We start from the raw sequence: 70,320 nt of genomic DNA on the forward strand, positions 1-70,320 counted from the left end.
GCCACTGAGAAAACAAATGCCAAGAAGCCTAATGTCCAAATTTGTGTTGTATTTGAACGTGTTACAAGCCTTTTTTTGTTTTTTTCCTTTTTTTCGCATGCTTGTAACTAAAATTTGTGCTGTATTTTATTCAGGTACCAAAACATAGCAGGTTGTGGACAGATATGTAATTGACAACAAACAAATAGGCTTGCAACATGAGCAAAACTCAACCCCAAAACTTGGTGTTCTTAAGTAGCAAGATTCGCATCAAATAGTAAGTATTTTTACCTTGCATAAACCATACAATGTTGAATGGGTTATAATTTTTAAGGTAATCATGTGGATTGCTAATATTTTGTAACAGGAAGGCCATGATATATTGGAGTATTTTTCTAGCATCGTATGAAAGTTTTACATCAATGCTACAGAGAAATTAAGATGTATGTCTTAAAAGCGTAATAACTTAAATTAAATGTCAAGTTTTTTTTTTATGCTATGATCATCTTCTAATTTTATTTTAATCATCATATGTTCTGATGCCTTCACGAGTAAAAGCATAACGTCCGCTTTCAATTCTTCAAATAGTTAAAGAAATTCAAAGGAGTAACAATATTTTGATGGAAAATTTTTAACTAAAAATATAATTTTTTTTTCTATTTGATTAAAAATATAACTTTTTTCTATTTGATCTTTTTTTTTATGGGAGTGTTATCATTTTTTTTTCTATTTGATCTCTTTTTTAAAAATATTAGGGAGTGTTATTATTTTTTTCTCTATTTCATCTTTTTTTTTTGGATACTCTGAAATGTTATGTTGGTAATTGTCTTAATATTTAAGTACTTTCAGTTCTTTTTATTTGACCATAGTTACAAAAAAGTTGTATGTAGTTACGTTAGAAATTAAATTTGCATAGTTCAATTATTATATTTTTTTTCATAATTGGATATGTTTTACATGCTAGCAGTCTAATTATTTGTCTTATGTAGTTCTTTTTAACGTATTTTTTTTTCTTTTTCTTTTTAACGTAGTTACAATTTAAGGGAAAAAAGCGTAAAAAAGGATGGCATTTTCCGTTATAAAAAAAAAAAAAAAAAAAAAAAAAAAAAAAAAAAAAAAAAGATTAAAACAAAAAAAAAAAAAAACAAGGCTTTAAGACTCAATGGCACTTTCGTAATTAGCAGTGGGCAATCACATATATTTTATTCATAAAAAAATGAGTGGCAAGATTATATTTTATTTATAAAAAAATTGAGTGGCAGGATTGTAATTAGAACTAAAAAATGGTCTATAATTATACTAATTTTTCATAGAAAAATGAGATACCACATGACAATAAGAGAAAGTATTAAGTTATAGAGAGTGACAAAATAATTGTTCTTAGCATTTCTCTTAAAATTATATTATATCAGTAATTATAAAATAGACAACTTAATAATATTGTTGAATTAAACACATATTCATATCCCAAACATGGAGGGTAAAAATAATCATTTTGTGTAAATGAGCATTTATTAAAATTACCCAATCTTTTAATATGATAGGGACAACAAAAGGTCAATTCTGACCTAAGCCCAAAGTTTCGGAGTCTAGTGAGCTAATCCAATGTCCATATTCAAGTAGATAATTACCTCAAAATTGTGGAAAAAAATAGAGAATTTATTTTTGAGAGTGTATGAGTCTGAACATTTATCTCTTATAATTGATAAATATCCTTTTATTAGTGTAATTATTTAACTAAAAAAGTTATGAATAAAAAATAAAAAATAAAAATCATGACTCGTACGCTTTCAAGAGATATTCGTCTCAAATCGTGGACCTCAATTCCAAGTCCAACAATGAGGAACAACTACATATGATCCTTTACGAATAAAATATATGATTCTATTCGGAAGGCAGAGAAAGAGATGAGCAACCCGGGACATGCACCAACTTTGCGCCGAGAGGTCATGCAAGTCGCCCTTATCACCAGAATAAGCAGCTCGCTCGCTTCATCTAACCACGCGGTTTTGCTGCAAAGCGTGATACCCCGCTCAATCCTCTACACAGCTTTCGTACACCAAAACCGTAAGAAGAAAAATACGACAATATAAATGTTGGCAACAATACTACTACCGCACAACATTACTTCTACACCCAACCAAGTGGCAAAAGGCAGAGTCGTAAGACTTTTATTGTCTCATATTCGTGCACTTTTATTCTCTTGTATATAGTCATAACCTAATTATGTTCACTTTTTTTTTCCGTTTTTGTTTGATGATATGCAGTTTGCTCTTCAAGGAATCATGGCGAGGATTAGTACTGTTTCGTGGACTCTCATTTTCTTGGTTCTGCAGCTTTTTGGTTATGCAACTGCAAGAGAAGGGAAGATCTTGAGAGATGACATCAACGGCTTGAGTAAGAGGCTACGGAATCGGCATGAGACTAATGAGGCTCGTTATCGAGGGCTTACAGCTGGTAGTTATGGAGGAGGATCCAGCAGCGGCAGCAGCAGCTTTGGCAATGGTGGAGGCCCTGGTTTTGGGCCAGGAGGAAATGGTGGGGGTTTTGGAAATGGAGGTGGTGTTGGCACCGGCGGTTCTGGTTATGGGCCAGGTGGTGGCAACATTGGTGGCGTGATCGGAGGCGGAGGTGGTGGCGGTGGCGGTGGTGGTGGCGGGTATGGCAGCAGTGGTGGGTATGGCGGTGGCTTTGGAGGAGGGTATGGTGGAGGATACGGTAACGGTGGCATTAATGGCATTGGCCCCAAATCTCATAGGGGCAACAGTGGAGGAACTGGCTCGCACACTAGTTCAATCCCACACTTCACCAGCCGTCCTTCTGAAGCTTCCCGTAGTGAGGAATATGCCCATGATGGATCAATGATGTCTCGGAGGGACACTCATACTTCCCGCGATGAGATACACAATCACGATGGGTCGACGATGAAAGCCCACAAAGACTAACAAGAGACGTTGCATGCTATGGTTTTAATAGTGGGAATAGAATTAGAATAAAATGTCCCTTTCCTTTCTGCCATCCACGAATCTGCACCACTGTAATCTGTTTAATGTAATAAATCTTCAAGTATTGGCTAATCAATTTATGGCGTGAAGTGCCTCTCCTTTTCCAGAATGACAAGAAAAAAGTGTACTGCCTAATCTAGGGAGTAAGAACCATAGAACAAGCTCTGCCTCAACTTAAAAAAGTCGCCAATTTTCAATTGCAAATGATATACGTAATCTCAAGGAGCGTGAACATTACACAGTTTAAAACTCGAACGAAACTACTAGCAGTTGAATAAATCATTATTCACAACTAACGATCCTCAAGAACGTTACTTCACGTGATTTTCTCTGTATCTGTTACGTAGTGTCAGGGTCAAAGACAACTTAAAAAGTATTTTAAACATTAAGATGAAGGTATTGCATAAGATAGTGATTTACGTATATCAATAGTTTAACTTCAACCACAAGGAAAGGAATTTCAAACATAGGTAAATCTTGTATATATACATGCACATAAGCACAAAACATACTATTGCCATACTATTGCCATTAGTATGCATTATACACGCATCATCATAATTATAGATAAATTAAATGATAGTATACATAGCCCAAGAACCACAAGCACTTCAAGCACCTTTTATTTATTTCCATCCGTCATAAGAAATTTTCCTGTTTTAGTTGAGTAAACCGAAAGAATAGCACCTGTGGTCCGGAAAATCAAGAGGCAGAACCACGCTGTCATCCTGTGGGCTGAAATTTTTTTTAATCAAACAATGTTATGCAATCTATTAATGGGATTTGAGAAGTAAAAATAACTCCAAGCCATGACAAAAAGAAACAAGAAAAAACACGGGCAATTATATAGTGGAAATAAAGCCTTTATAATTGCGCGAAAACTTCATGTTCCAAATAAGAATTGAGACAACTTGGGGAAAACAGATACCAGCAACAAATTGAACGTATATATTCCTACCCTGTTCTCCAAGTCTGAAGCCCCAGTAAAATCATCTTTCTCAGCTCCAAACTTCAGTTTCGATTCCCTACAGGGGTAACACAAAAAAGTTAGAAGAAATATGAAGCATGGTAGCAAAAATTAGCATGAAAAAACTTTACGGCTATTCTACTATTTAATAGAAGTAGACTAATAAGAAAATTCAGTTAGACCACCTCTCGCTTGCAATATTTGGTTGAGCGTGCAATAATGTGCCAGAAACAGGAGCAGCAGTGCCGGCCATCTCTTCCTCCGAAGGCTTTTCTCTACTCTCTCCCTGAAAACCTCAAAACAAAAAGAGAAAAAGAATCCACTTTGATTGAAACATTCTTCAAGGTTTAAATCACTCGACAATTAGGAAGAACTATGGCTAACAGCAAAAGACTTACAGCAAAATGATCGTCCATCCAACCCGGAACGTTCTCTGAAAGAATGGTAACATACTGTTCCATTGCCATCTCTGGAGTCATTTTTCCCTGCCTTTGCCAAGCATTCCTTGCACAACGTAACCAGTGCCCTCCATCACTCACACATAGCAGCTGTCAACCCTGTTATTATAACTAGCTATCAAGCTATACCGTGTAATTTGGTATAGGCCCGTTCGGTGTTTCGCATATTTAGATTCTTTTAAATTTGTTATCTTCTGGTGAAACTTTTTTGCGTCCAAAGTTGGGCTCTAGGGATGGTGAGATTGAGGTAAGTATTGGGTTAAAATTTATCTTCAGATTAAGACGGAAGTGATTTTGAGGTGGCCTGCTGCACTGAAGGAAATGTCTGTGATATTGATACATTGGAACGACCACTAATCTGTCTAAATGTCAGGACTCGGGAGATATTACCATCTATTAAAACTTATGTTCGAACTCGAAGAACTAATATGTCAGGATTCAAGGAGGCTGATGATAACACAGAAATGTAGGAGCGATCCTGAAAATGCTGGAAAGCCAAGCCCAAAAGCATTATTCAGAAACCGCCACCCAAGTGAACACAAGGTGTTGCATCCTCCATTCTGTTTCATGTTAGCTACAAGACGTTGGGAAATGGTCAAAAGGACCACATCGTTGTTGCATTATGTAGTGTATTCTGGGGTCTATTTCAACTTCCATTCCAGTCTCTTCCTAAGATTTTATGCTGGCTGCTTACCCAAAGCTTTGATCTTTCAACAATTTATCAAGCAAAAGAACGAATTTTTTCTTTTTGGTAATTAAAACAAGCGAATTCAGTTCAACAAAAGTTACTCTGCTTTGCTCTTTTTTTTGTCTTCTTTTCTTTTTTTCTTTTTTTGGCAATTTGCATACTGTCCCGTTCGTTTAAGACAATTTTTCGCTGGCAATTCACGACGCAGAAAGCTACTAATACGAGATTTCCTATGCAATCATATCCTAAACCCACCGTCACAAATAAAAAGACAAAACAAAAATAGCAACAAAGAAAGGCGACAGAAAGTGTAGTACCACTTGCCACGGGCAGAGAGGTCTAGAGCCGGAGGCTGAGGCTCGTGGCAAGGCCCCTCCGTCGCAACCTTGCGAAGTCCGAACAACTCCATCTGTACATGGCTCCCGAGGACCGCCGGACGACCGCCGTCCTTTGCTTCAGCCTCCGCGAATTTCACGGCCGCGGCGAAATCGTTCTCCAATTCGTTCCTGTCAATCCCTTCCCAATCATCCTCGTCGCCGATATTATGCGATTCAACCTCATTCACTTCATCCTTTTCCTCCAATTCACTTCTTACAACCCTGACCTCTTCAGTTTGCAGAGAAACTACGTCGTTCGCCGCCGATTTCGCACTAGTTTCTTCAACTCCTCTATTCTCCGAACCTTCTTCCGCTGAATCATCATCGGCGCCAGCTTCATCGACTCCTTTAGCATTGAAGTCCAAAGCTCTCTCATCCAACGACCTCTCTTCGCCCTCCGATGTCCGCTCCCCCGGCGATCCAACGGTCTCCGGTTGACCTTCGAAACCTTCCACTTGACTATGCTGCAGTTCTTCCAAAATTTCCCCGCCTAAACGATCGACCTTTTCGACGGCTTCTTCAACAAATTCAACTCTCCTCTCGCTCTCAGCACTCCGAACTCTCAAACTCTCCTCGTACCTCACCTCCGTCTCAACGACGCCCTCATCGGAAACCCTCAGCGGTTTGTTGTCCGAATCACCAACCGCCATGGCCATGGCGACGAGTTTGGCGACGAGAAAAGAAAGGAGGACCGCGAGAGAGGCCGTGAGAAAGAGCTCCCCAACAAGCTCCATAGTTTCTGTTTTTTTTTTTTTTTTTCAGTTTCACTTCTTCGACTGCGAGAGAAAGCGAATGAAGAGAAATATCAGCGATGATCTTTGTCGTCAGCAAAAGAAAAGAGGAGGAGAAGATAGAAATGTTTTAATTTATCAAGGAACCCGTAATCGCAGCGAGGGAAGAGGAAGGGATATTTGCGGAGCAGAGGAAAGCATATTCTGCTTTTCTTTTCTTGCTTTTTTTTTTTTTGTTAGTTTAGTTGAATTTAAGGGAGTGTGTGGGCCCCATTGTCTCCGCTGGCGGTCGTTTTTCTTGTGTCTGATTATTTGTATGCTTTTTCTTTTCCTTCCATTATTAGGGAGTTTTCAATACGATTAAAAAAAATAAATTATTAGTAATTTTTTTATTTTTCAACTGTTTAATTTATATTAAAAATTATTTGAGTTTTGCATACTTTTTTTATTGTAACGTGATTTTAATATAATTTAATAATTAAAAATTAATATTATTAGTAGAATTAGCCTATTAGAAATTCCCCTAATTTAGAGTGTATATTATTGTAAGGAAATTAAAATGATGGAATTTTTCTATGTATCAAAAAAATATTTATTTTATATATTTTTTTAATTTAGTGTGAGTTTAATTTAAACCTCAAAAATTCTATTAACTTTAAAATTACAAAAGTCATGACAGCTAACAAACGTGTCCCAATCTTATTGAGAGAACATAATTTAAGACTCCGTTCACTTTGCTAATTCGAGTTTAGAATTCGAGTTTTTCTACAGTAAAAAGCTCTCACAAACAATCACATCTAATTTTTTTACTACAGTAAAAATCTCTCACATAAAATAATATCTCAACTCGAATTCTAAACTCAAATCAGCAAAATGAACGGGGTAAAAAACACCCGAATTTAACCCCTCTAGAGTCTAGACACGGGAAAGTATGACCTGCGAGTGTGTGGGAGTGTTATGTTTACGTGAAATAAACATTATTTTTCAAAAAAACAAAAAGAATTTCGTAAGGACTCTTGGGAACTAACAAAATTTTTTTTCCTTTGGGGATGTGAAATTATGAATTCCTACCTGCTTATGATTAATTTTATTTTTTACTATATAAACATTTTTAATTGGAAATAAATATATGATAGATTAGCACTTAATATTGAATAGAAGATTTAAATACGTAATGAATTAGCATATTGTTATAAATCTGAATGTGCGTTTATTAATGTTCCCTGGACCCCAAGATTAGGATAGGCCTCACGTGCTTCTCCCGTCCACGTGCCATAATCCATAGAACGGAGTGGCTGGTAACTAAATTCAATCGCGCTTTGATGACGAAGCGTTCATGGTTGGTGGGGGTTGATCAGGATAAGAGATAATCATGTTGGATCCGACTTGTATTCCTGCCTTTTTTTTCCCCTAAAAAAAAAGGAAAAGAAAAAAAAAACACATATTACTGCTTTGAGTTTGACGAGTCCTCATGGTCAGCTGCGATTACCTTTGAATCCAAACAGATCCACGCTTCTCTTTTTCTTTTTCTTTTGAATTAATTACAAAAATTTCTTCTAAATTCGTTTTGGATGGAAGCAAAATGACATGCGTTTTGTTGAACCAAAACAAAACATCGTTTTGATAGAAGCAAAACGACACGTCATTTTATTGAAGTAAAATAACACGTCATTTTTTGTTAAAGCAAAACGACACATTATTTTTTGAAGTAAAACGACACGTCATTTTGCTAAAGTAAAACGACACGTTGTAAAAGTAAAATGACACGTCATTTTGTTGAAGCAAAACAACACATTATTTTTTGAAGTAAAACAACACAACATTTTGGATGGAAGCAAAACGAGACGGCGTTTTGGATGGAAGCAAAACAACACTTGTTTTCTTAAATTATTAATTATTAATAAAAATGCTCCTTTTGTTAGTATTTATGATGGAATTTACACATGTTAAAAAAATATTAATTATTGCTAAACAGTTTGGTGCACAATAAATTTTCTACCCATGACTTTTATATTTATAATTTTAAAAAATAAACTTTAATTTTAATTTAATATGATAATAAATAAATAAAACAATAAAATACAATTTTTCATTTTACTTTTCTAATTAATTAAAATAAATTACTTAAAAAGTTTTAATTTACAATTTGTAGTATTTTCTCTAAGAACATTTAGGTATAACTAAAATACCCTCAAGTTATGCAATATGAGTCACTTTTCTATTAGAAATATTGATGGAATGAGCTTTTCTGTTAATGGTTCATAATTCGAGAGAACAGGTGTTACGTTTTGAAGATCGAGGGTAAAATGCTACATGGGTCATAATTCATGAAAAATTTTTGTAAATAATCTTTTTCTTTTTTTAAGAGAAAAGGAGACAAATACCCCTTAAATGCATGAGTCTTAATTTTTATCTCTTATTCTTAATTAATCTCTTTTAATCAAATATTATATTAGTCAAAAGAGTATCAATCAAGAGTATAGAGTAAAAATCTAAATCCATGTACTTCTAAGAAGAAGTTCAATAATTTTCTCTTCAAAGATATAAAGAGAAAATAAAATGCTACAATAACACCCAATTATTTAAAATGTTATAAATAATAGGCATCTATAAAGTCATGATAAACCATATTTTCTCTTTTACCTTTCTTGTTTAAACTAGTTAAAACATGGTACGCACTTGTGTGTTCATCTTACATTTTTTTAGATATAAAGATGTAAAATTTCTTCTAAAATTTTATTTTTTTAATTTATTATTCCTTAAGAGTACTTTAGTTTAGTAAGAAAATAAAATATTTGAGTAAAGCATAGTTAAAAAAGATAAAAGTGGTATTTCGACAAAATACATTTTTTAGGTATCACATAATAAAAGAATTAAACTGCATAAGAGCGTTTAAAAAAAGGATAAATATAAAAGAGATCATTTTAGTAAGTGTAAAATGAGGGGGAAAAAGTATTTAAAGAAACACATCGAAAAAAAAAAGAAAAAAATTGAAAAAAATAAAGGTGAAAAATCATTTCACGTTTAAAAAAATAACAAGAAAAAAAATACAAAAATGGTACTATACTACTATGTGTAATAACAAAAGGGTGAAATTTTCTTATAATGACACATGTTAAAAGAGAAAAGAAAAATATTTTGGGTTTTTTATAGACGTATAGATAGATATGTATGTAGATAATATATTGATGATTTGTAGTACTTTTCCTTTTGGAACTTTTTCCTTTGAATCTTTTGGGTTTGTCGGATTATTGATGCAAGTCATTCTTATTCTAGGTGGGTTCTACGAAATATATACGTACTCGATTTTATTGTCCTTAGCTTAATTAGTTCTTAAAAATAAATAAAAAATAAATAATAAAGGAGAAGAGGAAGAAAATCCATTTATTCTTAGCTTGATCCGTCGGATCCTAAACGAATTGATCCATTGGGTTTGTGTAGGTCCCCACTCAAAGTATCCCACTATTATTTTCTCTTTTTCACCCCGCTTTCCTAATTATTATTTTGTTGGGACCAAATTACTTGGCCAATTTTCAAATTGCAATGAATAATGGACGAATACGCATCTTTCTGATTTCCTTTAGAGGTGCTCAAAACAAGTTGGGCCTAGAATGATGATACGCGCACATTAAAAATTGAGAGAAAGAGAAAAATAAGTTAAAATTTGAGATGAATTAAAATTAATAGGTTAATAGTTTACATAAGTTAATAAATAGGCTAAATTATTGTTTTCGTCCATAATTTGTCTGGTTATAAACCATAACTTGACAAATTATTCACGGTTTTGCCTATAACTTGTCTGGCTATGAACCATAACTTGATAAGTTTGTCCATAACTTATCTAGTTATGAACCATAACTTAACAAGTTATGACTTATTAATTTTTATAACTAAAAATTAGCCTATATACTTTCTTAAACTTTTCATATTGGCCTATTTTTTACTATTTTTCTTAAAATTGAGCACGGTAATGAGCTAACATTATTACTTAATGAGAAAAGTGTATGGTTTATCATAGTTTTATACAAGTTTATTATTTTTCATTTTAAAATAATTAAATGTTATTGTGACATTTTTTTATTAATTGAATAAAAATTATTTATTTTTTTGGAGTAGCATAAAATAATATTTTTTATTATTACTTTGAGTTGTATTTTTGACTTTTTTCCTTATAAAATAATTTTTTAAACAAAATAGCAGTGTTATTGTACACATGATTTTAGATAATTCTATAATAAAATGAAATCGTAAAAAAAACACTAATATCTAGAGATTTATGTCATTTATCCTTGTTAAATATGCTCATCTCAGATTCTCAGCTCGATATTGGATAATGTACATAATTGTAATTTTGTATTTTCTGTATTTATCTTATTTGTTTCTTAGTTTAGATTTTCAATCTCTGTAAAGGCCTTGATTTGAGGAAAATCCTTGATTCAAGAGATCACCTAGATTAGGGAAGTTTGACTTTTGTATTTTGAAATTCATGTATATATGCGCAAGCTCATCAATGAAAAAAGTGCGCCATAACTTTTCCAAATCCTCTTTATGGTATCAGAGCTCTTAAGCTCCTGAGCCCTCATATTTCCTCTTCCTACGACTCCTAATGGCTGCTCCAAATCCTTCCCCAACCACAGAAGTCGTAGTCCAGAACATCCATGAACCCAATAAACCTCCCATAGCCATCAATACTAACAACACAGTCAAACTTTCCACCACTAATTATCTCTCATGGAAACTCAATTTCATGCAACGCTCATTGGATACAACCTTGAAGGATTCATTGATGGATCACTCCCATGCCCACCAGCAACCATTTCCAAAGATGGTAAAAACACTCCTAATCCAGCATACCAAACATGGGTTCGACAAGACGAACTGCTCTTCAGTGCTCTTGTCGGATCGCTCACCGCGCCGATCATTCCTCTCATCACTCAAGCCAATACATGTCAAGAGGCATGGACAATTCTCTCCAATACATTTGCAAGACCCTCCAGGGGACACATCAAGCAGATAAAGACACAATTGAAGAATGCCACCAACGGAACAAGAGGCGTCTCCGATTACATGCAGTTCATCAAGTGTCGTGCCGATAAACTTGCAGTTTTAGGCAAACCACTTGATCAAGAAGATCTCATCGAGACAGTTCTTGATGGTCTTGATGACAGTTACAAATCCATTGTTGATACCGTCAACAACTGAGATACTCTCATCTCTTTTGATGAACTTTATGAGAAACTCATCAATTATGAGCTCTCACTGCAGGGATCACAAACGTCTTCCTCTCCCCTTCCGGTAACCGCAACCTCTCGACCCAATCAGGGTCCCCGCAACCAAGCTTGGCTTCCTAATCAACCCTTGGGTTCATTCTTTCCCACATAACGCAATATCGGGTCACAATCCCCCGCTCCACACAGTGATCGTCCACGTTCAAGACCGTACCTTGGCTATTGTCAAGCATGCAATACTCAAGGTCATACTGCTAAACGGTGCCCTAACTTTCATCTGACTGCCACCACACCATTCACTCATAATCAACGGCCACCGGCCTCCTGGGCACCGCGTCCACCGGCACCATGGCAGCCTCGTGCACACTTCACTGCCACTACTCATGCAAACTCACCTGCTTGGCTCATGGATAGCGGAGCATCTCACCATATCACAACCGACTTGAGTAATCTCTCACTTCACACTCCATATGACGGCTCCGACGACGTTGTGATCGACGATGGCTCGGGTCCTCTAATCACACATACTGGTTCCATCTCTATTTTAACACCCTCTCGGACCCTTTCACTAAATAACGTTCTTTGCATTCCTACAATGAAAAAAAAAATGATTTCCATATCTCAATTTTGTGTGACTAACCATGTCTCTGTAGAATTCTTACCATATTCTTTTCATGTGAAGGATCTTCGCACAGGGGCAATCCTTCTGTGGGGGCGAATTAAGGATGGTGTGTATGAGTAGTCGTCATCTTTATCTTCCAAATCTCAACCTTTACTTGCCTTTTCGCGTGTCAAGACCACTTCGTCCGAGTGGCATAATAGGACATCCATCCTCTTACATTCTCAAACATATTATTTCTCGCTTTAATTTGAGTCTATCGAGTCCTTTGTCAATGATTTCTAATTGTAATGCTTGTCAATGCAATAACAGTCACAAGTTACCATTTTCTATTTCATCTATTGTTTCCACTTCCCCTTTTGAAGTTATCTTTTCTGATGTGTGGACATCTCTGGTTCCCTCAATTGACGGATTCAAATATTATGCAATTTTTATTGATCATCATACCAAATACATATGGCTTTACCCCCTCAAACGAAAATCCAACGTAGCTGATGTTTTTGTTCGATTTAAGGCACTTGTAGAAAAATACTTCAACCGAAAAATCATCACTTTATATTCTGATAATGGGGGAGAATACCAAGCACTTGATACCTTTTTAGCCACCAACAGAATCTCTCATCTTACCACTCCACCACATACACCTGAACACAATGGGTACTCTAAAAGATGTCATCGCCACATAGTTGAAACTGATCTCTCCCTACTATCTCATGCCTCTCTACCATTCACCTATTGGACATATGCTTTTGCCACTGCCGTTTACCTCATTAACCGCATGCCCACTCCTGCACTCGAACTCTCATCTCCATATGAACGTCTTTTTAGGACTTTCCCAAACTACACCAAACTCTGTGTCTTTGGATGTTTGTGTTACCCTTGGCTCCGTCCCTACTCTAAACATAAACTAGCTCCACGTTCTGTCCCATGTGTCTTTCTGGGCTACTCTCTTACTCAAAGTGCTTATCTCTATCTTGATCCGTCCAAAAACAAACTCTATGTCTTGTGTCATGTCAAATTTGTCGAGTCTATATTTCCATTTTCTTCCCTTCCGAGTCCAGCACCTCCTTCTAGGTCCATCACCATCTCTGACTTGCTTCCACCAGCCATCTATCCTCCTCCCACATTCTCATCCACAGTACCACCTGGCTCAACTTCTGCACCACCCCCCGCATAGCTGCCTTCGAACGAAGATCTATCACAACCAATCGATAAGATAGACGATGAACCCACCGAACCACTTTCAGAAACCCTACACCCCTTAGTTGACCGAACAACCCCAACCAATCGACCAAACATCCTCGAACAATGAGTCATTATCACCCGTTCTAAACGCAACATTTTCAAACCCATTCAAAAACTAAACCTCAATGCCCAGCTTCATTCTTTAGACTCCCCTGAACCTACAATTGTGACCCAGGCACTCAAAGATCACAAATGGCGTCAAGCTATGTCAGAAGAGTATGATGCCCTTGTTCGTAATGGTACCTGGAAACTTGTTCCCCAGGACCCAACGCAAAACATAGTCGCGTGTAAATGGATTTTTGTACTAAACACCTTCTTGATGGTTCTGTTGATAGGTACAATACTTGTTTAGTCGCGAAAGGATTTCATCAATGTCCAGGTGTTAACTATCAAGACACCTTTAGTCTTGTCATCAAACCAACAACCGTACGTATGGTCTTCAGTCTAGCTATCAGTCGTGGGTGGTCACTATGACAATCAGATGTCAGAAATGCCTTTCTTCAAGGCCGTCTATCAGATGATGTCTTTATGGTTCAACCAGGGTTCATTGACGGTGATTGCCCCACTCATGTGTGTAAATTGCGCAAAGCCATGTATGGTCTCAAGCAAGCTCCTTGTGCCTGGTACCATGAACTGCGTCAGTATCTCGTCACCTCGGGCTTCTCCAACTCTCATGAAGACACCTCCTTGTTTGTCCTCAACACAGGTGGAACCACAATCTATTTACTTGTTTATGTTGATGACATAATTATCACATGCAATAATGATCGAGCCGTGCAAACATTCATTGGTCTCCTTGCCAAGCGATTCTCGCTCAAGGACCTTGGCCTTCTCTTTTTTTTTTTTGGGGAGTTGAAGTCATTCCACACCCTTATGGTTTGCTTTTGTCTCAACGAAAATACTTCAATGATCTCCTAACTCGCACCCACTAGACAGACGCTAAGCCAGTTCTCACACCGCTAGCAACTACTCTAACTCTAACACTCCACTCAGGTATAGCACTGTCGGATCCTACTGAGTACAGAACAATTGTAGGGAGTCTTCAGTATCTATCTCTTACTCACCCTGACATATCCTTTGCGGTCAACAAACTTTCACAGTTCATGCATCGCTCAACGACTGACCATTGGAATGCTGTGAAACGGATATTGCGTTATCTTTGTGGCACCCATGATCAGGGTCTTCTTCTACATCGTAAATCCCCATTGTCTCTTCATGCTTTCTCTGAAGCATATTGGGCCGGCAACAAGGACGACTATACTTCCATTAGTGCTTACATTGTATATCTTAGGCGCAACCCTATTTCTTGGAGCTCTAAGAAGCAACGCACCATGGCTCGCTCCTCCACAGAGGCTGAATATCGATCAGTTGCTGCCACCGCTGCAAAATTGAGTTGAGTATGTTCACTTTTAACTGAACTTGGAGTTATTGTTCCTCAAGCTCCAGTCGTCTACTATGACACTGTGGGTGCCACTCATCTTTGCTCCAACCCAGTCTTTCACTTTCGTATGAAACATGTTGCGTTAGATTATCATTTTATTCGAGATCAAGTTCAAAGCGGTGCTCTTCGAGTAGCTCATGTCTCGTCCAAGGATCAATTAGCTGATGCACTTACGAAACCTTTACCTCGTGACCGATTTGTTAAACTTCGTACCAAGATTGGACTCTCCTCCCGGAGCTCCATCTTGCGGGGGCATATTGGAGAATGTACATAATTGTAATTTTATATTTTCTGTATTTATCTTATTTGTTTCCTAGTTTATATTTTCAATCTCTGTAAAGGCCTTGATTTGAGGAAAATCATTGATTCAAGAGATCACCTAGATTAGGGAAGTTTGACTTTTGTATTCTTAAATTCATGTATATATACGCAAGCTCATCAATGAAAAAAGTGCGCCATAACTTTTCCAAATCCTCTTTACTTGATGCCACTTTTGAGACCTGAGCATGGAGCATCATAAAGTAACAAGATCAGTATCATAAATGACGTGATGACTGTTGTTATTTTGTTTTATAATAATTGTATAATTTACTTATTGGACTTTTTATCAGTCTTTTTTTAAGAGAAATTTTAGGGTGCATTTCTCATTTGTGATCCACCGTTGGAATAAATATTTTTAATCATTAAATTAAATTTTTAACGGTTAGATTTATACATATTTATATTAAAAATTTACAGCACGCAACACACATAACTGTTACTGGACATTCTCTTTTTCAATAACATACTTTATTTGTGTTTAAAAAAGAATACTTTTATTACATTCAAAATACATTTTTTCTTCTTTGTTTTATTAAAGTATGAAAATTTCTACAATTTTTCCTTTTGGGTTGTGGGTCGTTTAAAACAAAAGGAGCAAACGTGGAGGAAAAAAGAAAGATGGATCATGTACCGGCCTCACTTCATTCAGAGGGAGAAAGAATAAATAGTTGGGATCAATACAATTATAGCAGAACGTTGGGATCAATACAATTGTAGCAGAACGAGGACAACGATGAAACTCATACGAAAAAAAACACAAAAAAGAAGATAGAAGATATTAAGACTTTGTTCATTTCACTGTTTTGAGTTTATAATTCGAGTTTTGCTACAGTAAAAAGTTCTCAGAAACAGTCACGTCTAACTTTTTTGTTACAGTAAAAAATTCTCATACAAAGTCACATCTTAATTCAAATTAAAAACTCGAATCAACGAACTAAACGGGCCCTAAGAAAATAAAATAGACAAAAAATAAATAAATATACAAAAATTTATAATTAATTAGTAAAGAGAGCTTATAGATTTTAAATGCGAAATTACACTAAATTAACATTCTGAAAACACCCCTAATTAAAAAGAAAAGAAAATCTTAAAATTTATTACGGCTCTCTCTACACTCTCTCTTCTTGATCTCTCTCTATCGTCGTATCCACAAATCTCGTGCCACATACATTGTAAATTAATAATTCACTAACATACCATATAGTGTTTTTTGGTAAATCTTAGATTTATATTGTAAATTCACGATTTATAAATAAACACAATAAGTATTTTGATGGTAAATCTTAGATTCATAATGGAAACCCAAGATTTATGAAGGAATAAAAATTGTGTTCTGATGGTAAATTCTGGATTTATCAAATGGTAAATTCATGATTCACAATTAGAACACAAAAATGTTTTCTTAGATTTTTGAGCAAATTAAAAAATGTTCAATTATATTAGTAAAGTTAATGTAATTCACTAACAGTAAATCTTGGTTTTACAATTTAAACCTTGAATTTACGAATAATAATACGTGTTCTGATGGTAAATTAAAGATTTATGAAATAACAGAAGTTGTGTTTCTAATAGTAAATTTTAGATTTAATTAACAAAGATATACAATCTTATGCCTCGTTCATTTCACCGATTCAAGTTTTCAGTTCTAGATTTCTACAGTAAAAAAACTCTTAGAAAATATCACATCTAACTTTTTCTACTACAGTGAAAAACTCTCAAAAAATGTCACATCTCAACTCAAATTAAAAACTCGAATCCGCGAAGTGAACGAGGCCTTAGTTCTAATGGTAAATCTTAAATTTACGAAAAGAACTAAAAAATATTTATCTTATGCTAATAAAAATATAATCCAATAATAGTAAATGTTGAATTTACACTTTAAATATAGAATTTACAAATAAACACATTACGTGTTTTGATGGTAAATTATATATTTATCACACTTTTAAATTTGTAATTCGTGATCTATGAACAAATTTTTTATGGTAAATTTTAAATTTACAACACTTTCAAAACCAACACTACGAACAACTTCAATAAAACAAAACACAAATGAGAAAGGACAAAACCTGTATATTAAGTAAAAATTAAGCATTCCTTCAGTAAAAAGAAAGAAAGAAAGAAAAGAACAAAAAACAAAGAAAGGGAAAAGAAGAATATTTTTTTTCCTTTTAAGTTTCTTTTAGAAGTTATGGATGCATATCAATTCATCATGGGGATCAATTTACATGATATTCCAGCTTGTTGACAATATCGTCATCTCTAAAATCAAACTTTCTTTCAGAGAAAAAAAAAAAAAAAGAAGAAAGAACATAAAGCAAAGGAAGAATAAAAATAGAGAATATATACATACATTAAAACTCGATGAAGCATTCTCATCTTGCTCCATTACTCGGTGAAGAAAAAAAATTTATTAGAGTTTAGGAGGAAAAGTTAGAGTAAATGATCGTATAATATCCTTTAAAAAATGAAAAAACTCTCAACAGTTTTTGTTCTTCAAGTTCATACTTGACGTGGAGAAGAAATTGCTCACTAATCATATGGTTCAAGTCATTCAAACCAGCAACAAAAATTCAAATGGAAAAATTTAGTCAAAAAATAGGAAAGTAAATCTTTTCGATAAACCCCTTTTTACATGTGGAAAATACTATGGTGTACATAAAGGTATTTATGAAATTATATGAAATTTTAATTTCAGAAAGAAAATATATTTTAATTTTTAAATATGTTGGGGCGCTTTTTTCAAGAGAAATTTTAGGTTATTTTCCTTGTGATGATTACATTAGATGGCAAAATTTCATTCGAAATTTAACAAAACTTTCAGAATATTATAAATATAACAAAAATGACAAAAGTATTATCATAATGATGCCACATTTTGTATTGTATAATAATATAGTCATTATTCTAATGATATTAAAATTTTACTTTTTTTATAATATTTTAAAAACTTTTGCTATATTTAAACTCTATCGTTGAAATTTTACTAAATGCTAAAGAGTCCTATTTCCTTTGGAATATAGATAATCTTGACAAATAATTCTTTAAAAATGTATGAATCAAAATTTTTATCTTTTATTTTTAATTCATAATTTTTTTAGTTAAATAATTATACTAATAAAATGTATAGTAAGAATAAGGGGTAAATGTCTCTAATTTTTTTCTCAGAAGGGTTAAACACGGGCCCATATTTAGAGTCCACTTAGTAAAGGTCCATACTACAGCTAGTTGGGCTTCAATCCCGAAATGTAGGTTGGGCGGCATACGCTTGTTAATAATCACTAGTGATAAGACGACTTCCCGTTTTGACTCAAGAGCGGAACTTAAAAACTGTGATTTTTTTTTCTTTTGATAGAAACTATGAATCTACCTTGCACTATATTTCTTTAAGGTAATTGACCTAGTAGAATATTTCTCATTTAGTTCGTTGATTCGAGTTTTTAGTTTGAGTTGAGATGTGACTTTATATGAGAGCTTTTTATTATAATAAAAAAGTTAGATGTGACAGTTTTTTAGAGCTTTTTATTGTAACAAAACTCAAATTTTAAACTCAAATCAGTGAAATAAACGAGGTCGACTTTATGATTTCAAGCTCTAACAACAAATTACTTCTTACTCGCCCCTAAAAAAGTTTCAGTAGAAGAAAAAACCTTAAATAAAGTCTGTACGAGGAAAGACAGTCGAATCATCAACAAAAGTAGTAAAGCACACACACTACACTGGTGTGTCTAAGGCAAAAATTACACAAATTATGTTCCCAGCAAAACGCAACTCAGTTTGATCTGCTTGGAGATTCCCAAAATGCGAGGAAGGGTTAGAGTGTTTGAGGTACCAGTGACGACAATAGCAGAGGACGGAGGTTTGACGTCACGAATGGAGACCAGTAGGCCGCGAGCTCTTCCTTCTACATTGAACTATGATGGTTGCCCACTGAGGTCACCGAACCGATCGGTTCCCCGCAATGTTTCCCGTTTTGAAGGGGGACCCAAAAAATGCAGATGAGGGTCTAAAATTGGGGGTTAGGGTTTCAGAACTGAAATTGGGGGAAAATAGATATGTAATGAATTGTGGGCATGGGATCGAATGGTTATAACATTGAAGGAGCAGATGGTGGTAATCTATGGTCAAAAGATTTATGAAATCTAGATTCTCGCTTAGAGGAGAAGCACGTGAAATGTCGGTGTAGAAAGAATACCTTAAAGAGAGAAAGCTTCAACAGACAACGCAATCATGGACAAATCTTTACTGTTTGCTCAAGCGAGGGTCAAGAATCAACACTGTAGAAGTGCAGGAGAGTTAACTTAAGTAAATAGAGAAGGATGAACTCAAAAATAGGTAAATAACTTAAATTAATTTTCAAATTTAGTTTTGAAGAAACAAACGTCGAACGCGAACTTGAACCTAGTTCATCACGCGGGTGGACTTTTCTCGAGTAAGTTTGTGCAAGTAAACGGGGTCAGTTCCCAAACTACCATCCAACCTACTCTTCAATATAAATAAATAAATAAAAGAACCGCCACGCAAAAGAATGAATGCTGAACATGCATATTTCCTTTGGCATCATTTGCTTCTTAGACTCAGACTCTCAGAGCAAGGGAAGTAATCGGTGCAGTGGGTCCCACCACTTTTTGTGCGATGAAATTTATCAACAGCTTAATCAGCCACCACAATTGTAGTGACTAGTGGGCTCCACCAGCTGTAAGGTCGTCACCTTAGAACCAAACCAAAGCACTTTTAATGGTACACATTAGGACTTGTTTACTTCATACGTTGACTATTAATTTTGATATTTTAAATTTAATTATTTTAAAAAAAAAAACATTGTGATAAAATTAAAATAATAAATTTAAACACATTAAGTAGACGGATCTTTACACTAATTTTTGGTGTTCCGTTTGTCAAACTCTACTTAGTGTTTTTTTTTTCTTTTTTGATAATTAAACTCTACTTAATGTTGTCGTAAATATGTGTAGGCCAAATGTCTCAATCGGTGAAGTGTGAACATCCACAAGTCTAATTAGACAGAAGTTTCTGTGGTATCACAGAAAACCCTACTAGTAATCATTTGGAAATTTCTTGTTATCTCGTTATCTCTTTGGAATTATTAATTATTATAGGATTTGTCCTGTCTCTTCTTTGCGTTCTCTCTTGATTCCCACTCTACCTAATTAAACTTTATGTGAATATATAGAGATATATATATATATAACACTCACACACAACAAAGAAGAAGAAGAAGAAGAAGAAGAAGAAGAAGAAATGGGTGGAGGCAATGGTCAAAAGTCGAAGATGGCACGAGAGAGGAATACGGAGAAGATGAAAGCAGCGGCTAAAGGTATATTCTCTTTTGTAAGAAAAGCTTGTGCTAAGTTCATTTTGTTTCAGCTATAGGAAAAGAAGCAATCAAGCTTAACTCTTTGCGATTTGTTTCAGTTCTGAATCTTATGCGTTTTCAGTTAATTTTTTTCTGAAAAGGTCAATAGAAGTTAGGCAAGTGTCGCACCGAGGTCAGTTCTAAAGGAGTTTTCCATTTTCTTCCGCAATACCCAAAATTGAGAAAGGAGAGCTAATTGTTCCTATTTAAAAAGAAGACTCAATTTTCATTTTTATGTCTCTTTCTTCATTTTTTTTCCCACAAAACGAAAAGGAAGTAATTGCCTTTTTCTGCCCTTTAATTCTTTTAGTTTGTGTTTCCTTCATAGTATAATCTGAATATACTGACAATTACGAGTATTTTCCTTGTTTTTACTTTTGGTAATTTGTCTTTTTTTTTTTTCTTTTTTTCCTTTTCTTTTCTGTTGGGCTCGCAGGAAGTCAGCTTGAATCAAACAAGAAGGCAATGACTATCCAGGTAAGTTTTCCTTTTGTTAAGCCTCACATCAATGCCGCACAACTGGAAAATAAAATAATCTTTACCCAATTGCTTTCAAAGTTGAAATAGTGAAGTTTGGATGCTACAATGTGGATTTTGAGACATATTAAAGCTAATTTGGAGCACAAATGAATTATATATTTTGGTGTTTGGTCTCTTTTATTATGTTTCTAATGAATGGTGAGCGATGGTTGCAGTGCAAGGTATGCATGCAAACATTCATGTGCACAACTACCGAGGTGAAGTGCAGAGAACATGCAGAAGCAAAACATCCCAAGTCCGATGTTTTCACATGTTTTCCTCATCTTAAGAAATGACATCATCAATTATGTACATAGAAAAAGAGCTCGTTTGTGTCTGAAAGCTTCATCTTTCATAATTTCACCCGCTTGCTTATATTTGGAAGTTTCTAAAATATTTGATGTCTTTGCAAACTCTTGCCTACGAACTGTACTTGTGGATGTTATTTTAGAATCTTTCAACTATGCATTAAGAATATGCTTGTTGAATAAAGAATGTGCTTTTGTTTCAACTTCAGTGTATTTATACCTATCACTCTAAAAGATATTTGTAATCATGGGTTACAAGGAGATGAAATTCATAATAAATTATAATGTGTTTCAATGCATAATGTTATTTTAAATTAACATTATAATATGCTCCAATTATGACATAATGTTATTTTAAATATTGAATCTTTGTACGATAAGGAGATGAAAGTCATGCTAAACCATGAAGGCATTACAAGGGACGACAACGCAAGCAGTAGTCGAATGCATGTAAATACACAATAATAGTGTAATAAATCTCTTCTTTTTTTTTTTAATTTTTATTTTAACATGAACTCTTGGCAAGCAAGTTATCTTTTTTCTATTACAAGTTGAGGAGATCATTTCAGAAAAAGGAAAAAAAAAAAAAAAAATTCAAAAGGACAAAATAGAACAACAAAAAGTTTGAACTGTTAAATTGTGGCTAAAATTGTGTCTTTATCTACAGTAAACTCGTTCAGATTTCTATTATAAGTTAAAAATAGATGGACCTTTTAACATTAATTATTTGGGGTGTGTGTGCGCGGGGAGCCTGTATTGTATTGTATATAAAAAATTATAGATTATATCTCTTTAAGTACATGACTTATGAAAAATATCATTTTAAAAAATTCTATGCGCCGGGAGCCTGTATTGTATTGTATACAAAAAATTATAAATTCTATCTCTTTAAGTACATGACTTATGAAAAATATCATTTTAAAAAATTCTACCACGTGACTAGTTCTAATATAAAAAGGTAAAAATATATAAACTAATATAAAAGGGTAGAAATAAGAGGGGTTACATTTCAAGGGGTACATGGGGTTTAAATGTTTTTTTTTTTTTAAATTGGGTTAAAATTAAATTTTTCAAAAGTTTAAAGGTCAAAATATAAATTTTAAAAAGTTTTAGAGTCAAAATATAATTTTATAAAATTTTAAGATCAAATGTAATTTTTAAAAAAATTACAAGGTCAAAATGTAATTTTTAAAAATATAAATTTGCTTTGTGACCCTCAATTTTTAAACAACTATAAGCTCCGGCATAACTCTACATCAACCCAACCCTAACTTCTAGTCGTACCTAACCCTAACATGAATCATAAATCCACCTTAAAATAATAAAAGAACTACTATAAAAATGACCGCATTTAATAGTACGACATATATCATATTAATTTATCATTTATATTAACTTATATAATACGATGTCACACGTAATATTATATTATTATATTATCATACAACACTGTATTATATTATTATTATACAATATGGTACGATCAAACAAACATGCTCTAAAAGTAATGCACTTGTGGCAATAACTGAAACCCAAGAAGACTTTCATGTCAACGTTGCGTCAAAAATACAACATAAGCTCGGGAAAAAAATTTATGAACATCAGAATAATAAAATTAAGAAGACTGATGGATGACATTTTCAAGGAAAAGATGTCATGTAGCGACCATTAAGCCCAAAATGAATGGCCTGGACGGAGTCTAAATTCACTAAAACACAACTGAATAAGAAGTCATAATTACTGCGTCCGGATCCTGCTATTTTCTGCACTTCTCACCTGGAAGAAGTATGGATGAGCCTGCAAGAAAAAAAAAAATTATTAAAAGAAATTAACAAGATAGCGTTACACCATAATGGCAGAAGTCACCTCACATAAGTTCAAAGAGAAATGAAAGTTGACAAAGCCGGTGAAGCGATCAAACATTACCATTGCTTCTCTGGCCGTAAGCCTGTCTTGATGATCATAACGAAGAAGCTTATCCAGAAAATCAATGGCCTGCACGTTAAGAGGGGGAAGAGCCAATCAATAAAGTAGGAAAATGATAAATGACCCAGCTAATGCTAATATGCTAAAGTTATCAACATAAAATAACCTCCGGAGAAACAAGATGCTGGTTGTCTGCATTAATAAACTTAGACCAAGGCTTCCTGCTGTGCCTGTTTAGAGTTGAAAACAAGAAGAAAATTTCTTGGACGCGTCGCAGAATTTCTGGAAAAATAAAGACCATTCAAGTAGCATGATTGGAAGATAATATAAAGGAGACATACCTTCCAACGAGAGCGTCGAGCTGAGGATCAAGCACGAGATGATACTTGTTCAAATATGCATTTAATTCGTCCGTTCCCAGAACCTGAAGAGATCGTCTAGATATAATTAGCTATCAAACAAAATATTTACAGCATGTGAAAACGATAGATCACTATTATTTTCTGACAACTTCATGAAACCCCAGGGAAGGTCTAACATTCAACATTCAAAGCTTCATGACTATTGTATGATTTCAGAGCTATCACGCCAAGAACTGTGAGAAAGATTGCTGCAATGATAGGAAAAGGAACAAAGGCACCCTCAATAATTGCCCAAAAAGAGAGTGTAAGGTGGTGTAATGACATTAACCAAGTCTATGCAAAAGCAAGAACAAGATTCCAAATACCAAGATTCTGTCTAGTCATCCTGCTAAGATAAATATCAGACAACTATATTTTCGTCATATAAATGAATTTGAGCACTTTTTGTGAGAAAATGTGGCTCAGAATAGCAAAACTGTCAACTCGAGTATAAAATGACAATTACCCTAGCAATTTTGACTAGCTGGTCGTGATTGTCATGACCATAAAAGAATGGCTCCTTGCGAAAAATCTGCAAGGGAAGAAGAAACCATGAGAAGTTCATCATGGTGAAGAAGAACATACTATGAATTTCACGTAACTAAGATACACAGTAAATAAGACAATAAGACATCATATATCTCTCACCATTCCAGCAAACATACAGCCAACACTCCACATGTCCAATGAATAGTCATAGTCTTGCAAATCAACAAGGAGTTCAGGGCCCTTAAAATACCTTTAGAACATGATAAATGGTTAACTTTTCTGTAACGACATGAACATATAGCGCACTGTGGACACAAATCCCAACCCTTTATGAAAAAATTCTACCAGGTAAAGTTACAACCAGAAAATTAACATTGAACAACGCTCAATGATTTAGGAGATGATACTGTAAAGCACTTTTAATTTTACATTGAGAAATGGAAAACATATGTGTTGAAGACGAAAAATTGACTACCACAAATTCAATATATCCCATCAACTAACATATTTGAAAAACGAAGATTAAATTTCACAGAAGAAATACACTGATTGCCTATGTACTCTATTTGCACCTTTGACCACTCTAAAAGCAGTTTTCAACATAAAATCAAAATGCAAGTGATGTGGAACAAACAAAATAGGAATAATTAGAAGTTCAAATTAAATATTTATCTATTATGATAATTTAGACTACTTGAATTCATGGTTGTGTTTATCCATTGACTATTATGATTATTTAGGATTTTTCTAAGTTACTTGATTACTTGGTTATGTTCATCCTACTATTAGGTTTTAGGAGTATATATAAATAGAGATGATATTTGTATTTTTCAGTTAATACTTTGATGATGCATTGATAAAGAAATTTTCTCCCTCTTATTCTCTTTTCTCTCCCTCTTCTTCTATTTCTTCCCTCGATTCTTCCCTTCTACTTCATCCCTTTCTCTCTCTATTTATTTAATCATCAGTATCATTAAGTTTGGAAGTATCTAATTCTTCCCCTCTTCCCTCAATTCTTCCGACATCAGTAAGTTTTGAAGTTATTTGATAAAATAATGTGAAACCAGTATCATTATTCAAGGAAAATGATTCTGATTAGTTAGGCAGATAATAAGTCAAATTTAGTATGGCACTGAAATACCAATGGGACCCTTTTTACTGTAACATTCTTCATACATATAATTAAAAAAATTTAAACGCGTTTTTCAATATCTCATCTTTCGGTATCCTCTGCAGCATCAAGATTATCAGACTCTCACGGTTTCTTTCCCAGGGAAAAACTGACAGCTAGTATAAAATATAAAAGGGAACCGAACTATTTTGCCTGATTTGACTTTAAAAAAGAAAAATCAATGAAGCCTGTGAAATTACCTTGAAGCTACTCGCACATTGTACTCTTTTCCAGGATGGTAGAATTCAGCAAGGCCCCAATCAATCAAGCGAAGCTTTCGTAGCTCATGATCAATCATAACATTGTGAGGCTTGACATCTCTGTGCATTATGCCTTGTGAATGGCAGTAATCTAGTGCCTGTTATTACATGTTCACACAATGTAAAGATGCAAGAACTGATTGCCACAGTTGCCAACATTCGCAATATAACCTACACACCATTTTTCATAGACTTTAAATGCTATGTATTTGCAACAAGACCATATGAAACAACCTTGAGAAGCTCATATATATAATAGCGAATGTCATAATCCGTCAGTACGGGGTACAGAATTTTGAAGTCTGTACTGTTCACGTGTTCAAAGATCAAGCTGGGAGTTTTAGAATGCTGATCTCTAACAATATCAAGCAACTTCACAATATTTGTCCCTCCACAAAGATTCTGCAGTATCTTTATCTCCCGCTTTATCTGCACGAACACCAACTCGTTATGGCATTAAAGTGCAAAACGACTCCCCAAAACAATGTATTAAGAACATGAAACAAATACAAAATCAAAGCTTAAGAATATCAGACCTTCTTCTTCTTTACGGGTTTGAGGATCTTGATAATGCATTTCTCATTGTTGGTGACATTTATGCCTTCAAAGACCTCACTGTATTTTCCCCTTCCAACTTTTCGAACCACCTCGTAGTCATCTTGATCCCTGAGCACCAAAACAATGTTTTAACCAAATAGAAAAAAGAGTTTCAAGAAGAGCATCTATACAAGCAATTCTCCACAAAATTATAAATAATAATATGAAGAAGATTAAAAATCACTGATTAATTGGAACTTTTTTAGGGGAATTGATTGGAAATTTTAATCAAGAATAACAGCTTTTATGACGAACAACAACTGGTAGGTAAAGAGAGAATTAAAATCCTCAAAATAATCATATAATATGAAATATCAGCAGTTCAGTCGCATAAGAAACAAACCTGGCCTAGATTCATTAGCTGGAGAGATATTATTAATTTTCTCTTCGATTAAATTTGTGTGACACTTCAAATTTCTTTTCTAAAGCTTGCAGAAACACATTAAAGTGCACAAATAAATTCACGTAAATAGATGAAGCTTCGAACTTGATTGATTCAAACAAACAAACCAAACAAGAAACCCTAATCGCAATTTAATAAGATGAAACAGTCATACTATGAGTAATGATTAAAGACCAGTAAGAGAGATTGAATTTATCAAAAAAAAAAAAAAAACAGTAACAAAGATTGAATCGAAAACAATAGATATATGAATAAAGATAGGGCTTTGGATATATTTTCTAACCCCCATTGAACGGCGAGCGACTCGTAATCCCAGTAATCTCTGGGGCGATGAACATTGACGTCGGCGTAAACTCTAGCCCTAGACATGAAAACTGGATTTCTGGGAAGAAATTTGGTATTACTTTGTGTTTCTGACCAAAGAGGTGACGGTGATCATGAAGACCCCAGCCAGGTTGCCCTGCTTATAGTCCAGAGATGCTCAATTTGGTTTTCTTTTTATTTTGATTTTGATCTTTATTCTTTCATTTTTTAATTAATTTTATTTATTTGTATGGTTTTGTTTTCCTTCGAAATTGTACGAAATCCTGCCCAATGTTTATCCAAAAAAGAAAAAGAAAATCCTTCCAAATGCCAAAAATTAAAAATTTTAAAAAAGAAAAGAAATCAACCTTTAAAATTTTTTTTCTCATAATTAGTATTTTACTCTTTTTCATTTTATTCAGACAAACTTTTTTCTTTGTTTAGCAAAAAAAGAAAAAAAAACTTTTTCCTTTCTTTTCTTTTCTTTCTTTTTCTTTTTCCTGAAAATCAAGTTTCCCTCCACAAACGACAATTAGTTGCCACTGTCAAAGTTTGCGGTCGTTCCAAGCGTTATGCAAAGTCTAATGATCGTTTATGAAGTAAAGCGAAATGTCGTTTGTGACATTTTGCAAGAAAAACAACATATCGTTTGTTGTTGTTTATTTTCCAAACGACATGCCATTGTTTGTCAAGAGATCGTGAATATTCGTGATTCGTGGTGACAAAGAAAAAGAACAGTGATGTATGAGATATGGGTGTTGCTACGGTGTAAATATGTGGTTTTAGTTTTGCTATAGTTAAGGTCGGTAATTTCAAACACAATACCGTAAAATAATATGAAAATGACGCGAGATAAATAGATTTAGACCGCACGATTATTAATTAAGTCATTAACGAGCTGTCACGAATAATACGAAAATAAATAGGTTGAATTCATACAAACTGGTTTAACACGCTTAACTTATTTAGTTATACGTGCGTTATCGGACTGACACGATACGACACGGCCCGCCTGTTTATTAAGCCCGTTTATATTTTTTAAGAGAAAAAGGTTTTCAGTTTTCACTTCCTCCCTTCTATGAATTGTCTTCGGCCAATAACTAAATAACTAACAATAAAACAAGATTTTAAGTTCAATTTGTTTCTTGGGATGACTTAATTTGTTTCTTGGGATGACTTTTTTGAAGTTTTTTTTTTCTTCACTAATTTTTTACTCAGTATAACAATGAAGATTTTTACATTTTTATCTTACGAATAAATTGTGGCATGTCCATGCTATAAATTTCCTTTCGTTAATAAAATGTTTTCTTTTTCTATGAATAAGTTAAAGTAACTAAAACTTTTAGAGCGTAGTTAGGCATTCAATCTTAAAAAAGACATTTTTCTATATTTATTTTATGTTTTATGCACTTAAACATTTAAATATTAATGTTTTGAAACACACACATATATATATATATATAATAATCTAGTAGTATTATATATATTCACGTACGTGTTTGATATTCGGACATTTTTATGTATGTTGGCTTTAAGGGAGAATTAGAGAATTTATGAGAATTAGAGAATGTATGTTTTTCTTATTATATAGTCGTCAGATTTTAACTACAAGTTATATTAAATAGTCAATTAATATTAGTTTTGAATACAATATAAAATTCTACTATTTTTTCTAATTGGGTCATAAATGGGTCATAAACGTATTTTTTTGTGTTGACTCATCATGACTCATTTAGCAATCGTGTTTGCATGTCGTGTCATGTTAACCGTGTTATTAGCGTTCTGCGTTCATGTTTGAGTTTCTAACACGTTTAATAATCGTAACGTGTTTGTGTTTATTATAATTATATCGGCCTGAATATGACATGTTAACAGGAATTGTAGTCCTAGTTACAGTATTTTTTTCTTACAAAAAATTTAAAATTTAAAATTCATAACCAACGACCAGGCGCAGCGGCGCAAGTTTCTATCGATGAGGCCAAGCGACTCGTCGTTTCTCCTGAATACAGAGGAACATGCGCTCATGTTGGTTGGTTCTTATATACATGTGGTTCGTAATTGTATTTTCATGTCGCTTAGAACAAAAAGTTATCGGAAAACATCAAACACAACGACAGAAGTAAAATCCTTCTGACAGGGAAAGTAAAAAGCGAGAGAAATGGGGAGCAAGAGCAATCTCATAAGAGACATCACCAAGCGCTGCCTAGAACACCTCGGCGGCTATGGCTCCACGGAAGCGCCGTTCCTCTCCAACCAGCATCAACAATGGCGATCCTACGCAGCTCACTCTTTTCACCGATTGTCCAAACCCAGAGCTTCCAAATTCCCAAATCTTCTCTCTTCAACATTTTCTTCGCATTCATTCTCGTCGTCGACATCAAAAACTACTGGATTCGTCGGGTGGTACTTGGGCGTCCTCGAATCACGCCCGCTTTTGACGAAAAGCATCTCCTCGTCTCTTATTTATGCAGCCGCCGACTTTACCTCCCAAGTAAACATTTCTTTCCTCGATTTTTCTCTTCTTTTTTTTTTTAATTTTTAATTTTTTTCCTCTCCAGTTCTAATTTCATAAAGGTTCATTCTTGGGCTTGTTTTCATGGGAGTTCCGATGTTTTGGTACTTGCAGGTTCTGTATTCTCGAATTTTCAGTTATCAATTTCTTATTTGCGTTTAGGCTGTGGTTTTAAGTTTCCTAGGTCAGACCTTCAAAATGCTGTTGATAACTATAATTTATATAGGAATACACAATTTAGACCGAACTGAATTGTTATGATCATTATTATTTTCCACTTGTATGCGGTGCTTTGGAAAGTTGGAATGAAGAAAATAGAGTTTTAGAAATATTCTGTGGAGCTGATTAATATCCCCTGTTAATTGTCAGAGCTTCAATAGTTTGTTATTGGTTTCAAAGCTTTTAGTTTCCAAGTTGCGACTTGTGATTTCCTGTGGGTGAGAATTCCTTATGGTGTCTCTCTAAAATCTAAATCTTTGCTAAAACCGTAAAATTTCCAGGCAAATGAACTGGCAAGAAGCTGGTGGGGATAGTAGTTTAGTATCTGTATTGAATAATAAGAGGAACGGAGGGTGAGAATGAGAGAGAATCCTTGTTTTGTGTATGTAGTTTGTGGAAACGTTATCAAGCATTCATCGGTTCTAGAAGTTAATTTGACAATGTCATTAGTTGCAGTCGTATTTTTGTTTAGGTCCTTGTAATCTTCTTGTTCTTACCCGTCATACATGTGTTCTGTTTTTTCTTTTTTTCTTTTTTCTTTTTGACTTTCCAACTCTATGCCTTGTCCAAAGAGGTGACAAAGAATATATAGTTCTCTGCTAACATTCTGTTGTTCCTGTTCCTTTTCTGCTTTCCTCAATCCTTGCCCTTGGCAAAGGGGAAAAAAAAAAAATGAAAGCGAATCTGAGTTGGCTATTCCACCGTTCTTTGGTTATCTCAGCTTTTACCTTTTCTTTTGTTCATTGTCGTAGTTGTGATCAAATAAGTAGTTGCTCTAGGTATAATCTGATGAATGATAATGGCAGTAGGAAACAAATAAATTTTATTTAATCAATCTCATTTTTTTTTAATAAATGTGGTGCTTTGCCTTTTTAGTAACCGACGAAAAAAATTCACTCCAATTATGTCTTTAATGACTAATACTTCATCCTGATATTTGATTTATACCCTATGGTTTCTGCGTCTTGTTATGCTTTTCTTTGAAGTTCCTCTGCTGACTGGGATTATAACATTTTTTTTTTTGTAGCTGATCACATCCCCAGCTTCTGGTTCACTTGACTCAATAAGGACATTGCGAATGGCAGCATATGGGTTGCTAATTTTAGGACCATCACAACATTTATGGTTTAATTCTATGTCTGAAATCTTGCCTAAGCGGGATCTGCTCACAACCTTGAAGAAGATTTTTATGGGGCAAGCTATATATGGACCTTGCATCACTACTTGTTTCTTCTCGTATAATGCAGGTTTACAAGGTGAGGGAAACTTGTACTGGTTAGATTGCCAATGCCTTCTTTCATTATAACTTACAGAGTCCACATTGTCCGGATGGATTCTGTTGTTCTGAGGGTCTTTAGGGTAGACCCTGGTTCACACATCAGTATAATTCATGGTTTTCTGTGATACGTTTATTGGGTCTTTTAGTGGATTGAAATTAATTTCAACCGAATTTCTTTTCATGGTGTTTGTTTAGACCATAAGCCCTTGCGTGTCAATCTTGTTTGTTGTCTCATAGGTGTTAATAAAGTTCAATCAGTGTGTAGGTTTCTGATATTTGCTGCGTAAAAGATCCAGTTTTCGTGATTTATTTTGTTGAATTAATATTTTGGTTGTGTTCCAACACTCAGGTGAAAGTGGTGGTGAGATAGTTGCCAGATTGAAGCGAGACTTGCTCCCAACTTTGATTAATGGCGCGATGTTTTGGCCTGTCTGTGATTTTGTCACATTTAAATTTGTACCTGTTCATCTACAGGTCTGTTCATCCTCAACTTCCTTTGTTGAATCTTCATAGTCCCCAACTGAACCGATTCCGAATACATTCATGTTTTCATGTTTCCTCTAACTTTACCTTTAGCTAATATGTTTTTTTATCTTGCTGGCAAGTGGCAGCCATTGATGAACAGTTCGTGTGCGTATTTGTGGACCATTTATCTGACATACATGGCAAGTTTGAAAAAAGTGAGTGCAGATTAGTGCTGGGAATTTGAATTGCAGTGAAATTCATACAGAATTGTCCTCCATTCTCTTTTTTCCCCAAGGATTCAATCTGAAGAGTATTAATCTTGTTGGACACCCCCCTTATCACATTTGAATCTTAATGTCTCCTGGTAAGTTTACGTCTGTTCCTAGGCATCATGTTTTGTTGTATCTGATGCTTAAATTAAATTCTTGGGGCATATTTAATTAATTCTTTAAGCTCATAGATTGAACTCTTGCAATCAAAGTCGGTTAGACCCTTATCATAAAGTGGATTAGACCTTGACTTTCTGGAGATTTCCATCCCATATATATATATATATATATATATATATAAAATTTTATTTTTATGGTTTGTTGCTACAACTGCTTTAAAAATCACCGGGAATTGAGAGTGCACTTGCGCATCTTCTTCTAATGTGACGTGGTTTTGAAAGAAGTCCCTCTCACTATTGAACCATTTCCTTGACCAATTCTCAACAATATATTATGTATTCAACATAAAAATCTGGTCCAAAACAAAACCATTCATATCTGCGTTAAACAAAAAATTAAGCGTTGCGTAGAACCAAAATCGGAGTAAAGCCAAAACTTAGCTTCGAGCTATTATTTTACAAGGCAAACTTGGACTTTTGCTTCTAATGTGCAGCTTTAGTAGACAATTTTTATACTGGGATTCTCAAAGTCAGCTCGTTGTTTCCACTATTATAATCGATCCGTCGCTGAGTCACTAATGCAAATGTTGCTCTTTAAGCTTTCTTTATCGGGATTTCTCTGTTTTTTTTTTTTTTTTTCCCTGAAAAAAAGATAATATTAGCTGCTGCGTCCTAATATAAATACCTAATTAGCTATTTATCCAACCGTGCTCAACGACGGTGTTTGCACGCTTACAAAATCATTTTAAAATAATGATAAATTAATTAATTAAACTATATCAAATTAGCAAGTACGTGGCGTCGTGGCGCTGGCAATTTTCCATATGACTGCTCTTTATTAGCGTAATCTTCCAGTGGGGGCCCAAGTAAATTGGACGTTCACCTGGGCCCATGACAGGCCCTGAGGACCACAAGTTCTGCTATACTTGTCATTCTTTCCAACAGACCGATCTTCACTCGCCACGTAGCTCGCTGTCGCCCCTCCTCGGAGTGTTTTTTTTTCCTCTCGTATAGCGCCGCGCGTGGAAGACACGGGACACTTTATTCGGCTCCACAGGATGATGTATTATTCGGCTTACACGTGGGCCTTGGAGGGCATTAATACCTTCACATGGCAGTACGAATGCGAAGGCTAACGACAAACAGTCTTCGCACACGTGGTGAGAGAACTCTCAACGGTTTGTTTGTTTTTTTTCCTTTCTGCCCTTGTTAAGCACATTGGATCCGGACACGGCTATAACTTGGCGAGTGGCGACCGTTAAAGTAATTAAGCTAAAACTGATTAAAAGAGAGTGACTGACTATTAATAAATCCCCTCCCCAGCACGAGGAGTGAGAAACCTCAGAAGCTTTGCTTCTCTCCTCTTAGGAGAGAGAGAGGAGGGAGGAGAGAGAGAGAGAATTGTGAGAATTAAGAAAGAAAGGTTAGTTTAGTTTTGCTGTGCCCCCTTTCGGCTCTCCCAAATACATTTTTTCACCTTTTATTATATTGATTTTCGTTTTTTTTTATTCTATTCCCCGTTATCGTATGAATTATATTCCGATTCTTTCTGATCTCGAATATCAGTTGGTCGTTTCATGTATATTTTATATATATATATATATATATTTTATATATTTGGTCTGAGAAGGAAGAGAATATAATATATATACTGTGTCCAGGAATCTCTTCTAATACGCCTCTCCTGATCTCGCTCTCCTCTATATGGAGCCGAAGCAGTGGAAGATTTCTCGTGGAATGGTGTGGCTGCGTAAGGTGGTCTTTCCGGTCCGGAGAGTCTGGACTGGCGTCGCTTCCCGCCTCGGGATTCGCAAATCCGGTGAGCAAAAATTTTGCCTTTCTCCGTCCATTTCACCGATTTTTTACTCTGATGATCTGAGCTAATTTTCCTTGCTGATTTCTGTTGCTGATTGCGCTTGCTTTCTTCCTTTTTCTGTTTTTTTTTTTTTCTTCCTTAAAAAATTTTAGTTACTTTTTTTTTTTTTTGGTTTCTGACGATATTCAAGAGGTTTTTGGAGGATGGTCATGTCATGTCGCGTCAGATTCATTATGCAATTATTGGTGTAACGATGGTAGGTTTGATCGACTTGTCTAGGTGAAAGTGTGGGGTAATTGGGAGTTTGTCGTTGTCTCGTAGCGCTAAATAGTCTTAAATGCTGTTCGTTGAACTAATTAAATGGTATTAGTTTGACTTCAAAATAAAAATGGCATTAGTTTGATTGGATTCATTTAGCTAAAACTATTTTTTATTTCTGTCGGTTGGATTTGTTATGATTGTCTTATCTGCTAGCCAACCATAGTTACGTTGTGACCAACACATTTAAGGCCAATTTCGAAGCCTGCCGCCCGCTTTGAGTGCCAGTACCGTGGATGTGGGTGTGGCCGTCCTTGCCTGCTTGGCCTGGTTTAAGCAGAAAGTGGTTTTTTTTTTTTTTGAAAGGGAGAAAGTGGTAAAATTTATGTCATGACATGTGTGCACATATGTATACTGTCTAGCTGGTTACGCGTTTTACTATTTGCGCTGATTTCTTTATTAGATTACTGATTCTGGTGAGGAATTATAGGTTAAGTCCTGCTGGCTGGAATATTGTTGACTTGTTCCACGCTATTAGATAAAAAGGACCTACTGGTATAGTGTCTTCAGCTTCTTCAGTTTTCAGTAAAATATTCCAAATAAAGGTGTTTAATTTCAACAATGTCAACTCATAATTTCAAAATTTCTTCTCCTTAACATGTTCATTTTAAGGAGAAGAAATTTTTAAACACCGGCAACATCTATTGTTCAAATGAGAAGTTTAACCCATTGGTATGCAATTGCATAAACCTTTGAAAAAGTAGTTGCCCCACCTATCTTACGAATAATATTATTATGGTGAACTGGACCATTTTCTGAAATGTGTTTGGTTCTGTTTTTTCAAATGTTCAAGTAGAGAAATCGATTGGTGCTGAATTGTCTGTAATTCGGACTGATTAACTAGTGTAGTTTCGGTGCAAGGTTCTAGGATTGTAACACTTCTAACGATAGAGATCAACTGTAATGGATCATGTGACATATTATATTAGTATCAATTTTTTTGTTCTTTCTGTGTTAACCTTGTTATTTATAGATCGTCAAATAAATGGCTTTGAACAATGTTGTGGAAATCGAACAGGGATACTGAACCTGCAGCATGATGTGAGAGCCTGTCAGTACGAGGATGTGCATGTGATGTGGGAGATGCTGCAGAGAAACGAGACTGATCAATCTCCTGTCAAGGGCAAGAACAGATCTCTCTGGCGTTTCTTCAGTTGGTATAGGTCCGCTCCACCTTTGTGCCGCAGTTTTTAATTATGTTACTTCTTATGGTGGCGCACCTGCTCACCAAGCCCTAGTTCTTGTGTCCAGAAAATAACATCAAAAGGAAAAAAAATAATAATAAAAGAGAAAGGAGGGTTCCATATTTGAGATGATCTCTTCTCCTTATGAAGTCGTCCATATGTAGATAATCGCCTGCCTGTCAGTATGGTCCTTTTCTCTGTCCATGCTTCGTTTCTATGAAATAAGCTTGTGTGTGGCTCTTGGTTTGTTTTAGTCTTTGTAATAGCTTATTTTCTATATGCAAGTACTAGTTACATTAATTTTTGAGCGGTTTCTAGCTACATTTTCTCCCAATCTCCAAACAAAAAAAAATCCTTATGACTGTTTCTAGCTGTTTTACTGATCACATGAATATGAGATTAGATACGAAAAACATTTTTTATTAACTGTTTCAATGCTTGAAGATGAGTCTTACAATTGAATTTATAGTTTATAGACTTGTGCTAAGCCAATTTCACTACCCAACAAAATATCTTTTAACGGGTTCGATCCTGTCGTCGCCAAAAATATGAAACCACTGTGTCAGACCAAGAAGATATTTAGTGATATAATTGATGGGCAAAGACATTCAATCAAAAAAAAGTTGAGACAAATTAGGGGAAAGACATTCATGATACTATCAATATTGATGCCGCAAAAACTTTTGATTAGGGAAGGTTTTTCCTTAGATTACAAGGTAGAATTACTAATCAGATTGAATATTCAGGTCATTTCAGATTCTGGACTTTCGTTAATTAGGAATCATCAATGAAATTGAACAAAATGTTGGCCCTTCCTAAGCTACCATTCTTTCGCCAACGATGTTCTGAACAGTGGTGGAAAAATACAATTGCCAGAAGACAACAAGGCTGGTATATTGATTTAAGCAACACTTATTAGACTATCAAAGCAACAAACTAACATATAAATCTTACTTTTTTTTAATGCAAAAGTATATATCAATGGAAAAGTAGCCTTTTCGAAATGATAAAGATCTCCTTAATTGTTCGATAAAATATTATGAAAGCTTTTGTCAGTCATTTTCAGTCATTTTCTCTTTCTAATAACAAATTGTTGATTGTTTACCCTTTAGGAAAATTAAAAAGAGGGAGAGACTAGAACCACATAACAACAAACAAGCTTCTCCATTAATTTTTTCAGGTTCTGAAAGGAGTGAAAAGTTATATCTATAATCGGTTTTGGGGTCGGTTTTTGAGCCAAAAAATGAAATAAAAATTGTTTGCTTGTCTCTCTCATTTCGTTGGTACGTAAACAGGTCTTTTTTCTTTTTATTTTTTGGTAAAAAAGGTTTTTTTTAATACAATAAGAGATTAAACCCGCAATTCCCGCCTAAACTCCACCTCATCCGAATTGTCAGTGGCAAACTATCAAATTACCAAGTGAAGAACACACATAGAACCTTTCAAAAAAAAAAAAAAAAAAATACACGCGCATAGAATATCAAACTATCAGCTTGTAATAATTCCATAATGCTTTTAACTCCATGTTTGTACCAAAAATAAATAAATATACAACAAACAACGAAATACTTCGCTTAAATGGACTCAATAATAAGAAACCTTGAAAATAAGTCAGATAATTCTAACATATGGAATTATGTGTAAGTAATTAAAAATTCGGAAGGCAAGGTAAAAGTTTTTAAAATTTAGAGGACCAAGCTGAAAATAATCTCAAAATTCAGAGTATTAGTGAGAATAATAATTAAAAAAAAGATATAGAGGCAAATAACATTTTTTTAAGACATTTTAAATAAAAATAATTGAAGTTTTGTAAAATTAGTAAAATGATCATTTCTTTTATAAACTAAATAGTCAATCACTGATTGATTAGCATTCAATCATTAATTGACTTAAGTTTATCACTAAATAACTCGATAATTTTTCATTATTAAACAATACTAATTAATAATTAGCTAAAATTAATTAGTAATTAATCAATTTTAATTCATAAATTACATTTTATTAATGATAAATTATTAATAGATTCTAATAATAGATTGATTGATCTGTGGAAGAAAAAGGTTCTTTCACTAAAATTAAAAAAAAAAAATTGACTATTCATCTAAAAAATAAAAATTCGGTCATTTATTAAAAAAGTAGTAAAAAAAAAAAACAGTTATTTACTTAATTTTCTTATAAAAAAAAGGAAATAAAGAAAACAGCGGCTAGCAAGTATGACATAAAACGACAGAAAACTCCTTTATAAAAAAAATTGACAGAAAACGACGCGTTTCGGTGGTTTCCTGATTTCCAACCGCCTTAGTCGAAGGAATCCATAATAAATAGCACGTGTCCATTTGGAAATAAGTTTCTTCTCCTAGATTTGGCGCAGCAAAGATTAGCCGCTGTCAGCTTTTAGGGTTTTAGGTTCCATCATATCGTTAGGCGGCGCAAGTTTGGTTTGCAGAACAACAACAACAATGGGGCATTCGAACGTCTGGAACTCACATCCGAAGAACTACGGTCCTGGTTCTCGCTCTTGGTACATTTTCAATTCTTCTCCTAAATCTCCTTTCTGTATTAATTGGTGATTTGGACATGTGATTGATCTCTCGATTTCTGATTTATTCTCTCTTTGATGCGTTTGGGACTTATCAATCTCTCTCTGTTTTTGTCCATTGATAAATTATCATAAATTATTTGTGTTCTGTTTGACTGTTAAATATTTGGCCTTACGTTTGGTATTTGCTTGTGCTGTTCACAAAGCATTTGAACTGTTAAAACTGACGTTTTGAGTTCTTAGCTTTCGGTGTGTTTTAGTTTTACAAACTTGTGTAAAACTTAGAATCAAACCCGAACTCTTGACTGTAATCGTTTGCCTTTGAGAGTCGATTACTTAAGCAAGGTCTTCCTTTTTTTTTTTTTTTTTTTTGAACTTACGACAGCCGAGTATGCGGGAACTCTCATGCGATAATCAGAAAGTATGCGCTAATGATCTGCAGGCAATGCTTTCGCAGCAACGCCAAGGAAATTGGCTTTGTCAAGGTGTATACCTTTCTTTTTAACTTTCGTAAATATTGATACATTTATACGTAGGACTGCTTTTGGGTTCTTCACCTTGCGTAGTTTATTTATGTTGCTTGTGTTTACTTTCTTAAAAAAAAAAAAAAATCTTCAATATGTATTTATTCTTCTATCTTTTTCATTGCAGTACCGCTGAAGACTAATGATTCTACATTGAATCATTGATGGTGCTTTCGACTGAATAATGGTGCTGGAGAATTTCTTTTCTTATAATTAGCTTTGTTTAATCTTTCTGTTAATGTCTTTTAAGATTTTCCTTGGGAGTAGTTTTTGCTAGGTAGGACCTGAGTACGGGAATTATATTTAGCCAGGACATCAATGTCTTGTCGTGGCTGTTTAAGAACCTGAGAAATTTATATTGATTTGTTAGTGTTATTCTTCAGCTTACACATTTGGAAGAAAACGAAGGTTTCTTTTTTTTTTTTTTTTTTTTTTTTTTTTTTTCCCCCCTTAACCTTAGCAATTTTCAAACTTTCGATCCAAAGAATGTATACACTTCACTCCACTGTCAAAACAAACAGCAATTTTCCCAAATGGCTAGAAACGATATGACCTTTTTAGACATGGGTTACTTCATGAGAGCATCATGTTCATAATCAATTGGTGCATCAACTGCTACCTTATTTGGCAAACGACTGGATTTAGAAAGTTGGAAGTTGTTTGTCGTCTGAAGGCGATGGGCCAAGTTAAGCACTATAACTTAGCTAAAGCCCATGTTTCTTACACCGGATTTTGACATGGATTAGGATAAATAATCCCAATCCAATGGTGATGAGTGTGACCGGATCCAATGACTCAAAAATAGTCCAAAAATGTTGGATTAAAAGTAATCCCTCTAAAATTGGTGGTATTATTACTCCTGGATTGGGGATGACTCAACCTCCCCCTTCAGCAAAGATCTGCAGCGTCTAAGCAAGGCCACCCACTCCATTCTAGTTATGGCGACCCTCCTCCCAGACGAAGACGTTGACGTCGACGACACCTATCCCATGCGACAGCGACAAATCCCTGTCCCTCCGCTCCTCTCTGTCACACCATCAAACTCCACCCCTCCTCTGCGACGACAACCGTCCACCAGATGAAGACAACGACCTAGATCCCTATCTCCGTCGCATCCATCTTAGCCCCTATTCTCCGTCGCTCCCCTCACAGCCCTATCTCTCTCCCCTAATCGGAGAAACACAGGAGCCGCAGTCCCTCCCTTGTGAAACTAAGGCCTCGTCACGAAATCCAGGAAGCATCCCCCTCCTCTGTGAAACTCAGGTGTCGTCCCCTTCTCCAGGAAACTCCTCGAACACCGCAGAACTCCCCCTTCCCCCACGCGACGACAAACAACTTCCCTCTTCATATATATGTTTTAAACATTTAAACCTATCCTAACTAGTTCGATGATGAACTAAACGCACGATAGGATTTGACATAATCCTCTCTAGTCAAATCTAATCAAATCAAAACACCAGTACAATTTGGCGTGCCAAACACCGCCAAAACATTTTGTGTAACGAGAAATGTGTGCGCACCGATAATGCGTTTTGGGATGAAACGTGAATCACGCTATTTACTCTTTTACTATGGAAAATCATACAGATTCATCATGGTGACTTAGTCACACCCACAAATGATATAAATACCACTGTTGTTTTAGCTTTTACTAAATGAGGTAGTAGTATATTAGTAGGTCGATTACACATTAGTTTATTGAGAAGTATTATTCATAATATGAATAAGGATTGTTATAGTACCTGTTTTACTATGTGTGATCAGATACAAATGTACTGTATTCACTTTTTTGAAAAAATAAGGTAACGAATCTGGTTTTTTGGTTTTATTAGATAACTGGATCGAATATATATTTGTGCCAGGGACAGGGAGAAGTGAGGTATTGAGACATTCTCTCCTCTCACAAGGGCGGAAAATGTGGGACATTATTGTCTCAAGTTGATATGCCATATCCATACTCCCATTGCTCAAGAGGTGCAGCCCATGCTCTGACTCACTTTTAGTAGGGCGAACAAAATAGCAGGAAGCCAATGCCTATTACCTAACATTTGTTATTGTTTATCCATTATCACAACAATACAATAATGTTTTCCACAAAAAATTTAAAAAGGAAAAAAAAAAAAAAGACAGAAAATATTATTTATATTTTCAGCAGTGAGGTCGTGATCATATTATGGATTTTATCCTTCTTGTTAAGATCATATTATGGATGCCTGTTACAAGGCATCCGCCTATACAAACAAAATCTTTCTGTTTCCTAAGCTTGACACGGATTTCAAATCATAGATGTCATCGGCGTGACTTCTTCTTCCTTGGAGAATACCGAGATTCAAGAATGATGGGCTGACGGCTGTAGAGCTATCTTCTTATTCTTTTTCTTCTTCTTTTGTAAGGTTTCAACTGGGGCCAGTAATATGGGTCATGACATGACGATACGATTCAAAAACGACACAAATTTTGCGGGTTAGGGTTGAGAAAAAAGAGGTTCGGGTCAGAATTAGGTCGACTTGAAATTGACACGAAAAACACTGGTCAATTTCGGGTTTGACCCGCCTAACCCGAACACGACACGAAACTCGTAAAAAACTAAAAAATACATATATTTTTCATTTCATATTTTAAATTTTATTATGAACTTGTGATATCATGATAGTTATACTCAAAATCTTTGTGTTGCGGTTTTTAAAAAATTTCGTGTTACGGGTCGTGTTCGAGTTGACTGTAAATTTCAAAAGAAACAATCAAAACACGACACGAACACGATACGTGACACGAATTGACACCCCTAGTTCCAACAATTTCAAGTTTCCTCTTAGCTTTCTTCTTCTCTTTTTTTTTAAAAAAAATTTATTTTCATGGTTCATTTCCAGCTTGAGGGGTATATTTTAATAGTTGGAATACGTAAGAAGAAGGAAACTTGGATGTCCATTATGGAAAGAGCTAAGATTATGGCTTCATAAAAAAGAGCCTCTTTTGATCAAAAAGTAAAAGGAAAATCCAAGTGATTGTTGGTATTATGTAACACTAACAATTCATTATTCACCTTTGGTCAATGACAAATCAAGAGACTTGCGTCAACAAGAAATATTTTTCATTTCATATTTTAAATTTTATTATAAACCTGTGATATCATGATAGTTATACTCAAAATCTTTGTGTTGCGGTTTTTAAAAAATTTCGTGTTACGGGTCGTGTTCGAGTTGACTGTAAATTTCAAAAGAAACAATCAAAACACGACACGAACACGATACGTGACACGAATTGACACCCCTAGTTCCAACAATTTCAAGTTTCCTCTTAGCTTTCTTCTTCTCTTTTTTTTTAAAAAATTTATTTTCATGGTTCATTTCCAGCTTGAGGGGTATATTTTAATAGTTGGAATACGTAAGAAGAAGGAAACTTGGATGTCCATTATGGAAAGAGCTAAGATTATGGCTTCATAAAAAAGAGCCTCTTTTGATCAAAAAGTAAAAGGAAAATCCAAGTGATTGTTGGTATTATGTAACACTAACAATTCATTATTCACCTTTGGTCAATGACAAATCAAGAGACTTGCGTCAACAAGAAATATTTTTCATTTCATATTTTAAATTTTATTATGAACTTGTGATATCATGATAGTTATACTCAAAATCTTTGTGTTGCGGTTTTTAAAAAATTTCGTGTTACGGGTCGTGTTCGAGTTGACTGTAAATTTCAAAAGAAACAATCAAAACACGACACGAACACGATACGTGACACGAATTGACACCCCTAGTTCCAACAATTTCAAGTTTCCTCTTAGCTTTCTTCTTCTCTTTTTTTTTTTTTTAAATTTATTTTCATGGTTCATTTCCAGCTTGAGGGGTATATTTTAATAGTTGGAATACGTAAGAAGAAGGAAACTTGGATGTCCATTATGGAAAGAGCTAAGATTATGGCTTCATAAAAAAGAGCCTCTTTTGATCAAAAAGTAAAAGGAAAATCCAAGTGATTGTTGGTATTATGTAACACTAACAATTCATTATTCACCTTTGGTCAATGACAAATCAAGAGACTTGCGTCAACAAGAAATATTTTTCATTTCATATTTTAAATTTTATTATGAACTTGTGATATCATGATAGTTATACTCAAAATCTTTGTGTTGCGGTTTTTAAAAAATTTCGTGTTACGGGTCGTGTTCGAGTTGACTGTAAATTTCAAAAGAAACAATCAAAACACGACACGAACACGATACGTGACACGAATTGACACCCCTAGTTCCAACAATTTCAAGTTTCCTCTTAGCTTTCTTCTTCTCTTTTTTTTTTTTTTAAATTTATTTTCATGGTTCATTTCCAGCTTGAGGGGTATATTTTAATAGTTGGAATACGTAAGAAGAAGGAAACTTGGATGTCCATTATGGAAAGAGCTAAGATTATGGCTTCATAAAAAAGAGCCTCTTTTGATCAAAAAGTAAAAGGAAAATCCAAGTGATTGTTGGTATTATGTAACACTAACAATTCATTATTCACCTTTGGTCAATGACAAATCAAGAGACTTGCGTCAACAAGAAATATTTTTCATTTCATATTTTAAATTTTATTATGAACTTGTGATATCATGATAGTTATACTCAAAATCTTTGTGTTGCGGTTTTTAAAAAATTTCGTGTTACGGGTCGTGTTCGAGTTGACTGTAAATTTCAAAAGAAACAATCAAAACACGACACGAACACGATACGTGACACGAATTGACACCCCTAGTTCCAACAATTTCAAGTTTCCTCTTAGCTTTCTTCTTCTCTTTTTTTTTTTTTTAAATTTATTTTCATGGTTCATTTCCAGCTTGAGGGGTATATTTTAATAGTTGGAATACGTAAGAAGAAGGAAACTTGGATGTCCATTATGGAAAGAGCTAAGATTATGGCTTCATAAAAAAGAGCCTCTTTTGATCAAAAAGTAAAAGGAAAATCCAAGTGATTGTTGGTATTATGTAACACTAACAATTCATTATTCACCTTTGGTCAATGACAAATCAAGAGACTTGCGTCAACAAGAAATATTTTTCATTTCATATTTTAAATTTTATTATGAACTTGTGATATCATGATAGTTATACTCAAAATCTTTGTGTTGCGGTTTTTAAAAAATTTCGTGTTACGGGTCGTGTTCGAGTTGACTGTAAATTTCAAAAGAAACAATCAAAACACGACACGAACACGATACGTGACACGAATTGACACCCCTAGTTCCAACAATTTCAAGTTTCCTCTTAGCTTTCTTCTTCTCTTTTTTTTTTTTTTAAATTTATTTTCATGGTTCATTTCCAGCTTGAGGGGTATATTTTAATAGTTGGAATACGTAAGAAGAAGGAAACTTGGATGTCCATTATGGAAAGAGCTAAGATTATGGCTTCATAAAAAAGAGCCTCTTTTGATCAAAAAGTAAAAGGAAAATCCAAGTGATTGTTGGTATTATGTAACACTAACAATTCATTATTCACCTTTGGTCAATGACAAATCAAGAGACTTGCGTCAACAAGAAATATTTTTCATTTCATATTTTAAATTTTATTATGAACTTGTGATATCATGATAGTTATACTCAAAATCTTTGTGTTGCGGTTTTTAAAAAATTTCGTGTTACGGGTCGTGTTCGAGTTGACTGTAAATTTCAAAAGAAACAATCAAAACACGACACGAACACGATACGTGACACGAATTGACACCCCTAGTTCCAACAATTTCAAGTTTCCTCTTAGCTTTCTTCTTCTCTTTTTTTTTTTTTTAAATTTATTTTCATGGTTCATTTCCAGCTTGAGGGGTATATTTTAATAGTTGGAATACGTAAGAAGAAGGAAACTTGGATGTCCATTATGGAAAGAGCTAAGATTATGGCTTCATAAAAAAGAGCCTCTTTTGATCAAAAAGTAAAAGGAAAATCCAAGTGATTGTTGGTATTATGTAACACTAACAATTCATTATTCACCTTTGGTCAATGACAAATCAAGAGACTTGCGTCAACAAGAAATATTTTTCATTTCATATTTTAAATTTTATTATGAACTTGTGATATCATGATAGTTATACTCAAAATCTTTGTGTTGCGGTTTTTAAAAAATTTCGTGTTACGGGTCGTGTTCGAGTTGACTGTAAATTTCAAAAGAAACAATCAAAACACGACACGAACACGATACGTGACACGAATTGACACCCCTAGTTCCAACAATTTCAAGTTTCCTCTTAGCTTTCTTCTTCTCTTTTTTTTTTTTTTAAATTTATTTTCATGGTTCATTTCCAGCTTGAGGGGTATATTTTAATAGTTGGAATACGTAAGAAGAAGGAAACTTGGATGTCCATTATGGAAAGAGCTAAGATTATGGCTTCATAAAAAAGAGCCTCTTTTGATCAAAAAGTAAAAGGAAAATCCAAGTGATTGTTGGTATTATGTAACACTAACAATTCATTATTCACCTTTGGTCAATGACAAATCAAGAGACTTGCGTCAACAAGAAATATTTTTCATTTCATATTTTAAATTTTATTATGAACTTGTGATATCATGATAGTTATACTCAAAATCTTTGTGTTGCGGTTTTTAAAAAATTTCGTGTTACGGGTCGTGTTCGAGTTGACTGTAAATTTCAAAAGAAACAATCAAAACACGACACGAACACGATACGTGACACGAATTGACACCCCTAGTTCCAACAATTTCAAGTTTCCTCTTAGCTTTCTTCTTCTCTTTTTTTTTTTTTTAAATTTATTTTCATGGTTCATTTCCAGCTTGAGGGGTATATTTTAATAGTTGGAATACGTAAGAAGAAGGAAACTTGGATGTCCATTATGGAAAGAGCTAAGATTATGGCTTCATAAAAAAGAGCCTCTTTTGATCAAAAAGTAAAAGGAAAATCCAAGTGATTGTTGGTATTATGTAACACTAACAATTCATTATTCACCTTTGGTCAATGACAAATCAAGAGACTTGCGTCAACAAGAAATATTTTTCATTTCATATTTTAAATTTTATTATGAACTTGTGATATCATGATAGTTATACTCAAAATCTTTGTGTTGCGGTTTTTAAAAAATTTCGTGTTACGGGTCGTGTTCGAGTTGACTGTAAATTTCAAAAGAAACAATCAAAACACGACACGAACACGATACGTGACACGAATTGACACCCCTAGTTCCAACAATTTCAAGTTTCCTCTTAGCTTTCTTCTTCTCTTTTTTTTTTTTTTAAATTTATTTTCATGGTTCATTTCCAGCTTGAGGGGTATATTTTAATAGTTGGAATACGTAAGAAGAAGGAAACTTGGATGTCCATTATGGAAAGAGCTAAGATTATGGCTTCATAAAAAAGAGCCTCTTTTGATCAAAAAGTAAAAGGAAAATCCAAGTGATTGTTGGTATTATGTAACACTAACAATTCATTATTCACCTTTGGTCAATGACAAATCAAGAGACTTGCGTCAACAAGAAATATTTTTCATTTCATATTTTAAATTTTATTATGAACTTGTGATATCATGATAGTTATACTCAAAATCTTTGTGTTGCGGTTTTTAAAAAATTTCGTGTTACGGGTCGTGTTCGAGTTGACTGTAAATTTCAAAAGAAACAATCAAAACACGACACGAACACGATACGTGACACGAATTGACACCCCTAGTTCCAACAATTTCAAGTTTCCTCTTAGCTTTCTTCTTCTCTTTTTTTTTTTTTTAAATTTATTTTCATGGTTCATTTCCAGCTTGAGGGGTATATTTTAATAGTTGGAATACGTAAGAAGAAGGAAACTTGGATGTCCATTATGGAAAGAGCTAAGATTATGGCTTCATAAAAAAGAGCCTCTTTTGATCAAAAAGTAAAAGGAAAATCCAAGTGATTGTTGGTATTATGTAACACTAACAATTCATTATTCACCTTTGGTCAATGACAAATCAAGAGACTTGCGTCAACAAGAAATATTTTTCATTTCATATTTTAAATTTTATTATAAACCTGTGATATCATGATAGTTATACTCAAAATCTTTGTGTTGCGGTTTTTAAAAAATTTCGTGTTACGGGTCGTGTTCGAGTTGACTGTAAATTTCAAAAGAAACAATCAAAACACGACACGAACACGATACGTGACACGAATTGACACCCCTAGTTCCAACAATTTCAAGTTTCCTCTTAGCTTTCTTCTTCTCTTTTTTTTTTTTTAAAATTTATTTTCATGGTTCATTTCCAGCTTGAGGGGTATATTTTAATAGTTGGAATACGTAAGAAGAAGGAAACTTGGATGTCCATTATGGAAAGAGCTAAGATTATGGCTTCATAAAAAAGAGCCTCTTTTGATCAAAAAGTAAAAGGAAAATCCAAGTGATTGTTGGTATTATGTAACACTAACAATTCATTATTCACCTTTGGTCAATGACAAATCAAGAGACTTACGTCAACAAGAAATAGGTCCAATTATATCACCCCCCTCCCTAACTGTGAATAACGCATATAAGTGATATTTCTAGCAAAATTATTTAATAAAAAAAAGAAAACATTTATTTGGAATAATTATAAGAAAGTTCCATGAACTTTACTCGCAAAAAGAGAAATCATTTTTTATTTCTGAAATTTGGAAAAATCTTTTTTAAAATAAGCGCGATAATGGAAATGGTCCAAAACTCGACCGATTTAACCCAAAAACAATAAAAATAAAATTAACAATGACAGTAATAGAGGGGAATAAAAAAGACTTTAAATATAAATGGAGGTGCGGGGAATCGAACCCCGTGCCTCTCGCATGCGAAGCGAGCGCTCTACCATATGAGCTACACCCCCGTTGTGGTTGTCTCTTAAAAACAATTTAATTAATATATAAATAGACACCTACATTTCACGGACGCCCAACGGCTCACATTCCACCGCAAGCATTAAAGGCTGTTCATTCCCCAGTGTTTCTGCAAACACTAAACGAAGGCAATAACTGCTCTGTATGAGATGTAGTAATGAAAAGGCTGGTAAAGCCCACATGACTTCTTTTATTATTCTTTTAACAAAAAAAAAAAAAAAAAAAAAGACTTCTTTTATAATTCACTTGCCGCATTATATAAGCATTATTGTTCCACATTCAAACGCAAGACATGGGTTCTTAGTCTCTCTCTCTCTCTCTCTCACACACACACACCTTCTTTGTCTTATCCCAGCTCACGTTCGGTTGTTCTCCTCCTTTTCTACATTATTGTTTTTGAAGTCTTTTGAATGGGTTAAACTTGTCTAAAAGAGGGCTTTTGGAAAATCTTTAAAGGGTGTTAGAAAATACTCACACTCTTTGTCAGGCATTTGGTGTTTCCTTCTGAGGTTGTGCTTCTGTCAGGATTATTCACGTCTGTGCATTATGAAGGTCTCAGGCTTCTGGGTGTTGTTTTTTCTGCTTTGGCTAGCTTTCATGTTCTTTAGCCTCTCTGGCTGCATAACTGGTTTGAAATCTCATGGTAATTTTTCTTTTTCACGTTCTTTGTTTTTTTTTTTTTTTTTGGTGCAGATGTTTGTTATTTTCTTAATCAAAGATTTCATATTGCACTCTAATCAGAATTCAATGCTTTGTGCCTTTCATGGAAGGTTGTCTTGCAATATCAGCTTTACTAGGATTTGCTATCTTCTTGTTAATCTGCTAGAAGATTCTAACATTTCAAATAGTAGCGACTGAGAATGCTTATGGCTGAGCTTTTTTTTTTTTTTTTTTTTTTCAAAATAATAATTAAAAAAAAAAAAGATCATGAGCAGGAAATTACTTGGCACATTGTGGTTGCCAGGATGAATGCAGGCCAAATTCGTGGTCTTGGTAGGCTAAAATATCCTTCATTCTTAATACTTTGAGGAGTCTGTGCTCTGGCTATTTATAATTTGTATATATAATTCTAGTCAAATCTTTTATTTTCATTGATTGCATGCACAATTAGAATGATAGATCAGTTAATTTTTTTAATCCCTTGCATGCACAATTAGAATGATAGATCAGTTAATTTTTTTAATCCCTGTGAAACTCGGGTCCCATTGTTCCTAAAATGGATTTCACTTGACACATTCACAAAATGACGCAAATGAAAATGTTGCGTACCATTAACATTACGCGCCTTGCCGCCGGACATAAATGTAGGGTCTCTTACAATCATGTGATCGTAATTAATACTGAGATGTTATTACACATTTGTACACTCTCCTCCCTAATTAGTATATATAGTACTAGTTTCTTGTATTAGTACATAATGCCTCTCAAACTAGAATAGACATATACATACATTAATTAACAAAAGCATAAGCCTACATAAATTATGCCTCTCACTGAATATGGTTTTGGTTTTGGTAACTATAGGGCTCGTTTAGTTCACTGATTCGAGTTGAAATGTGACTTTATGTGAGAAATTTTTACTGTAGTAAAAAAGTTAAATTTAACTATTTCTGAGAACTTTTTACTGTAGTAAAACTCAAATCGGTGAAATGAACTGGGCGTTAGACTTTTTAAACGTCAGGTGACGAAAATATGGACCAGGTTTATTTTCGTTACATTTATAGTCCTAATAAATTGCCAAGATGGCCGTTTGGGTTAGAGACATGAGGAGATTATTGATCCTATTTTATTGATTGGTGGGTGGAAAAAAAAAAAAAGAAAACATAACTGTGCTACATATATGCACACATACAGAAATCTTTTTATGATCTATTTCTGTGTTGCTACATATAACACAGATTAATCATGTGTATCAACGTTGCTATCACTGTCAAAAAGAAATCTCTTTCGACGTAATCATTTGCTTAAAAGGACTTGTTTTCCGCAACTTTCTATGTATGTCTTACTCGTACCAACACACAAGAGGGTATTTTGTCTATTTTCCTTTGACCTTCAATCACTGATTACACGTGAAATGAAATCTTGGATCCTTATAAATTGCCGAGTCTCATTCCTTGACAACAGAATGTTAACCGTCCTAACGAGCGCTTAGCCATCATGTATTTGTCAGCCACGAGTCAATTTGTTTTTTAAGTAGTTTGATGCTTTTATTCTCTCAAATCCTTAATTATGTATGAAATCAGATACTTCCATTGTAATTGGACCTAATTTTTTGTGTAATTTGATAAATTTCAGACCTGGCCCACCATGACGATGGTTCAACCTTGATAGCCATAACCAGGAAGCTCAAGGTAAAACACCACGCTCATCTATTTTACTTAACACACTAATTAAGACATTTTTTATTTTTTTTTTCCCCTTAAGATATTTTTATATGTCCATGTTCTTCTCAAACTTCAGGAAACAAGCTATAAGACAAACAGAAAGGAAAACAAGAGAGGTTTTGGAAATGTGAATCTGGAAGATTACCATCCTATAGATCCAGTTCCAAGCTCAAAGGCTTCTGTAAAACCTGGGCCAATAGAGCATGGGGCTCCTATAATCCCATATATCCCAAAGCCTTCGCCTCCTGACCAACCCAAGGGCCCTACTTGACAACATGTTATGTAATGTATTTAATTATGGCTATATATGTTAAAACTTGGAAGAATATTGCCACTTTGTTTTAGCCAGCTTGTATATTATATACACTACTTATACAGCTGAAGTGATGTGCTAATATATGTATGAATGTTGTGTGTTTTATTTTTGTGTCACCCTTTATTCATTATACTGTTTTCAGTAGTTTTATATGTGCTGCTTGATTATTTATAACTGATAATATCATATTAGAGAAATTGCGGTGGTGGGTATGGCCTTTTTAAAGGCTTCTAAGAATATGTCTCAGTTTTACGAAACTTAAAAAAAAATAAAAAAAAATAAAAGTCCATTGTCTTTAAGATTGACTTTGTAAATCGTCGATTGATTTTCGGTAAATTATTTTAATTGATCTCGGTTTATTAATTAATGCACGGCTTATTTATCAATTTTCAATATATAATGCGAATTATGTCGATGACTATTATGGCAAATGAAATGGCTATTTACTAACATAAAAACGCGTATTAATTTTTAATTTTTAATTTTTATACATTGATAAATAGAATTTATTAACATAAGTTTTAAATGTAGGCTTGTTTTTTACAATTTTCTATTCCGGGTGACATATTCGGCCTACCTTACCAAACCCCAAGTACGATCTTTATAGAATTGATGATTGATGATAAAAATTAATGCACACACGAAAGAGATATTATTTATGAATTATGACCAAAATAAAGCACAAATTAAGGTTTTTTTTTTCCTTTGACACGTCATAAGAAGTTATACTATATTGTATTATAATAAATTATATAAAAGCTAAATTCTGTTTCAATTGAAATATTTATGACCTACATCACTACCTGTCCATTGAAATCTTCACTCTCTCTCTCTCTCTCTCTCTCTCTCTCTCTCTCTCTCTCTCTCTCTCTCTCAAGATAAGAACTTCTGAAATGGGCTACCATTACCATATCTATGAGAGGATGGGCTTTTTAATACTAACAAATTTAGTTGCGTATTTGTCAAAAATTCTAAAGAAGGTGAACTACTAGGCAAGAAACAGAAAACATGCCTGAAAACAATATGGAACAACAGTAATCATTATGTTATCCCTTTGTGAGCTTAGCTACATAAAAAGTGGTTTAAGTGGGAAACAGTGGTTTCTGTTGCATTATTTGGAGGGTGGCCAAACTCATTAAAGGACAGAACAAAGAAAGTGGCAATGATATATACACAACAAGGAGCATTCACCAACCATATTGACTAGCCCAAAAACATAAAAGATTGTTTCTTCTAACACAAGCTAATTTGATTATCACGAAATTTGTCTTGCCCACAGATTATGAAGTAACAACCAATCTTTTCCCACCAACATGGGAGCTTTTTTTTTTTTTTTTTTTTTTTTTTTTTTTGGGTTAACTACTGCAAAACCCCAGAAGTTCGTATCTAATCAAGGGAATTTTTTCTAGGTAATGTTTACCCATTGCACAGCCATGAGTTTCTATAAGATGGATATTAAGAGTCACACACTTTTTTCTGGGTTTTGGCAAGTGGAAAGAAGAAAGAATCATGAAAATTAAAGCAAAGGGGACCATTCTAAATATCCCATATTTTTTTATGGGGGCCTAGATTGATCACTTTCAAACGTGGGCTCCCATACTTGAGTTTGGAGAATGAATGTTACTTAACCAGAATGTTTGTTACTTTAGCTAAACCTTGATTATAAAATGAGTATTTCTCAAGGCAGGGACACTTTCGAACTCCTAACTTTCATGATTTCTTAATAAAAGCCACGCTTTCAAGTTAAATGCCATCTTTATTAAGTTATTAACTAATCGGGTCATTGATAATTAGCACATGTCAACTCCAAACAGCCGCTGTCCTATTCAACACTTTTCCTTTTAATAACATTTCTTGTTGATAAGACTTTACCAGTTTTCCTTAAAAAAATTGCCTTTCTGTTGTTTTAAGTCTTAATTTAAAGATTAAAGATTGACACCAGCCGCTTACTCAAGTTTAGTGGACCGTCATTGACTCCTCTGTTCACTCTTTTTGGTGGCGCATTTGTTATGCTTGTCACACTACCGACTGACCGTAACACAAACATATATGTGAGAATTAAAAGTGAACATAAAAGCTCTCCTAATCATGATTGCATCTATCACTGAACGATAAATTCACATTTAACTCTATTAAGGTGCAGAGTTAAAATCTTCCCACCTTTAAAATAAAAAAATAAATATTTTCTTAGGATAATTATACAGTATGCTTGAAAAAATAAAATAACGCCTATCAAAGTCTCTCTTTTAAGCCGTCATATTTATACTAAAATTATGTGTTCTATATTTTTTTTTATCTTTCTTGGATCTTCCCGGGCGTTAAACTAAATCCTATTCGAGAAAACTTAAAGAGGGCAGAAGCTAAAATCACTCAGAGCAGTGTACTTTGTGAATTAACGAGACAGGCAAGATGATTCTTAGCGGAAAAAAAAAAAAAGAAAAAAAAAAGAGACAGTTAAGATGATTGGTGACCTTCAAAACATTTGTCCAGTCATATGGTGACATTCTCATAAAAAGAACCATTTTGCATCGTCCTTTGTCTGAATTTCTGTTTTACACAAACTTGTTAGTAGATGAAGATTATAAAAGGGGAGGACCTAGAGGTCGGTCTCTGCCAGGTTGGAGACCATTAATACATGTCCTTAAAAGGAAAATCTCAAGCCTTTGCTTAAGTTGCCTTGGGAGGTCACTTTGTGCCACTTGGACTTTGGCCTTTCCAAATTCCCACCCAAATAGGGCATCTTCCAAATTCAGGTAATCATACTCCTGTAAAATGGGTTAAGCAACACAACACAAACCAAACAAAATAGACAAATCAGGACAATTTGATATCAACTGAGACTCTGAGAGCGTTGCAGCTAAACGACACCAACAAAAACAAAAAACAAAAAAAAACAAAAAAGCCTTAGTAGAAGATGTTAGCTGCAACATTTAGTCCGTACACGTGTATATTTGGATAAAGAAATAACACCAACTAATTTAATAATTCTAAAACATTATTCAACATATTGGTTTTAGTAGGTTGCTATTTCATGGTGTGACATATATGTTGTGTGAGTTTATAAGTTGAGTAAGCACTTCCTAAAAACAAAAACTAATAATAATAAAATAAGTTGAGAACTCACCATTTCTTTTCCTTTTTTTTAGTAGTAACTTTTTTTTTTGGTTTTCCTGCTAACCCTTTTTTTAGCAGTTGAGACCCCACCTTACTACCATATTGTAGTAGAGTAAGAAACAACGAGAACAACAACAAAAAACTAATCAAATTTTCACTGTCGAAAGCCAAGTGGGAGACATTTTTCACTGTCCAAGTCGGATCCATGGTCCACCACCTGTTAAAAAGGCCATATGAAGTATAAACATTAGAGGCTTGTGAATTTCTGAGCACTGTGGCCGTGAAAAAAAATATATATATATACAGAGAAGTGGGCCCCAAACGAGCAAAACTCAATAAAAAAAGCAGGGAAAGATGGAGGAGCTGAAACAGAAGCAGTAAGTACAGGAGTCGGAGCATCCTAGAAAGATACGTTTTCTCCTTTTTTTTTATATTTTTTATTTTTTTAACGTGTTCTTTTTGGCTTCCAAATATGCTGCGTGATAGATGCTGTTCCTCTTTCGCCTGAGAAATGATGGCCTTCCTTGTAAAATTTGCATTTTGCAATAAAACAGTAGTCTTGAGCTCGTCCAGTAAAACTTTTAGAATGTGTTTGGTAATAAAAAAGATCAAATAAGAATGAAATAAAGGTGCATAATTTAGGTGAGAAAAATGTAGAGATAAGGGATGATCTTTCTATTGTGTTCATTCTTTATAATCTTTGTGTATTATGAAAGATTTAAATAACTACGGATTCCAAATCCTTCAGCTATTTTTGCACTCCTTTTACTTTTCTCCGCTAGTTACTTATGAAAAAGAATATCATTTTACCATCATTTGTAGGAACTGTATTTTAACTGTTAGATTAGTTTTCAAACTAACTGATATGCATATGTAATAATTATGTATCATGCTTTGTAAATTTTTAATGCGGACGTGCACAAATCTCATTATTAAAAACCTAATCTAATAGTTTTTACTAATGAGTAAAATAACCTTATTCACAATAAAGATTCCTTTGCTTCCTGTTCCTCCTATAGTGAAAATGATTAACGCGGTCTTTTTTTTTTTCTTTTTTTTTTTTGGTATATTTAGTCGTACCATTGAGCCACTAGATTCTTATCTGTCCAATTTCTTCATTTTCATACGATAGGTCTTTTCCTAATTGTAGTCATCTTGTCCTATAATCAACTAATTGGTATGCGATTTTAAGTAAAAATGAAAAGATGAAAACGGTATAGTGGATTTCATTTTCATGTCGCCAATGATTTACGATCTCCCAATTGGCCGAAGCTCAATATGCGTGTCTTAGTCTCCAAAACATATATCTTTAGTCTATTTTTCATAGAATGGAGAAAAAATTGCATTTTTATAGAATTAGCCGCTAAGAGAGCGGAAAAAAAAAAAAAAAACACAAGCACACAAATTTGAGTGCCGAAGAAGGAAGAACTTTTAGAAGTGGTCCTCATTCACGTTATCAAGGCCCGCCACATGCATGTCTTTACTTTTTAACAATGTGATTTTGATACCCTTCACATATGTATAATACTATGATTCACTAATTAACTTAAGAGTAATAATTAGATAATCAACACAGTGACAAAATGTTAGGATCCGAATTATCAACCGTATGCCATGCTATAACTGGTAGATTATCGTTCTTTTTAGAGATTAATGATTACTTTAATAGAAACAACTTCATATTAGCCTCGCCTAACTAACAGGTTTGTCGTTAACTTAGGTTATATAATTAACGGATTTAGATTAGAGTAGAAGTAAAACCTAACTTTAGAGTGGATTGTAATCCAGAGAGAGAGAGAGAGAGAGAGAGAGAGAGAAACACCCAAGGAATAGGAGAAGTTGAAGCTAAATAAACTCTTCTTTTTTGCCAACAAGGAAGGTTAACAATTTGCACGTAAATTTCTTTCTAACGAACGGATAATGAAAACCACACGAGGGTAGCAGATTGCTGAGGAGTTGATGACTCTTGTTGATTGACATGAAAGGCTTTTGTTAAAACAGAAAAATGATGATTAATTATGCATATTAGTGATATAATGTCGGGTTTGGTGTGAGAGCCGGTGGGGTTAATTATTATGACATATAATTGTGGGAGAGAAAAAAGGGAATAAGAATGTCTTTAGATTAACTTAAAGAGATTAATGGAGTTATTAAAACTCAAAGGAGGAAATAATAGTTGATTTTCACTTTTGGAAGATTCATTTGCAAGGTTCGTTGGAGCTTTGGCTATTGCTGACGCTAATGACTTTGCTAAGTTAATTATTAGTGACTTCATTCCTTTTTATCCTTTTCTGACCCTCATAAACAACTTACTAAAGATTCCATAAAGAAAGAACAACTACGATCATGCCTTTTATCAAAAGCAATTAATCACACATAACCACCAATAAACTCCACCACTTGGCCCTTTAAACTTTAAAGAGTGACGAGAGAATTGAAACATACTTTAGCTCCTCTATTTATGCCACAATAATTTCCTCAAAAAGGAAAAAAAAATCTTAAAATGTTATATTTGTGTGGAGATTGCGTGAAGAAAACAATATTTTTCTTTATCTAAAAAAAAAAAAACCTCTTGGATTATTTCCTTTACATATATGATTAAATACCAATCATATTTAATGTCTCAAATATTAATACTCGAGCATATGTACATTTTTTAAAAAACTATTTGCAAATTCATGGCGTTTTCAGGTTATAACATTACTGCTTTTACATCTTGTTTTTTTTTTTTTTTTTTTTTAACTCTTCACCCCTTTAAATATAGACCCCACGAAGTTTTTAAAAGGTTGCATTTACTTTTTACACCTCTATTATTCTATGAAATAATTACTCCTAATTATTTCCACAATATTATTAATTTTTCAACACTTCATTTTTCTTTCACACTCTCCATCTTATTTTAATTTTGTAAAGTGATTTGGTGAATTATAACCAAAAAGCATTTGAGAAAAATTGTTCAAAACATCAATGCAAGAATAGATATGAAGACAAATCTTGTAAATTTCTTCTTCAAATTCTAAATTTTCTATTTTAAGTTTCATCTTCAAGATTTAATATCAAAGATTAAAAGGCTTTAACGATATTTCATTCGTATATCTTGAATTTGATAGTTTTTGGGATAATCTAAGCTTAAACACTCAAATAAATAACTAGTAATACAATAAATTATTTTTTAGACAAATCGATTTTTGTTATCACCATAACAATAATTAGTTAATCCCAAGAGTAATAAGTCAACTCCCTAGTTAAAACATTAAGGAAACCAAAGGAACTTTTGGGACTATAAAATACACAATCAAAATAAATACTACTGTTACTACATAAACAAGCAAATATAATATGGGTTAATCTTACAAATAGTTCATAAGGTTTACTCTCAATTTTATTTTAAGTTTTGAATTCTAAAACATCTCACAATTAGTCTTTAAAAATTTTACTCAGTTTCAGTACTGCTCATTCTGTTAACTAAGTGTTAAATATTTGACCGAATTTGTGAAAATTAGATACCAAAGTTGAAAACAATTTAAAGTCTAAAAACCAAAACAATAAATAAGAATAAAAATTAATTTCCACATGTAATTCTAAAATTTTAATTGTTTCTAATTTTAGTCTATATTTTACATAGATGCCATCAAATTTTAAAACCTAGTTAATAAAAAAATTGAAACTGAAACAAAATAAAACATCAAGATTAATTGTGTGACTAAAAAAATCAGAAGTAAAATGAGATTGAATATAAATTTCAGAGACTATTTATAAAATTAACTCTATATTTTTCTTTAAATTAAAAAAAAATGACATATAGATTCCTTAAAATATACATGAATATACATGTGTATTTCTTAGAATAAAGAAGCAAATAAAATCAGTGCTCACAGGCTCTTATTTGGTCCGACTTTTTGGACCCAAAGTATTTAGAACGAACATGATTATATTTTGTTTTTTAATTTGCATTGAAAAAGAGGAAATCTTTTTTAAATACAGAATTCCGCTGTCGTTTACGTAACGTCTCTCCGAAGATTTCACACGCATCCACACAATTATCCCACGATTCTAAATCCAACCTCAGCATTACTTTTTCTTTTTCTTTTTTTCTTTTTTCTTTTTTTCCTCTCCCAAACACGTCGGCATTACTCTTGACTAACCAGTATCTTTCCCTCCTTTTTTTTTTTCCTTTTTTTTTTCGCTCATAAATCCTTTCCTTGGCATTTGGCAACATTCTTTGTCGCGTGCAAACCGAGCCCACTTTTATTTTACCAAAATACCCTCCCTCACTCTCGTTAGTCGCGAGTATTCATACCACCACGGACAATCCGGCGCGTAACAAATTTTCGTATTTATTTTATTTTATAATTATATTATTTTTATATAGAAATTTAGATATAGTTATGCCGAAAAATACGACAGTTATACACTCAAATAACGCCTAAACAAACTTCCCTCTCCCCTAACTTCTCCTCACTCACAGCACTCAGCTGGCCCCCCCACTACCTTTTCCTCTTTTCTCTCTCTCTCTTCCTCGCCGTCGGCGTAACGGTCATATTTCTGATGATTTCGTTATTAATTTCTCTTAAATCCCACCAATAAATAGGAAAAAGGGTCTACGCGCTTCCTCTTCTTTTCTGTGTCTCTCTCCCTTCTGTCAATTTCTCTCTTTTTTATCTCTGGTTTTCTAGACTGTGTTTTGCTGATTTGGGTTGAGCTTTTTGGAAAATGAGATTTGTGAGAAGAATTTCTGAATGATTTCAATGGTGGCCGCCTTCCGTACGACGCTAAACCCTAAAACTCCTTCCCAAGGAGGAGGAGGAGGAGGGAAACCTCAAAATCCGACTAGGCCTCCTCTGCTTCCGTCGGAACCCGACAATGCTCTCCCTCCTCGCCGGTCGAAATCAAGGGAGGTCACTTCACGGTATATGAGCTCATCGACTTCGTCTTTGACTTCGACAACTTCCTCTTCTTCCTCGTCTTCCAATTCCAGGCGATGTCCGTCGCCGTTGGTTTCGAGGACGGCGCCTTCGACGCCTGCGATGACTCCGAAGCCGTCGCCGACTCCGGCTGTGAAGCGTTCTCAATCCGTGGAGAGGCGGCGGATGGCGACTCCTCGTCCGAGTTCTTTGGATTTGCGGAATTGGAGCGGAGCCGGCGGCGGAGGAGGAGGTGAGCTTTCCGCTGCGCAGAAGCTTCTGTTTGCTTCAACAAGGAGCTTATCGGTTTCGTTTCAAGGTGAGTCGTTCTCGTACCAGGTTAGCAAGGCGAAGCCGGCGCCGTCTCCTAGCGTGAGGAGAGGTACAACGCCGGAGAGGAGGAAGGTGGCGGCCGGGACGCCGACTCCGGCGAGAGGAGATCAGAGCGAGAACTTGAAGCCGACCGAGCAGCAACGGTGGCCGGCGAGGTTGCGGCAATCAAATTGCGTTAATAGGAGCTTGGATTACAACGATGAGAAGAGGAGCGGGAGTGGATCTGGTGGAAATGTGGTCAGGGCGTTGCAAAACTCCATGGAGAGCAATGCGAAATTTCTGAAAGCTCCTGAGCCTGTTGTTGAGGTCACTTCGGCAATTGGATCTGAATCACAGTCTGATCATGTGGCTTCTTCTGATTCTGAAAGTGTGTCTTCTGGTAGTACTACTCCAGGAGCACACGACGGCGTCGGTCAGGGTCAGCGAGGGACTCGAGGGTTCGTGGTGCCTGCAAGGTTTTGGCAAGAAACTAAGAACAGGTTACAGCGACCAACCGAGTCGGGCCATCCGATTTCTAGGACTCCTGCGGCGGTGAAAGCTTTGGCAGTTTCTAAGCTCGTACCGCCAAGGAAATCAATTGATAGTCCTGTTTCATCTCCTCGAGTTGTTAACAGCAAAGGGCAGTCGTCTCCTATTAGAGGCGAATTTCGGCCTGCATCACCGAGCAGGGCGGTGACATCGGTGGCGTCTTCTCCGTTGAGAGGAATGAGCCCATCTCGAGTGAGGAGTTTAGTTCCGGGCACTCCGAGGAGTAACTTGAACACGGTACCGTCAATTTTGAGTTTTGCGGCGGATATCAGAAGAGGAAAGGCAGGGGAGAACAAGATACTAGACGCACACGTATTGAGGTTATTGTATAATCGTCTCTTGCAATGGCAATTTGTAAATGCTAGGGCTGATGCTGCGAACTCGGCACAGAAACTTAATGCAGAGGTGCGGCTCTTGAACTTAATCCTCTTCGCAATGTTTATACAGCTGAATTTTTTTGCTAATTTTTATTTAATAAAACGAAGTTCTGTTGGCTTTGTTTTTGTTTTTATTAAATTGTTAAGAGGCTATAGGCATAATAGATAAAATTATAAGCCAATTTCTACTATAAACATAATAGTAAATTGTTAATTCTTAACTTGATGGTTCATGTCGATATCCTGTGAAGTTGGATGTTGTATGGTTCAGATATGGAAAATGAGTTTTTCCCAATTTTTTCAGAGATTTATTTCGACAAGTATACTATTTTCCCATATTATGTTTGCATTGGAAACCCTTAGTTGGTTAATTATAAAATGGCATTGTTGCAAGCAAAGTCACGCTTTTGGTACTGGTGAGGTGGGGAATTCTAAGCTGCTTGTTGCTGACATTCTCTCTGTACATTCTGCTACTTTATGTGGCATTTAATGGGTGGAAAGTAGAGAACTGTTGAAACATGCTGTTTTCTATCTTCTTAGGCGGTACCCTAGTTAGAAATGTCCTAGAAGAAGAGTTTTGAGTTTAATTGTGGTGGCACAAAAGATTAGGAAATCTTTGCAGCAAATTTGATGCCTTTGGGCTTTTTTGGATTTTCCGTATTAAAAATGGGGAAGATTCTTTCTGGGTGATAACAAAAAAGGTTAAGAGCTTGTTTGTTGGCCGTTTGTAGTGTGGATGGCATTAGCATTGTCGGTTGCTTACCGCTTCTCTAGGCTCATTTAGACACATTTTGGCTATGGTGCAAGTTATTGACAAGGAACTCAGAAAGGATGTTCACAGCATAGAGAACATTAGGGAGAGGATTTGACCGTCCATATTTTAATTGTATAGGTTGGGTGGATAGATGTGGGGATTTCTTTAAGAAGAAAATTTTCAACTAGGGTCTTTAACACCTAGTTTGTGTATTGGTCAATTGTTTTTCAAAAGGTGTTTATAAGAAAGTGTATTATCGAAACTGAGGATCTTGCCTTCTACCACCGTGGCTTGATGAGCTATCATCAATAGGGGTTCACTTGCTTGACATGGAACTTCTTTACGGAGATTTGCACACTAACATATTTACAGTCTGATTATTAGAGGAGCCGGTAGAAGGAAATCAAGCGAATTTAACCTAAATTTAACAATCAATATATTTGATAATATATGTAGCAAGAAAGAACCATCTGATTCATGTTTTATATTACGTATCATTTAAGCGGAAACAACTTGCTTAAATTTCTTTTTTCTATCAGAGAAGCCTTTACAATGCTTGGGTCACAATTGCAAAAATCCGTGAATCTGTTAGAGCAAAACAAACTGAATTACAACTGATGAGGCAAACTCTGAAGCTAATTTCGGTCCTCAAGGAGCAGGTAAGACTTTTTGTTAAATTCTGCCTCTCTCACTTATTGAGGTCCGTCTTGATTTTTCCTGATCTTCTAATAGTTGAAGGCGCTTTTATTTTTATTTTTATTTTTATTTTTTGGTAAAACGATTCTGAAGTCCTTTGCTTCTATCCCTGATATCTTCAATTTAGCATTGAACTTCATTAGTCCTTTTAGGACAGGATCTCTCCCTTTTTTTTTTCCCCCGATTGTTGAGAGCCTGAATTTTTCTTTTTTGGTCCATATAATTATTTTTCTTTTTGGCAATCAGATTGAAAGTCTTTTGTACTTACAGTAAAAATTCAATTATTTCTCTCAATTAAGCATAAAGATAAATAGGTTTTTATGGTTGATAGAATGTCTTGCCTTAACTCTTATTGTATATTGTGATGATTATAGATGGTATATTTGGAAGAGTGGTCTCTTTTGGATCGGGATTATACTGGTTCTTTGTCAGGAGCCATTGAAGCTTTGAGGGCTAGCACTCTCCGCCTTCCGGTTATTGGTGGGGCTAAGGTGTGTGTTATTTCTTCTCAACTTTTTCCTTTCTACCTCCCTTACTGCTTTTTTTCTTTTTTCCTCTTTTAGGCAGTTCCCCATTATCGGGGATATTCGTTGCCCAATAAGCTACCGTAGTATGGGTTATTAGTTCTTCCTTTTCGTTTCTACAGGTAGAGATCCAGAATGTACAGGATGCTATTTGTTCGGCAGTTGATGTGATGCAGGCGATGGCATCATCAATATGCTTATTGTTACCAAAGGTGATTCTCTTTCGCTATAGGTGCATAGGATAATAGCATAGGATAATACTTGATAGGTATATAAGTACTTATACCTATGTAATGTATGTAAATAATGTACATGCACACATAGGCATATAATCAATTTTTCCTTTTGGTGTTTCCTCTTGAATGTGACGCGTTATATAGTTCTAGGACAAAGTGATAGGGAAAAGGGATACCTTTCAAATATATCTTTTGAGCTCCTTATGCTAATTTTTTAGAATATTGCCCTTATAGTCTGTCAAAACTGATGGTCTCTTTTTTCTTTCTTTCCCATTTTATGGTTTATCTTTGTTTAATTTGATTCGACTATTTCTTCCTTTTTTTCATGCAAATTGTGTTTAAACCGTGGAGGTTGCCTTACTGCCAATTGGTTTGTTCCAACTATCACGTAATGTTTTGCAATTTCTAAAGTTACTTTTGCTTATAATTACTCACTTCTCATTAATCAAATCAGAATATGAATATTTGTAAATCCTAAACTGTAAATCCTCTTTGGACGTAGGGTAGTCGTATATTATGCTAATGAAAATTTAGCAACTCATCTGGTACCATTTCTTGTTGATAGGTTGGGGAAGTCAACTCTCTGGTGGGTGAACTTTCAAATGTAACAGCAAAGGAGCATGCTATGCTTGGTCAGTGCAAAAATCTTTTATCAACGGTTGCAGCTTTGCAGGTGACTGTTCCATTCTCACGCACTGTAAAGTAAATCTCATTTTAGGCGCATAAGTTATCTTACTTTTTTTAGGTAAGATTAAAATTATGGGACTCTACTCTGATCTCCCCTTTTAGAGCTGTGTGCTCATAGGATGATCATCATAGTCATCCACATTTTAAAAAGAAAATTAAATTAATTATTTCCATACGAATCCCATTTATAATCGGCTAGTCACAAAGTCATAATTAAACATTCAAATTCCAATTAAATGGGAAGAAATAAATTTAGGGCCTCGTTCGTTTTACCGTTCGAATCATAACTCAATTTTTTTGTTACAGTATTTTCTCTCATAAAAATTTAAATTTAAGTTTTTTGTGCTACGATGTTTTCTCTCACACAAGTTCACTTTTCAACTCAAGTTCTCAAACTTGAATCAACAAAACAAACGAGGCTTTAATTTATTCCTACGCTTTTTTTTTTTACTTTATAACATGTACATTGCGAATTTATAACCAGGTGAAGGAAGGCAGCCTCAGAACACATCTTTTACAACTAAAAAGTGTGCAAACCTGACTGCCAAAGTGTAAAGCTCACATCATATGACTGCTCACATTCGAAAGCTAACAACAATCCAATGGATTTTTTTTTTTTTTTTTTTTTTGGTTTCTTTTGTGGGATTTGTGAAACCATGGTTATAAATAAGGGAAATTAGACGGTTTGGTTTATAGTAGCATAAGAGTGCTCTGTTTTGTTTTTTGTGGGATGAATGAAATTAAAAATGTCCGATGTATTTTAGTTGTCAATATCAAATTAGATTTCATACATGTACTTTGGTCATAGAACAGAGGGGAATGTATATGTAAATATCTGCAGTGATATATCTTTAAATTCTCTCTGAGTCAACCTTATATCGATTTAGATTCAAGTTTTTATCTGTTCTCGTGGATAGCTCCCAATAGAAATAAAAGATTGGAAAATTTAAGTACTCCGCGTTTTAGTGTAATTATTTTTTAATAACCTGTATTTTTTGTAATTTTGAATGATGTGTAATTGTTTTTTTAATAACTTGTGTTTTTTGTAATTTTGAATTGGTACACTGACATTTTAAGGAATCATTCTTTAGTTTTGTGTCCGTTTGGTTGGAAGATTCGTTCTCTGATTCGAATCATGGTTCATAGTTCGTTACAGTATTTTTTCTCACAAAAAACACACGTAAATAAAAAATGGTTCTAATCTATAAATCAAACGGGTTTTTTTGGGATTTCAAATTGTCATATCTATTCTCATGCTTAATTTTTCAAAAATTTATATATTTTTAATCTGTTTAGAAAAAAATAAATTCTTGACAAATTAACTATAAGGGTAGAAATGATATTTTACGTCTTAAAAAAGGCCACAAGATACTAAAAAATGATTTCTTAAAAAGTTAAACACCGATTCAAAATTATCAAAAATACAAGATATTAAAAAATAATTATGTTAAAACACTTACAAGATATTAAAAAATAATTATGTTAAAAACACTGAGAATCGATATGAAATTTTCCCTAAAAAGTTTGTAGGCTCTTCCCCTGGCCTTGGCTATGTATTTTTCTACAAATAAGTGCTACTGGTTTCATTCGTTGGTATTGCTTGGTGAAAATTCCGTGATTATTTATGCGACCTTAAACATTGTATATAAGTGTTATATGTGAAAGGATAATGTTTAAGGATAATAAAAAAAAAAAAAAAGATGTTCGTAATGAATTTAATTAAAGCTCAAAATCTTTAATTAAAACTTTATTAATACATGTCATTCTCATTTAGAATGGAACAGTGTTATCCACACTGTTAATATGGTGAGATATTAAATAAGTGTATTTCGCATAATGAGATTATGTGGAACATAGACACAGACACAATATGAATTTCTAATCATTTCTGTTAAGTTTAGAAATTCTAAGTGAATCTATCGACGGTCATATATAGAATGATCTTAATCCTGAGTTCTTAACAAACTCCTATTTATGGATTTGTGTCTTTTGATTTACTCAATACGGATTCTGAGATCCTGAATCATATTCCATGTATTTTGGAGACATAATGAAGTAGGTAGCTGATTAACGCCCAAAAGTGATATTTACAAGCGGTCAATTGTAGCACAGAAGGACGGTCGTATCCACAGAGAGATAATAAAATAACAAGAATGATTAACAGAATAAGAGCGTTAGAGAAAAGTGAATTAAAGAAAAATGAGAGTTTTTGAGATTTTTGTTGCAAATAAAATAAAAAGGAGAAAATCTGTATGAAGAAAACGGTAAGGTGTCGAGAATCCCTAATGCTTCGTTCACCAATTCAAGTTTTGATTCACAAAATAAAATAATCGAATAAATTAAATCTCTATGTTGGCTCAGAAAATATTATTATTACAAGTTATCTAAAATCGACAATATATCAATCTGACAATATTGCAGTAAAAGACAATTTATAAAATAATTTGAATAACAAAACATTGTGTGACATAATTACATAAGAAAAGCGTGACTGAACTTATATAAAAATTGGCACACAATATTTTGAAAAGTAATAGAAAAATAGATGAGATTTAATTTATTCAGATGTTAAACTTTACAGCACAAGGAATCAAAACCCCAAATTGAGTCGCTCAACAAAAGTTCATCTCTAACCTCACCAAGAAAACTCTAGCCTATCTTGCAAAACATTCTCACAAGTTCTAGAGAGAAAATATGAGACTGACAGCAAGACGACAGAAAACTGAATATTTAAAGCTTTTCAAAACCTTAGGCCAACCCCTCTATTTATAGTGTTCAGAGGTTGCCTGTCAAATAAGGAAATAAATTGTAAAACTAGAAAATTACAAAAGAAAAGGAAACAAAATAAAATTACACATAAATTAGGAGAAATCACATATTTGATTTGCGGAAGAAATCTGGTAATTTCCTCTGATTTTTGGGGAAGGAATTCAGATTCAGCACCAAATGGGACACGTGTCGCAACGTGATTGGAAGTGAGGAGGAAACGTGCCACGTGTCACATGCGGATTGGTTGGCGTGTGCTGGCGCGGTCAGAATGGAGGACCTGCGTTGGACAGGTGGCGCACGCGGAGAGGGCAGCAGGTGTACTGCTGTCGTGCGAGACCCACGCAGATTGAAGCTCGGACGCGCGCTAACGGCTGCGTGGAAGGAACGCGCCCTGTAAGGTGCGGCGTGCTGGTGACGCGCGAGGCGTGAGATGGTGGGAAGAAAAGGGCGCGGATTCCTGCGCTGAGTGGTGGGGCCCACGAGCTGATGTTGGCTCGGCTAAGCTGCTCGGCTCTCTCTCTCTCTGGTCGGCTCGGCTAAAAAGCATGGCTTGGCTGGTTGAAACTTGAAAACATGGCTTTCATGGCTTATTTTTGTGTAGCTTTTTACACTACTTTTTATCTGTAAATAATTAAGCAAAAACTAGACAAATTCCAATTAAAAATATTATGAATAAAAATGATGGAATTGTTCAATTAAAGCTTAAATATTTTAATATTATGTAAATCAAAAGCAGTATTCAATGTGCATTTTCATGCACTAATCAGTAGCCAGGAATGTTATTATACGAGATGGAATTCATTCCTTCTTGAGAAAGAAGCAGATAAATAATTCTCTTGAGTGTTGATTCGGTACTTGGATTAGTGAGAGCGCTCTGGTTCATGAATGTGTTTTATGAATCACTATCCATTAGAGAATCAATGGTACTTAAGGATGAAGATATAATTAGAGAGGTTAACGGATTTTACCTAGCTCTAATTATGAATTATTTATGGAAGATTGATCTATATGCAGTAACTATATCAAATGGACACTTCATAGTTCAGAAGTAATTTATATCTATAATTTTGAGAGTGCAATTCCAAGTTTATAGTGGAGTAACTATTGTAATTAATAGAATTAATTAATTAATTAAAGTGTTTAATTAATTATTAATTTTATTGAAGCTCGGGATTATAGGTCCATTAGTCCCCGCGCCGTCCTAGTAATTCTACCAGACACAAAGGGCAAATTAAGAATTTTAGAATTACAAAATTCTAAAATTAAACACTAAAAAATAATTAATTGAGAATTAATTATTATTTAAATAATGTGATTATTTAAAGTTGAATTTGAATTATGAACACAATTTAAATTTATCCTTTTAAACTTATTTGATAAGTTATTCAATTTATAATTCAAATTAATTTAAGTTTGACTTAAATTGGAATTTGAATTTGAGTCAAAATTGGATTACAGGATAAGTGATAATTTTCTCTTCCTTCCTTATCTAAAATTGGCGCCACACAAAGGGATGAGATCTTCTATAGGTGGCCGGCCATACTAGGATAAAGGATTGAAAAATTTTGTTCTAAATTCAAATAGGAGATAATTAACAAACTTTATCTTGGAGATAAAGATTGGATTCCTTCTAGGAGTTTAACTTCTACTCTATAAATAAGAGAATGATAGAAAATTGTGAGACACAATTTTTGACCTATATTTTAAAGGGTGGCCGAATTTCTCTATAGAGTGGGAAGGACAAATTTTTCTCCAAAAAAATTCACATTGTGCATGCGTTGGTATTTGCAAAAATTTGAGTGTTTATTCTAACCCGTTTTGTCCCATGTGTGCCCACACACACGTCTTCGTGGATTCTAAGAATTCACGTGGAAGACATTGGTTTTCTAAACACAAGACTTTGGAGCAAGGATTGTTCGTGACCAAAGAACTCAAGTTATCATCCTAATCGGCCACTAGGTATTATTCCTAATTGAGTTCTTAATAAATAAATTAAAGTGATTAATTTATTCGTGTATAAATTGATATAATCTATAGAGTATCTCAAAGGTTTTATTAAAATTTTTGTTATACTTGATCCGCTATCCCCACGCTTCCGCATCCGAATTCGATTCGGAAACCAACACCACCTCCTTCAGGGGGGTCGAGGTCCTACGAGGTACCCACTACTCGGAGTACCCTCCCAAAAGGAAAAAGATGTGTCTGTCAGGTTCGGTTCTTCTTAGTTGGGTTGGGCAGGTTCGACCAGAAATGCTATGCTTACACACAAGACTACCCCTCTTCCCGAAAGCTTCGCGGGGACGACTTTACGACGACGGACGACCGCCCGTAGGGGGTTTACTGCACAAGGCCTCGGAACTCTTCCGGGTCCTTCGGCAAGCAAAACGAGGGTTTCGAATACTCTCGGGCTCGATCGGAGTCCACTAGCCGCGTCTGGTGCGCACTGGTGCACATGCTGGTCGAGCGTCGTGCACGTTAGGTGGTCTGGGCGCGTGCGCGAGGCTCTCTAGGCGCGCGGGCTGGGCGCACGTGGGGCTGTCTATCCAGGGCAGTCTGGGCAGTTTTTTGGCTAGGTGTCCAGGGCTGCATGGGGTGATTTTTTGGGCTTCTTTTAACTCAAAATTAAAACCCTAATCTATCCAAAGCCTAGAATTACAATAATTCTAATCCCGAATAAAAATTACAAATAATTTAATTTGAACGAATTTAATGCGATCCATGAAACCATATAATTGATGACCAAATCCATCATCCATACATTCATCAACATGAATTAAATATAAACACCCATAAATGCAAGTGCCTACCCACACATACATACATAATTAAATATCACATATTTAATATATTAATTTTGATTATCACATAATCGGAGCATAAATTAATATCGTCTATAGACCGCTCTGATACCAATTGTTGGTTTCTGAATCGAATTTGGATGCGGAAGCGTGAGGGTAGCGGATCGTGTATAACAAAACTTTTCACAAAATTTTTGAGATACTCTATAGATTATATTCATTTATGCACGAATAAATTAGTTACATTAAATTATTTAATAAGAACTCAATTAGGAAATATACTTTGTAGCCGATTAGGATGATAACTTGAGTTTGACCATGAACAATCCTTGCTCCAAAGCTTTGTGTTTGGAAAACCAATGTCTTTCACGTCAATTCCTAGAATCCACGAAGAGGTGCGTGTGGGCACACTTGAGACAAAACGGATTAGAATAAACACTCAAATTTTCACACACACTAACACACGCACGATGTGGAATTTTTGGAGAAAAATTTTCCTTCCCACACTAAGAAAATTTCGGCCACACTAAAAAATAGATCAAAAATTGTGTCTCACAATTTTCTATTATTCTCTTATTTATAGAATAGAAGTCAAACTTCTAGAACGAATCCAATATAAAGCTTGTTAATTATCTGCTATTTGAATTTAAAATAAAATCTCCCACTCTCTTATCCTTGATGTGGCCGGCCATCCTCTTGGGATCTTATCCCTGTGTGGTGCCAATTTCATATAGGGAAGGAAGAGAAAATCATCATTTATCCTGTAGTCTAATTTTGACTCAAAATTTAAATTCCAATTTAAGTCAAACTTAAATTAACTTGAATTATAAATTGAACAACTTATCAAATAAGTTTAAAATGATAAATTTAAATTGTGTTCACACTGTGTGTTCAGACTGTGTATTCACACTATGCGGTCTAAAATTTAAATTTAAATTTAAATAATCACATTATTTAAATAATAATTAATTCTCAATTAATTATTTTCGAGTGTTTAATTTTAGAATTCCGTAATTCTAAAAATCCCATTTTACAATTTGTGTCTTGTAGAATTACTAGGAAGACGCGGGGACTAATGGACCTATAATTCTAAGCTCCAATAAAATTAATAATTAATTAAATACTTTAATTAATTAATTAATTCTATTAATTTCAATAGTTACTCCACTATAAACTTAGAATTGTACTCTCAAAATTATAGACATAATTTACTTCTAAACTTTGACGTGTCCATTTGATATAGTCACTGCATATAGATCAATCCTGCATAAATAATTCATAATTAGAGCTAGGTAGAATCCATTAACATCTCTAATTATATCTTCATCCTTGAGTACCATTGATTCTTTAATGGATAGTGATTCACAAAACACATTCATGAACCAAAGCGCTCTTACTAATCTAAGTACTGAATAAACACTTAAGAGAATTATTTATATGCTTCCTTTTTAAGAAGGAATGGATTCCATCTCATATAATAACATTCCCGGCTACCCACTTCATCATGTCTCTAAAATACAAGAAATAGGATTCAGGGTCTCAGAATCTATACTAAGTAAATCAAAAGACACAAATCCATAAATGTGAGTTTGTTAAGAACTTAGGATTAAGATCATTCTATATATGACCATCGGTAGACTCAATTAGAATTTTTATACTTAACGAAAATTATTAGAAATTCATATCGTGTCTGTGTCCCTATTTCACATAATCTCATTATGCATAATACACTCATTCAATATCTCGTCATATTAACAGTGCAGATAACACTGTTCCATTCTAAATGGGAATGACATGTATTAGTAATGTTCTAATCAAAGATTCTGAACTTTAATTAAATTTATTACGAACACCGCTTTTTGATTATTATCTTTAAACATTATCCTCTCGCATACAACACTTATATACAATGTTTAAGGTCACATAAATAATCACAAAATTTTCATTTGATATTCATAAAATATGCACAAATATTATACACATAAAATGATGAATAAACTCTTTTCTTAAATAAATAATAAATATCTTATTATATCTCATGCTTCTAGGACACTATTCTCAACAGGTTCTTCTAGGAGCAGAGTGCAAGTAAAACATAAAATGTATGAAGGCGGTCGATTGCTCCATGTGTTCGAGATAAACAGTGAGTCGACTACACTAGCGGTCATAAGCGGAGAAGGCTTAGATTGCACCTGATAGGTCGAATCCACGAAGATCGAGAGAGATATGGGGCTTGTCCCGAGATTTGAGATTTGTAATTAAAATAAGCGGGGTAAGCAGGAAAGTAAGTGAGTAAATCCTGCTGACTAGTAGAAATCCCAACCAGCCGGAGATATTATCCCAAAATTTGGAAAAAATATCACAGAATAAAATAAGGGGATTTACAGAGATTTTAGGAGATATATATGTAGAAAAGACAAGTCCAGAAGGACATTCTGTAGTCTTATTCTTCAAAACATATTGAATTTATCTCCTCCTCATAGTGAACGTAATTCTTGAACAAAATGGTAAACTCCTATAAATCTTGGTGTTCTTTCTTTCTGATAGTGTTTTGATCTTTTCAAATCGTTTACTAATTCGTTAAAAACCATGCTAATCACCTCTGAACTTGAATTAATTCTTTTGACAAATTTTTACCGTTAACTATTAGTACTGTAAAAAATAAAAAGAAGAATAAAATGTTTGATTAGTGAATCTATAATTTGGTAATTATTACCCCAAGGCTGACCTGCATAAGTGACATATGGGAAGAAAAAAAAAATCATAAAAAATTGCACGGTTTTCACTTTTTACGATTAATATTTTTTTCTTTCAAGTTCGCTAATAGTCTACATCTATGGATGGTGCAAATATTACGTGACCAATAATATATATATATATTTATATTTATATGTGTGTGTGTATGTATGCGCTTGGATATACACGACGAAACTTCAAACCTGCTGAAATTACAACCGAAGAATAGGGAACAAATATATAATGACAATAAAATAATATTTTATTTAACGGTGGTAATTCGTATTAGTGGGTCGTGTTCAGTGCTGAA

General features: G+C 34.3%; 8 protein-coding genes and 1 non-coding gene across 9 annotated transcripts; 6 read left to right on the forward strand and 3 right to left on the reverse strand.

The window, feature by feature from the left end:
- Positions 1 to 1,886: 1,886 nt before the first annotated feature.
- On the forward strand, positions 1,887 to 2,924 carry LOC21393562 (glycine-rich cell wall structural protein 1.8). The gene is made up of 2 exons (XM_024171591.1): positions 1,887 to 2,033; positions 2,247 to 2,924. Exons 1-2 carry the CDS (start codon positions 1,887 to 1,889, stop codon positions 2,922 to 2,924), a joined length of 825 nt encoding a protein of 274 aa, XP_024027359.1.
- A 483-nt stretch (positions 2,925 to 3,407) lies between these two features.
- LOC21393563 (acyl-CoA-binding domain-containing protein 3) lies at positions 3,408 to 6,414 on the reverse strand. The gene is made up of 5 exons (XM_024171598.1): positions 5,415 to 6,414; positions 4,350 to 4,455; positions 4,137 to 4,237; positions 3,943 to 4,009; positions 3,408 to 3,719 (listed from the first exon to the last, which is right to left on the reverse strand). The coding sequence occupies exons 1-5, from the start codon at positions 6,206 to 6,208 to the stop codon at positions 3,708 to 3,710; spliced, it is 1,080 nt and encodes a 359-aa protein (XP_024027366.1). The 5' UTR covers positions 6,209 to 6,414; the 3' UTR covers positions 3,408 to 3,707.
- Positions 6,415 to 20,294: 13,880 nt separating this feature from the next.
- LOC21393564 (uncharacterized protein At2g23090) lies at positions 20,295 to 21,371 on the forward strand. Its single transcript, XM_010107183.2, has 3 exons — positions 20,295 to 20,394; positions 20,870 to 20,910; positions 21,129 to 21,371. The coding sequence occupies exons 1-3, from the start codon at positions 20,319 to 20,321 to the stop codon at positions 21,246 to 21,248; spliced, it is 237 nt and encodes a 78-aa protein (XP_010105485.1). The 5' UTR covers positions 20,295 to 20,318; the 3' UTR covers positions 21,249 to 21,371.
- A 1,375-nt stretch (positions 21,372 to 22,746) lies between these two features.
- On the reverse strand, positions 22,747 to 27,020 carry LOC21393565 (casein kinase II subunit alpha-2). Its single transcript, XM_010107184.2, has 10 exons — positions 26,791 to 27,020; positions 26,044 to 26,173; positions 25,742 to 25,936; positions 25,448 to 25,605; positions 24,236 to 24,326; positions 24,054 to 24,119; positions 23,528 to 23,610; positions 23,353 to 23,416; positions 23,187 to 23,255; positions 22,747 to 23,057 (listed from the first exon to the last, which is right to left on the reverse strand). Exons 1-10 carry the CDS (start codon positions 26,874 to 26,876, stop codon positions 22,998 to 23,000), a joined length of 1,002 nt encoding a protein of 333 aa, XP_010105486.1. The 5' UTR covers positions 26,877 to 27,020; the 3' UTR covers positions 22,747 to 22,997.
- Positions 27,021 to 28,897: 1,877 nt separating this feature from the next.
- Positions 28,898 to 31,760, forward strand: LOC21393566 (PXMP2/4 family protein 4). The gene is made up of 4 exons (XM_010107185.2): positions 28,898 to 29,301; positions 30,569 to 30,797; positions 31,170 to 31,294; positions 31,432 to 31,760. The coding sequence occupies exons 1-4, from the start codon at positions 28,969 to 28,971 to the stop codon at positions 31,513 to 31,515; spliced, it is 771 nt and encodes a 256-aa protein (XP_010105487.2). The 5' UTR covers positions 28,898 to 28,968; the 3' UTR covers positions 31,516 to 31,760.
- A 5,572-nt stretch (positions 31,761 to 37,332) lies between these two features.
- On the forward strand, positions 37,333 to 38,429 carry LOC21393568 (40S ribosomal protein S29). Its single transcript, XM_024171608.1, has 3 exons — positions 37,333 to 37,512; positions 37,916 to 38,015; positions 38,182 to 38,429. The coding sequence occupies exons 1-3, from the start codon at positions 37,451 to 37,453 to the stop codon at positions 38,188 to 38,190; spliced, it is 171 nt and encodes a 56-aa protein (XP_024027376.1). The 5' UTR covers positions 37,333 to 37,450; the 3' UTR covers positions 38,191 to 38,429.
- Positions 38,430 to 46,771: 8,342 nt separating this feature from the next.
- Positions 46,772 to 46,844, reverse strand: TRNAA-CGC. The gene has a single exon. It is a non-coding gene; the product is annotated as a tRNA-Ala (tRNA).
- A 312-nt stretch (positions 46,845 to 47,156) lies between these two features.
- On the forward strand, positions 47,157 to 49,659 carry LOC21393569. The gene is made up of 3 exons (XM_010107188.2): positions 47,157 to 47,497; positions 49,150 to 49,205; positions 49,315 to 49,659. The coding sequence occupies exons 1-3, from the start codon at positions 47,401 to 47,403 to the stop codon at positions 49,507 to 49,509; spliced, it is 348 nt and encodes a 115-aa protein (XP_010105490.2). The 5' UTR covers positions 47,157 to 47,400; the 3' UTR covers positions 49,510 to 49,659.
- A 7,429-nt stretch (positions 49,660 to 57,088) lies between these two features.
- On the forward strand, positions 57,089 to 62,566 carry LOC21393570 (QWRF motif-containing protein 2). The gene is made up of 6 exons (XM_024171597.1): positions 57,089 to 58,838; positions 60,104 to 60,223; positions 60,635 to 60,751; positions 60,907 to 60,996; positions 61,586 to 61,693; positions 62,192 to 62,566. Exons 1-6 carry the CDS (start codon positions 57,408 to 57,410, stop codon positions 62,246 to 62,248), a joined length of 1,923 nt encoding a protein of 640 aa, XP_024027365.1. The 5' UTR covers positions 57,089 to 57,407; the 3' UTR covers positions 62,249 to 62,566.
- Positions 62,567 to 70,320: the final 7,754 nt, after the last annotated feature.

The sequence above is a fragment of the Morus notabilis genome, unplaced genomic scaffold (assembly GCF_000414095.1).
Source record: "Morus notabilis unplaced genomic scaffold, ASM41409v2 Scaffold286, whole genome shotgun sequence".
Classification (NCBI taxonomy): domain Eukaryota; kingdom Viridiplantae; phylum Streptophyta; class Magnoliopsida; order Rosales; family Moraceae; genus Morus; species Morus notabilis.

Bases quoted from the DNA above. Each gene is read 5' to 3' on its own strand.
- LOC21393568 (XM_024171608.1), top strand. From the start codon at position 37,451: ATGGGGCATTCGAACGTCTGGAACTCACATCCGAAGAACTACGGTCCT. The intron at 37,513-37,915 runs GTACATTTTCAA...AACTTACGACAG, and splicing joins GGTCCTGGTTCTCGCTCTTG to CCGAGTATGCGGGAACTCTC.
- LOC21393563 (XM_024171598.1), bottom strand. From the start codon at position 6,208: ATGGAGCTTGTTGGGGAGCTCTTTCTCACGGCCTCTCTCGCGGTCCTC. The intron at 4,238-4,349 runs GTAAGTCTTTTG...TGAGGTTTTCAG, and splicing joins GGATGGACGATCATTTTGCT to GGAGAGAGTAGAGAAAAGCC. The intron at 4,010-4,136 runs GTGGTCTAACTG...TTACCCCTGTAG, and splicing joins CCAAATATTGCAAGCGAGAG to GGAATCGAAACTGAAGTTTG.
- LOC21393565 (XM_010107184.2), bottom strand. From the start codon at position 26,876: ATGTCTAGGGCTAGAGTTTACGCCGACGTCAATGTTCATCGCCCCAGA. The intron at 25,937-26,043 runs GTCTGATATTCT...GTGTTCGTGCAG, and splicing joins AACCCGTAAAGAAGAAGAAG to ATAAAGCGGGAGATAAAGAT. The intron at 23,058-23,186 runs GTAATGTTTGAT...TTTTTCTTGCAG, and splicing joins TTACGGCCAGAGAAGCAATG to GCTCATCCATACTTCTTCCA.
- LOC21393569 (XM_010107188.2), top strand. From the start codon at position 47,401: ATGAAGGTCTCAGGCTTCTGGGTGTTGTTTTTTCTGCTTTGGCTAGCT. The intron at 47,498-49,149 runs GTAATTTTTCTT...GATAAATTTCAG, and splicing joins AACTGGTTTGAAATCTCATG to ACCTGGCCCACCATGACGAT. The intron at 49,206-49,314 runs GTAAAACACCAC...CTCAAACTTCAG, and splicing joins CCATAACCAGGAAGCTCAAG to GAAACAAGCTATAAGACAAA.
- LOC21393570 (XM_024171597.1), top strand. From the start codon at position 57,408: ATGATTTCAATGGTGGCCGCCTTCCGTACGACGCTAAACCCTAAAACT. The intron at 60,752-60,906 runs GTGTGTGTTATT...TCGTTTCTACAG, and splicing joins CGGTTATTGGTGGGGCTAAG to GTAGAGATCCAGAATGTACA. The intron at 61,694-62,191 runs GTGACTGTTCCA...ATTTATAACCAG, and splicing joins CAACGGTTGCAGCTTTGCAG to GTGAAGGAAGGCAGCCTCAG.
- LOC21393562 (XM_024171591.1), top strand. From the start codon at position 1,887: ATGAGCAACCCGGGACATGCACCAACTTTGCGCCGAGAGGTCATGCAA. The intron at 2,034-2,246 runs GTACACCAAAAC...GATGATATGCAG, and splicing joins CAATCCTCTACACAGCTTTC to TTTGCTCTTCAAGGAATCAT.
- LOC21393564 (XM_010107183.2), top strand. From the start codon at position 20,319: ATGGGTGGAGGCAATGGTCAAAAGTCGAAGATGGCACGAGAGAGGAAT. The intron at 20,395-20,869 runs GTATATTCTCTT...TTGGGCTCGCAG, and splicing joins GATGAAAGCAGCGGCTAAAG to GAAGTCAGCTTGAATCAAAC. The intron at 20,911-21,128 runs GTAAGTTTTCCT...CGATGGTTGCAG, and splicing joins AGAAGGCAATGACTATCCAG to TGCAAGGTATGCATGCAAAC.
- LOC21393566 (XM_010107185.2), top strand. From the start codon at position 28,969: ATGGGGAGCAAGAGCAATCTCATAAGAGACATCACCAAGCGCTGCCTA. The intron at 30,798-31,169 runs GTGAGGGAAACT...TCCAACACTCAG, and splicing joins GTATAATGCAGGTTTACAAG to GTGAAAGTGGTGGTGAGATA. The intron at 31,295-31,431 runs GTCTGTTCATCC...GGCAAGTGGCAG, and splicing joins TTGTACCTGTTCATCTACAG to CCATTGATGAACAGTTCGTG.